General features: G+C 38.4%; 1 protein-coding gene and 1 long non-coding RNA gene across 3 annotated transcripts; one reads left to right on the top strand and one right to left on the bottom strand.

The window, feature by feature from the left end:
* The first annotated feature begins 404 nt into the window (after nucleotides 1-404).
* LOC108945235 (uncharacterized) lies at nucleotides 405-12,665 on the top strand. Its single transcript, XR_001969366.3, has 3 exons — nucleotides 405-438; nucleotides 11,785-11,881; nucleotides 11,986-12,665. It is a non-coding gene; the product is annotated as an uncharacterized lncRNA (long non-coding RNA).
* Nucleotides 12,666-12,819: 154 nt separating this feature from the next.
* On the bottom strand, nucleotides 12,820-17,926 carry LOC104096673 (triose phosphate/phosphate translocator, chloroplastic-like). 2 transcript variants are annotated; one of them, XM_009603080.4, is made up of 12 exons: nucleotides 17,348-17,925; nucleotides 17,185-17,256; nucleotides 16,536-16,601; nucleotides 16,341-16,419; nucleotides 16,125-16,245; nucleotides 15,792-15,887; nucleotides 15,423-15,535; nucleotides 14,847-14,924; nucleotides 14,639-14,755; nucleotides 14,401-14,500; nucleotides 13,864-13,964; nucleotides 12,820-13,181 (listed from the first exon to the last, which is right to left on the bottom strand). In XM_009603080.4, exons 1-12 carry the CDS (start codon nucleotides 17,629-17,631, stop codon nucleotides 13,155-13,157), a joined length of 1,254 nt encoding a protein of 417 aa, XP_009601375.1. In that variant the 5' UTR covers nucleotides 17,632-17,925; the 3' UTR covers nucleotides 12,820-13,154. The 2 variants fall into 2 exon arrangements, with proteins under 2 accessions (XP_009601375.1, XP_033512148.1); XM_033656257.2 differs by lacking the exon at nucleotides 16,536-16,601 and having other exon boundaries at nucleotides 17,348-17,926.
* Between the last annotated feature and the right edge of the window lie 43,022 nt (nucleotides 17,927-60,948).

Genomic DNA, 60,948 nt, shown 5'->3' with positions numbered 1-60,948 from the left:
CAGATATTATTTCGACATTTTGTTACTACTAACTTTCTGTTTCTGTTTCAGAAAGTTTACTGTTTCATTATTCATTATAGTAATACATATTGGATAACATTCTTTTCTTGTTTTCTTTCTCTTTCTGTCACAAAGTGAGGCCTTATAACATGCCATTGACTTTAACACTCTCTTAATCTTCTTGTATCATATTAAAGATTTGAGCGCAATTATAGGTCGTCTGGTTAGTAGCTGTGATGGTTTTCAGTGTTCATGTCCAAATGATTGTTAACTTAAAAACATTATTCAAGGGTCATTATTTTCCTTGTTTATAGCGAAATGATTCTTGTTAAGCAGACCTATAGTTTATAATCAATAGAGTTAGTCATTTTTCATATCTTTTGTCTTATGGTTCTATGCATGTTGATGAAGCTACAAAAGTGTATGAGCACTTTGTAGGTTGTATACGGGTAAAATCGAACTCAGGATTTGACCAAGCATCCAACACGACAGTTTGGGATCGAGAGATGGTGATTAAATCCAAGAGATCGGTTCCTGCCTTGTCGAATTAGCCACCGGAACCACCAGACTTGACTTTGAGTTTACCGAGGTCATAACCGGTCCCGGTTATAACAGTCTCAAGGAAAATATTGCCACCTTATCCAACAAGGATCCGAAATTCCCGCAACTAACTTGACATTACGGCGGAAATCATGGAACATACCAAAAAAGGGGGGACCAACAGTCACCAAATCAATGACTTTTTACCTTTTATAGAACAATAGAATAATACCCTAAAAGTAGGACTCCTTGAATATATAATGGGGGCCTAGCAATTCATGAGGGGATATGGTAATATACACTCATAAGCAATACATTACTATTTATTCTTGAAGTTCTTATTCTTTGGTTTCACAATACTGATCTAAGAGCGTTTCAACTCAAGGGCATCCAACCTCACTAGGTTGAAATAAGCTAATTTGTGTGGTTTGCAGTTAATTTATCATTATTTATTTCAATTGCAATCTAATTTATCGTTTAGTATCAAATTAATCCGCACATCCTTTAAACCACTAACAAATTCAATTGTTATCCGATTTTGAGGGTAAACAGTTTGGCGCCCACCGTGGGGCTGAGGATAATAACGGCAATTTGGTACAAATCACCATAACACACCCCATTTTACACTTGTTCTTTGAAGTATTTCTTATTTCAGGTCAAGATCGAAATGTCAAACCCATAGTCTGTCCCTCTAAACATGGACATGGAAGCCAGCCACCATGGCAGGAACAACAATGCAACACTCGACAATGAGATACCCCCGGTCGATCCCGGTAGAATCCCGATGACGGTTCCCATCAACGCCTATTCGCATGTGGCCATCGACATAAATCAGCCTACTGACCCCCAAAATAGCGTGTGGAGGGAAGCCCGTTCGATCGCCCCGAACACACACGATGGCAAAAATGATGGGATCAACGTACGTATGATCTTCGAAATGCTACAGTCAAAACAGGCGGCGATAACTCAATTGCAGAACCAAGGTCGAGCACTGAGTAGAAGTGAACCCGAGCTCCCCAGAGAAGTCGTCCGCAGGAATGAGCCGATCACAGAGAGGACGAACGAAAATGAATCAGGATCTAAACCCGAGATCATAAGAATACTCGATGAACTGACGAAACTGATAGAATCAGGGGAAAAGAAAATCGAAGCCAACGATAAAAAAATGGAAACCTACAATTCCAGGGTGGATCAAATCCTGTGAGCACCCCCAATACTGAAGAGCCTGGATTCTAAGAAATTTATTTAGAAACCTTTTCCCTCGAGCGTGGCTCCAAAGTCTATCCCAAGAAGTTTCGCATGCCCGAGATTCCTAAGTATAATGGAACGACCGACCCAAATGAGCATGTGACCTCCTATACATGTGCCATCAAAGGGAACGACTTGGAGGATGATGAGATCGAGTCTGTCCCGTTAAAAATATTTGGGGACCCTATCGAAAGGAGCTATGATATGGTATCACAACCTGCCTCATAATTCTATTGACTCATTTCCTATGCTTGCAGATTACTTTGTGAAAGCACACCCCGGGGCTATAAAGGTCGAGACCAGGAAGCCATACCTTTTCAAAGTAAAATAGAAGGATAACGAGATGCTCAGAGAATTCATATCTCGGTTCCAAATGGAACGAATGGATTTTCCCCCGATCGCGGACGATTGGACCGTTCAGGCTTTCACCCAAAGGCTCAACGTTCGAAGTTCGCTGGCTTCACAACAGTTAAAATAAAACTTGGTAGAATATCTAGCAATCACTTGGACCGATTTCCATAATCGGTACCAATCAAAAATCAGGGTCGAAGATGACCAGCTCGGGACCCCATCCGGATCCGTACACCCCATCAGGATCATCGACCGAGTCAAGAGAGACACCGATCACGAACTTAGATCAAACCAGGATTAGTATCAACTGTACAATAGGGACTGTAGAAGTAGTGGGTTCGGGCGAAACCCTATGAGAAATAAAAGAAGAAATGACCAAGGACAGAACAACCAAGGACTCATGAGCAAAAACAGCTTCGACAGGCCCATCGGGCCTAAATAAGCACTGAGGCTATCGGAGTACAATTTCAGCATCGATGCCTCTGCTATCATGTCCGCCATCGAATACATTAAAGATACCAAATGGCCTCGACCTTTGCAATCCGATCCAGCCCAAAGGGATCCTAACCTAATGTGCAAATATCATGGCACTCATGGTCACAGAACGAAAGATTGTCAGCAATTAGGGAAGAGGTAGCCTGGCTGTTCAACAACGGACATCTCCGATAATTCCTCAGTGATCGGACTAAGAGTTATTTTAGGAACAAGGATTCTAATTAATGAACCGAACCAGAGGAACCTCAGCACGTCATAAACATGATCATCGATGGTGTCGACATCCCCAGGGACCAATGCTGAAGCGCTCCAAACTATCCATCACTAGGGAAAAGCGGACTTGAGATTACCTACCAGAAGGAACCTTGTCATTCAACGACAAAGACGCGGATTGCACAACCCTACAACGATGCACTGGTAATATCGGTACTCATAAATAAATATCAAGTTAAATGTGTGTTGATTGATCTAGGTAGCTCGGCCAATATCATCAGGTCGAGGGACGTGGAACAACTCGGCCTACAAGAACAGGTTGTACCTGTAGCCCGAGTCCTAAACGTGTTCAATATGGCCTGTGAAATCACTAAAGGGGAAATAACATTACCAATGAACGTCACTGGAACCGTTTAGGAAGCCAAGTTTTATGTAATCGAAGGGGATATGAGATACAATGCTTTGCTCGGAAGGCCATAAATTCACAACATGATAGCGATACTATCGACATTACACCAGGTGCTGAAATCCCCGACGCCCGAAGGAATCAAAACAGTTTACGAGGAACAACCGGCCGCTAGGGAAATGTTTGCAGTCGATGAGGTGATCTCGGCATCCACAATCTCGATATCTAAGGGTCTGAATCCGGTGGTAAAAAATGGGGCCAAATAGCAATCACCGATACCAGTCTCGACAGACTCGAGGGAGCGAGGGATAGAAGAGGGCAACGATTACGTAGTCCCCAGATCTTTGATAGCCCCCAACGATTCTGACTCTACAAAATCAATGATCGAGGAACTAGAGCAAGTCGTACTAAGTGAACACCTGCCCGATCGAAAGGTATTCCTGGGTACGGGGTTAAACCCCGAGCTCAAGAAAAAACTCGTTCAATTTCTTATAGCTAACAAAGATTGTTTTTCTTGGTCCCACCTCGATATGATAGGGATATCGCCGAAAATAGCCACTCACAAGCTAAGCTTGGACCCGAAGTTCCACCCAGTCAAATAGAAGAAGAGACCCAGTGCGAGGTCAAACATGCTTTAATCAAAGACGAGGTATCGAAACTCCTTAAAATGGGGTATATTCGGGAAGTTAAATACCCGAATTGGTTAACAAACGTAGTGGTAGTCCCCAAAAAGGGAATAAATTAAGAATGTGTATAGACTATAAGGATTTGAATAAAGCATGTCCTAAGGAATCCCTCCCTCTGTGCAACATCGATCGCATGATCGATGCCACGGCTGGCAACAAGATGCTTAGTTTTTTCGATGCCTACTCCGGTTACAACCAAATACGGATGAACCCGGATGATCAGGAAAAAACCTCCTTTATCACTAAATACGGCACATACTGCTATAACGTAATGCCACTCAGGTTAAAAAACTTCGGTGCCACTTACCAACGCCTAGTAAACCGGATGTTCGAAGAACAAATAGGAAAATCAATGGAGGTTTACATTGACGATATGTTGGTTAAGTACCTACGAGCAGAGGACCATTTAAAACACTTACATGAAATCTTCAACATATTGAAAAAATACAATATGAAGCTGAACCCAGAGAAGTGTGCATTTAGAGTTGGATCAGGTAAATTTCTCAGATTCATGGTGTCTAATAGGGGAATCGAGATCAACCCCGACAAAATCAAAGCTATTGAAGATATCACGATTGTAGACAACGTAAAGGCCGTGCAAAGGTTAACTGCCCGCATAGCCACCTTGGGATGATTCATCTCGAGGTCCTTTGATAAGTGCCATCGATTCTTCTCATTATTGTAAAAAAAGAGTAATTTCTCGTGGACCTCGGAGTGCCAACATGGCTTGGAAGAGCTCAAGCAATAGCTATTGAGCCCGCTGTTGCTCCACATGCCGAAGATAGACAAACAATTATACCTATACCTGGCAGTATCAGAAATAGCGGTAAGTGGAGTCCTGGTCTAGGAATAAAAAGGTACGCAATTCCCAATTTACTATATTAGCAGAACTTTAGGTGAGGCCGAAATTAGATACCATCACCTAGAGAAATTAGCGCTTGCCTTGTTAAGTGCCTCTAGGAAGTTGAAACCGTATTTTCAATGTCACCCCATATGTGTTGTGATTACTTACCCATTGATAAATATAATACATAAACTCGAACTCTCAGGACGGTTAGCTAAGTGGGACGTTGAGGTCAGCGGGTACGATATTGAATATCTTACCCCGAACGGCAATTAAATTCCAAATCCTGGTAGACTTTGTGGCCGATTTTATGCCGACACTGGTACCCGAAGTCGAAAGAGAGTTATTATTGAATCGGGGACTTCTTCGGGGATCTGGGCCCTCTTTACAGATGGAGCCTCGAACACGAAGGGTTTCAGACTTGGCATCGTGTTAAAACCACCAAAGGGCAATGTAGTTAGACAATCTATTAGAACTATAAAATTGACTAACAACGAAGCCGAATATGAGGCCATGATTGCAGGTCTGGAACTAGCCAAAATCAAGGGGGCAGAGGTAATAGAAGCTAAGTGTGATTCCCTCCTTGTGGTAAACCAAGTTAATGGGACGTTCGAGGTAAGAAAAGAACGAATGCAAAGATACCTGGATAAATTACAGGTAACATTACACCGATTCAAGGAATGGACTCTACAACACGTGCCCCGTGATCAAAACAACGAGGTCGATGCCCTCACTAACTTGGGATCGTCGGTAGAAGACAATGAGCTCAATTCAGGGGCAGTCGTACAACTAATGAGGTCGGTAGTTGAAGAGGTCCATGCCGAAATTAACTCAATGAGCCTAACATGGGATTGGAGAAACAAATACATAGAATACATAAAAACTAAAAAATTGCCCTCGAGGATGGAGCCTGGTTTAGTTTGTCCGAGGATGGAACCTTAGTAAGAAGAACGTTCGATGGCCAGATCGTGATATGTTTGGGACCGGGAGATACCGAATACGTTTTGAGGGAAATTCATGAAGGCACCTGCGAAAATCATTCAGGTACCGAAGCATTGGTCCGAAATATAATTAGGGTCGGCTACTACTGGATCGACATGGAAAGGGATGCAAAGGAATTCGTACGAAGATGTAGTGAATGTCAAAGGAATGCTCCAATGATTCATCAAGTCGGGGAGCTGCTACATTCGGTCTTGTCACCGTGGTCGTTCATGAAATGGGGGATGAATATCGTTGGCCCCTTTCCACGGGCACCCAGTAAGGCTCAATTTATTTTATTTATAACTGACTATTTTTCTAAATGGGTGGAAGCACAAGCATATGAGAAGGTCAGATAAAAGGAAGTCATCAATTTTATCTGGGACCACATCATATGTTGGTTCGGAATACCGGCTGAGATCGTGTGCGACAACGGGAAACAGTTCATTGGAACCAAAGTAAGCAAGTTTCTCGAACACCATAAGATCAAAAGGATCTTATCAACTCCCTACGACCCTAGTGGTAATAGACAAGAAGAATCCACCAATAAAACCATAATCCAAAACCTCAAAAAGAGGTTTGATCGACACCAAAGGAAAATGGAAGGAGATCCTACCTGAAGTCCCGTGGGCATATCGTACGACTTCAAAATCTAGTACTGGGGCCACCCGGTTCTCACTTGTTTAAGGCGCCGAAGCTCTGATACCAGTCGAAGTTGGAGAACCGAGTCTCAGGTTCCAATATGCTGCCAAAGAAACAAATAACGAGATCCTGAACACGAGCCTGGAAATACTAGACGAAAGGCGTGATGCCGCGCTAGTCCGAATGGTAGCCCAAAAACAATGAATCGAGAGATATTACAATCAAAGAGCCAACATTCCAAACTTTAATATCAGGGATTTGGTATTAAGGAAGGTCACGACAAACACTCGGAATCCGAATAAAGGAAAACTGGGAGGGTCCGTATCAAATTATCGAGGTCACCAGGAAAGGGTCATACAAACTTGGAACAATGCACGGTGAACAAAAACCGAACAAATGGAACATCACCCACTTAAAGCGATATTACTGCTAAGGTACGACCCCGATCACCTTCTTTTACTCAGCTACATTTTTGACTAATACTTGCAGTTACCTGAAAGCACTGGTTGCATTCTTTTTCCCTTGATCCGATTTTGTCCCAAATGGCTTTTCTCGCAAGGATTTTAATGAGGCAATAGTGAAATCGTGCTAACTTAGAATCAAAGTCAACAACATTTGAGGCTTATCTACGACAAACCCCGAACACTGGAGGGCATAATCCATAATCCGGGGGGAATGATTTTTGATTCTTATGCTCGAACAATCTAGGCTCCATCAAAAAGATTCTATGCAAAGGCCAAACAGTCGATTGAACCATACCCACATAGACTACTTGAGCCCGGACACAAAATACAAATCTAACTTTGTATACTCTACCTTTGCGGATAAAAAATCGTGCCTTTTTGAAAAAAAAAATCATTTGGTGTCCCGAAGACATCGAGCCCAAGAGCCACTCCACTCAGGGATTGCATTGCCTAAATTAAAAAGGCTACGGCCATTCCGAAATATAAAAGCCCGAGGGCACAAATACTATTTGGCGTTGCCCGAATTAAAAGTCTACAACCATTCCAGGATAATGAAACCCAAGGGCACGAAGCTTATTTGGAATTGCCCGAACTAAAAGGCTACAACCATTCCAGGATATTAAAACCCGAGGGCATGAAGCCTATTTGGCTCTGCCCGAACCAAAAGGCTACGAATGCATTAAAACGGCTCAGAGACGTCCGAAACCCGTAACAAAAAGTACCGTTGGAAAATTATAAATCTAAGGAATTATAAGTACTTTGGGAAAGATTTTCGGTCATACCGGATTCCCGCGATGCCTTAGAAAAAATAAAATCAAAGGCAAAACCTGTTCAGAACTCTGAACATGGCTATTTAATGCTAAGGCGTTTCAATCTTTGCAAAACATAAAAATAAAGGCAAAGGAAAATCTCGAGAATTATCAAAGAGAAATGGAAAATTTGTATTTATGAAGTATAATATTTACAAAGGCCAACGACCTTGACAAGAAGTACTAAATACAAAAAGAAAAGAAACAAAATCGGATAGAGGCACTTAAGCAGCCTGATCTTGGCTGGAGCCTACCTCGTCACCAGGATAACCGGGGCCTTCTCCACCCTTAGACTTGCTTGAGTCCTCGGAATCTTCCTCCTTGGGATAGGCCAGCTTCCTGGCCTCGGCTTCGATCACCTTGTCATTCTCAATCTTAGCCGATAAGTCAAAACCTCGAGCGTGAACTTCTTCGAGGGACTCCCTTCGTGATTGACACTTCATATGCTCAACTATATTTTTTACAACATCCTGAGCCGCCTCGGCATCGGCCTTGTACCGGGCCACCATTTCATCAACTTCGGTTTTGACCACAATGACCTCTGACTTGGCCGTGTTAAGCTCTTTGGCTAGACTTCTCGATCTGAGACAGCCGAACCTAACCGGGATTGGAGCTCTTCAACCTTTTTGGTCTGAACCTCGACCCTCTCCTTTGCAGCTCTAAGCTGGATTTTAGCCGAATTTAGTTGTGCCCGAGCAGCCTTCTTTTTTCAAGGCCAGACGATCTATTCAGCCTTTCCATTCATCGGTCTCAGCTTTGACTATGTCCATTTCAGCTCGGAGTTGGTCAATCCGATCGAGTTTTTGCTGGACCTGCAGATTTTGACCATAAATCACCGAATCAAATTCATCGTCACTAACCTCAAAAACTTTTAACTGCTCGACCAAATCACCATGTTCCTTCCGAGCAACTTCCAGCTCGGCACAAAGGTTCTTATCCTCCCATTCGAATTTCTCGCTAAGAAGTTTAAAGGCATCTCTCTTCTCAGTGAGCTCTCGAACTTCAGCTTCGAATTGTTTCAGCTCGTCCCGGTACTTTAAAAAGGTCTCATGATGAAGCACTGAGGCCTACAAGCACAAAGAGAAACACTAAGTTATCTACGAAATAATCTAAGTGTAAATCAAAAAATCACTTAGGAAAGCATGAAGTTACCCGGTTCAAAGCCTGTTGTGCTTCGTTGAAAAGGCAGGGTGCACTCACCTCGTTCATCTTAGCTTGATCATCCTCGGTCACCAGACACAGAAGATAACTAGCCACCCATACGGGGGCGGAAAGAGCTCGGGCATCTTCCATAAGGGAAATAACAATGGTACGTTTCCGATCGAGATATGCACTCGGAGCAGGGAATTGACTGATTAATTTCGGGCTCGAGGAAGGCCCGCTTGCTTTCGGGGATTGGATTTTTCTCAGTATATCTAAGCCACCTAAGCCGGTGACATCCTCTGTGGCTGTCAAATCCACGCCATCGAAAAAGCCGTGGAAAAGGTCGTCCGCTCCATGCGCCTCTTCGATGGGGCGTTCTTTATAGCTCAGGCCCTGTTGAACATCGACTCTGTGAACGAGGGTGGCTCGGTGATCTTTGTCGAACCAAGTGCTTCCTGCGGGGCTTTGCCCGCATCTCGGGAAGCTTTAGTTCCTACCTCCTCCCCGGCCTCCTCGACTTGATGAAGATCGGCCTCGCCTCCCTCTGGTTCGGAGGCCCCTTGCAATTCGAGCTGCGATGGCGCGCTGGCCACCAGATCGAAGTCTTTTCCTTCCTTCTCGGACTCATCCCTCAATAGATAGAGTGAGTCCGGAGACAGTGCTCGAGCACTGGTGCTTCCCTTGGGTTTACATGCCAATCTTTTCCTTGGCTTCTTCTTCTCAGAGCTCGGAGAACTCAAAGCCCTTTTTCTTTTCCTCTCTTTATTCTGCATCTGAGTAGATGGTTCGGTAAGGATGTCGACATCACCATATGGAGGCCTCATTGCGACATCTTTTGATAAACCTACCAAAATAAATAAAACGAGTAAGAACTCAATGGCGCAGAAGGGAAATCAAATGCCACTTAAGAAAAATCTCACCATGGGAATGGGTATCCCATCGGCCCTTCGAAAGCTCGTGCTAGGAACGCTCGGAATAAGGCCTTTGTTTTGCAATGCCCTCGACTCATTCCTTGAGTCGAGGAACTACATCCGGTATCCGAGCAACAACTGCACCTCCACAAAACATCGATGAGAAGGGAGGAAAAGGAAGAGCGATGAACAAAATTTTAAAAGAAAGATTATACTTACGTGTCATATTCCACTTCTAAGGAAATGACATATGCTCTGCTGGGATCAAATTCGAGGTCTTCACTCGGACAAAACGGCCTAACCAGCCTCGGTCCCGATCTTCGTCGATGCTCAAGAACGGGGCCTTACTGGCCCGACGAGCAAGCTTGATTAGTCCCCCTTGATATATAAGCCCATAAGATGGTCGATGGTGAAGGGACACCCCTCAATCTTGCTTACAAAAAAACGGAGGAGAATTACTATCCTCCAAAAAGAAGGGTGAATTTGACCAAGAGTCACCTCGTACCTTTTACAGAAGACAATAATGACCGGGTCCAAGGGACCCAGCGTGAAGAGATAAGTGTAAATACTTAAAAATCTCTCCACGTGGGTAGTGATGGCTTCCTCAAGCTTGGGGACCACTATGTGCTTATTAGCCAGTTGCAATCTTTCTTGACCTCGGAGAGGGCATCCTCGGTAATCGAGCAAATATATCTCGAGACCGGCTCACACCGGCCCGGTACCGAGGAGGGCTTCTCGATATTGAAATCAGCACCGATCGGGCACCCCCCGGGGAAGAACATTTTCAGGGGAGGTTCCGGTGCCGGTTCCTCGGCAGCAGTATGGGAAACGGTTTCCTCAACAGCCAACCTCGAGGCATAGAGAGTTTCTTTTTGAGGAACGGATTTTGAAGTCTTCGGCATTTCTTTTAAAATGGAAGAGATATAAAAAAAGAAGGTTTGAATGAGGAATAATGGATGATTAGCGGATGAAGAACTCTTACGAAAGATCTCAGAAAATCACAATCAAAGAACTTGGAAGTGTTGAAATCTCTTAGACACGAGAGCAGAAGGTTTGAATGTAAAATTTGAATGAACAAAGGAAGATGTATTTATAGTTTTCCAAGCGACGGTTCGCATCTAGGAGTGGCCGACCAGCAATTGACAAACATTTAATGCCTTAAAAACTGGACCGACAGGACGTTTCAACTATTCTTGTCGCTTATGTCATGATTTTTGTCGCTTACGTCATGATTTATCGAAGTGAGATTCGGGAGCTCATATCGTTTCTCGTCATTTACTCTCCGAAAAATGAGGGGACTTTACGTCATGATTTTTGTCGCTTACATCATGATTTATCGAAGTAACAATCTGGAGCTCATATCGTTTCTCGTTATTTATTCTCCGAAAAATGAGGAGACTATCTATATACGGGTAAAATCGAACTCGGGATTTGACCGAGCGTCTAACACGACAGTTTGGGATCGAGAGATGGTGATAGAATCTCAGAGATCGGTTCCTGCCTTGCCGAATTAGCCACCGAAACCACCAGACTTGCCTTCGAGTTTACCGAGGTCATAACAAGTCTCGATTATAACGGTCTCAAGGAAAATATTACCAGCTTATCCAACAAGGGTTTGAAATTTCCGCAACTAACCGGACATTACGACGGAAATCACGAAACATACCAAAAAAGGGGGACCAACAGTTAGCAAATCAATGACTTTTTACCTTTTATAGAACAATAAAATAATACCCTAAAAGTAGTACTCCTCGAGTATATAAAGGGGCCTAGCAATTCATGGGGGAAGATGGTAACATACACTCATAAGCAATACATTACTATTGATTCTTAAAGTTCTTATTCTTTGTTTTCACAATACTGATCTAAGCGCATTTCAACTCAAGGGCAACCAACCTCCCTAGGTTGAAATTATCCAATTCGTGTGGTTTGCAGTTAATTTATCGTTATTTATTTCAATTGCAATCTAATTTATCATTTAGTATCGAATTAATACGCATATTCTTTAAACTATCTGCAAATTCAATTGTTATCCGACTTTGAGGTAAACATAGGTTTAGATGTTAAGCCAAATGCACTTATTCTGTGCTTGTTGATATTCAACTTATTAAGAGAGACCTTAAAGGCGCAATTTCTGTTGTCGACGAGATGGTACTTCGTAGTTTGACTGCAATCACTCTCCCATCCCACCCTGCAGTCCCCTCAAATAAATGGTTTGAGCTGACTAATAATTTAAAATTTGGCATCATGTGCAGGTGCGTGGACAATATAAACCATCTAAGGAAATGGTGAAAAAGATCCGAAGGCAATGTACTCGAGAGATGGACTATGAATCTGACGATCGGGTGGAATCCTGGGCCAAACAGTTCGACACCCGAATGGGCACAGAGAACCGTCGGAACATGCTGTTTAATCTTGAATACAGTACTGAATATGCCGAATAGATGGTGCTGCAGTGACTCTGGGACTACCCTACTAATCTGTTGGCCCCTTTTAGTTTGTTAATGGAGACCTTTTTGCTAAGGACTTTATAGATGGTTGATTAAATATCATTGCTTGTAGCAATTTAAAGCTTTCCTAGGGTCTCTTTTCCTCTTCTTCAGGCCAGCCTCCACAGGTATGACATCAAAGTGCAGATGGAGTTGACAAAATCTGGTGATGTTTTGCATCTTGTGTCCTTGGCTTTATCCTTTATCCAATGTCTGTAAATTATAAAATTCTGGTTAGTATTAAGCCATGGAGGAGTGTCTATATTAATTTCATATTCTTTTGTACCCTTTAGGAAGAGGAAAAGCAAAGACGCAATTGCTATTATGCTAGTGCTATTGCAATGAGATCAAGGTCTTGGCTAACAATTGTAGCTCAATTATCCTGCTGAATATTTTACATTAGTTACAAATTTTCATTCGCTTCTTGCTTTTTGTTTTCTTCAAAATTGATTCTGTTTCTAAGTTGTGCTGGTGAACTTGTCAGGGATTCATGGTACTGAAATGAATCTAGCAATCTGTTTCCGCTGTGTGCAATATTTACTCACTCCAAACGAAATAAAGTTGTCTGATCTGCAGTACTGCGTCCTCCACGTCTGGAGATAAGTGTTCAAACTATTTACGAATTGTATAATATTCTTTGCATCACTGTAATCTTTTGAATAGCTCAGCAAACAACTGAAAAAACGAAATGTAATCTAGAGTCTTATTTTCTGGAATTACTGCCCGCTGAATTTATCAGCTTGTATCTAACTTGTGAATATTCAAACCAACAAAATGAGGCCAAATTTACAATTGTACAGAAGAAACAAGCGAACTAAAATAATTAAAAAGCCGTAGCTGAGATGAGGTAACTATTCTCCTGCATTAATCAGATCATCTCTGCACTGCTTGGTACTTTTTGTCTCCAGTCTTTAACTCTTCTTTGTTAGTGTGCCCTATTGTGCATGAGCAAGGGCAGCCTTCTGAAAATAGACAAGACTATTAAAGCAGTGCATTCAATTTTCTACAACTTCCGTTTTGCTTGAGAAGGGGCCAAATTTGGAGTAAAATGGCTTTTCTGGAAAAAGTTTTGAGGTAAATATAGAGAGCAAATTTAACCTCAATTTAAGTCAAACTGCACATGTAGGTCTAATTTTGCGTACGCACACTTTGTTCAAAATGGAATGCTGCTGGTTCTTTCCATTATATGTAGTGAAACACTTTTTTTAATTATACATAGGGGTAGGGGAAGTGGAAATGGTGGAAGGGATAACAAGGTGCGGAATCGAACCCCCACCAAGAAGGTGGACATTTAGATAGCCGACCAACTGAATTATTAAGATTCCTTACGTAATGAAACTAGACTGCTCAAAAAGGAATTAAAAAGTTTGATTTTTGTGTTAAACTGCTGGTAGTAGAAGAATATCTTAAAGCTGGACTAAAGTTGGAAAGCTGATTCTTTCTATATAGTTACACCACATTATGGTAAATGAAGTCAAATCTTTTGAAGTTGTTGTGTACTAGCTTTTATTCTTGAAGTGTTCAAATATTTTTGTGTGACCCAAATTAAGTTGTGATCACGTTACTGGGATGAGGACAGTAGTAGTACACTTGGATAGACAGAGAAAAGGAAGAATGAGGTTAGATGGTTCTTTAAGGACTAACCTGCTTTTGCTCTTCCATCCTTGCCTTTATTAAAGAGTAGATAGCAACACCTGCAATGGCTATTGCAGTACCAATCCCAGTTTGAGTTGATATCTTGTTTCCTGCAAAGTTTTGAAACAGTTAAGCACAGAACAAATTAACATACTGAATCAAGAATCTGGACAATGTCATGAAGCACAGTGTTGAAAATTAGTTGTACAATGCACCAGTAGTTTTTATGCACTGTAGCAGAAATGTAACAGACAGATCTCTTAGCCCTGAGTGGGAACTTTAGCAACCAAAGTATAAAAGAACTCTTCAACAAGGTCTCAATTTAGCTTGAGGGAAACTTGGACTTCGAAAATTCTTGATTGATACTATCAGGAAAGTTAATCTAAAAATCTTAGTATCATGCAAAGTTTACTTATCCTCTAATTTTATATTGCGACACACACTTCAATTGTAGTCATATGGAGTATCAAGAACTCATAATTCATTCATTTGACATTTATAAAAACACATGTATTGTGATGAAAGCATATTAGAGCATACGCTTACCAAATACCACAATAGAGAAACCAATCACAAAAACTCGCTTCAGTACATTTCCAACAGCATGTGTAAGTGGCGCAACCCGCTCTAATGTGTTGGTAGCTATCTGCAAAGGTTATTATACATTTTATGAAATTAAAGGAATTGACTCTAGGAAATTAACCAGAAAAACTTGAATTATGAAAAGATTAAAAACTCTATTAAAAAAGAAAATGCATTTATTTTTCACATACTTGATGCATACCTGGTTATACAGATGATAGAACATCCCTATCCAAAAGAGGTCAGATAAGAACTTATAAAGGCCTACTTTAGTAATGGCATCCCTGAAACCATACTGCAATAGTTGGGGTCCTTCAATCTGACATTGCATATTGCAGCTGTGTATTAGTTCTATCTTCGAAATATACTGAGAAAGCAGGTTTAAGTGTCTCTAAGAAAAATAAACTTACAAATATGGCTGGAGGGAGGCAAAAGAAGAGGGCCATGATTGAAATATATGCATATACATTTGTGCTATCCATTCCAGTCTGTCAAAAACAGTAGCAAGAAAAGCATAGATAAAAAAGTATAGGAGAAAGATAACAAAAATCCTTCAATGTTGATTGGTAAAATCCGAAAAGATACAATTATGTAGGACAGAAGACACTTAGAGGGATAGTTTGCAAAATTGAGAAAACTAAAACTGCTCCACTTGGTTTTGACTTCTTAATCCATGTGTGAACGAGTTCCTCGATGATGTATCTTAACCAAGCAATTCAACTCGTTTTGACAGAAATTTACATGTTAATCACATTTGCACCAGCTTTGACAAATTAAATTTGATTTCTAGGTAGTTGAAATTACAAGTCTAACATGAGAAGACGACAGAATGTTTTGTAAGGGAAGATCATGAAGGCTCATTGCATGAATTTTATGTCATTTTGCTGTTAAGGGAAGATAAAGAATTTTTGTATGTCAGTTAGCCTACGTGAAGGTAAAGTTGGCGTAGTTAAAGCAGAGTCTTACTATAGGAGGAAAACACTTACCATTGCTTTCTTTGAGTAGATACTTCTGTAAGTAAAAGCAATATTTGAGATCATTGCACTAGTGAAGCCAGTCCAATTGAATGACAGTTCAGTCAATGAAGCCATCGATACACCTAAAAACAGTTTCAGCCATCAAATTATTTTATTTTGACCAGAATTTGAGCAGGCTACATTAGCAAGAAGAATGAGGTAGAACCTCTGTGTTGAGGATTTGCTGGTAATTCAACACACTTGGTTAATCTTCTAACTAACTTCCTTTTCTTACTATAGGATACTGTAAAAGTTGTTAAGTTTTGCATTTACAGCCAAGATTTTCTGTGGAGATATTGTTTGAGCAGCTGGTAAAACAATGCTATATATGACACTTACCAATGACAACAGGGGCCAGTGATAACCACAGAGCGACAGGGATCTGGTGCCCCAAGACAAACTGAGAAGCAGCTGCACTGAAGAATGGCTCCAGAGCTATCAAACAACAATGAGAAAATGTCAGTTTTTCCAGAATAAGTGTGTAAGGAAGTATTCTGAACTGCTTTTTTATTTCTAAAACTAATTTCAGAAGCCATATATCAGCCATAAGAACCACTATTGATGTAATGATGTCGTATGAAGTACTTATTTGAACTGTAGAAATTTACAAGCATCTGTTATTAAAAACGAAAAATTAGCGAGCTAAAGTAGTATCTCTCTTTGAGTTATTACCTTTGATGGTATGAGTGAAGGATACAGCAACAGTTGCAAATGATACATTAGACATAACATGTCCAAGAGCATGACAGAATGCTACTGGAGTGAGCAGTGCCAGAAGTTCCTTATTGATGGGCTAATCACATAATTTGACCAATGCAAGCAAGTTCATTAAAGCCAGCTGATGGGCATATTAACAAAATATAGACAATGCACAAAATTGAAACTTACTGCACGTTTAGGTAGACCAACAGACCAACTAATAAGACAATAGGTTACTCCAACTAGAAGATGTACAACCGACACAAAGCTGCAAAAGCATCAAGAAAATCATATTCCAGAAAACTCAACGTAAGCTGTATTTTCTTTTCTTTGCAAAACAGGATATTGGATTTAACAGTCTCCCAAATTACTAATGCCACTTACTAAGGGTATGGGAAATAATTGTAGACCTTCTTGTTGAGTATATTGAAAATCACATTCAGAAAGTACCTGCATTAGAAGACTTAATGATCAGATTCATTTGAAAAGGGGCACAAGAAACTTTTAGCTATCTGATAAATGTAAAACTATATGTCCAATCAGTGGCAGAACTAGGCAGAGTGAAAGGGTTCAACTGAATCCCCTTCTTCAAAAGATTATACCGAGTAAATAGAGTAAAGACAAATTCTATATATATTCTGTTGAATCTCCTTGAAATAAGGAAAAATTCTAGTGTAACAGTGTAATTTTCTAAATCCTCTTATATATGTTGCCGGGAGTCTATCGGAAACAGCCTCTCTACCTCTCGGGGTAAGGGTAAGGTCTGCGTACACACTAACCTCCCCATACCCCACTAGTGAGATTTCACTAGGTTGTTGTTGTTGGCTCTTATATAAGTTCCTGGCTCCGCCGCTGTGTCCTATGAAAATTGACCACAATCACAGTTCCTCATTTTTACCTTTCTCAAGCCATATCTCCTCCCACCTCTCCCCCAAACGAAACTCTTTCTTTAAAAAAACAAAAAGTAACCAAAAAAGCCAAAAGATTTACAAGTCAAACAACTTGCTAGTCCAATAGTTACCCAACAGCTTACCATGTAAAGAAAAAGAATCCAGTAACTAGAGCTGGAAATTTTTCAGCAAAGCCTTTAGTTGGTTTAACATACCTGCTTACAAATTTGATAATCAATTAAATAATACTGTAAACTTTGTAAAAGAATGAAAAATAAAGATGCAAATGTAAAAAGAAAATCAAACCCATCATTAATTTCAATGTCAAGACCCTCTGCATCAGCAGCTGCAGCCTTTGTGACAAAAACATCAACATTGCTTCTTGGCTTCAGTAGTTGACTACATTTAACTAACTTCAGGGGCTTGCTGGATAACCCCACAGGTGAAAGTTCAAAGCTTTTGGAATTTAAAACAACTGATAGACTTCTCAAAGGAACTAAATTTGTTAAACTTCTACTAACAAGTTTGTGGGGTGAAGAAAATTTTGATTTTTGTAGAGAAATCTGAATGGTATTAGACATTGAAGCCATGATCAACGAGATGAAATGAAACCAAAGCCTTTATTGTATAAATGCCAAAACACCAACAATTCAACTGAAAGTTTATGAAATGTCTGTAAAAGAATCTTTGATAAAACCAACAAGAAAATAGAGAAATTGAAGCAAAGTACAACGTTGAAAACAAAGTTTGGTTAGCTCAAGAGCGGAGATGTCAAGAAGAAAAAAAGAGGAAATAATAGATAGCTATTTTGAGTTGGATGATTAATTAACAGAGAGAAAAAGGGAGGGAAAGGGAAGAGGAAGATTATGTTTGATTCATTAGGCCGTTATGTTCTCTTTAAATGAAAGCTCCTTTTGATGGTTGCTTGTATCTATTTTGAGTATTTTCCTTTCTTTTTGTTAGTAACAATAATAAGACAAATAATAAATAACAATTTAAAAAAAAAAAAAAACAATATAACATAACATAATGTAACTTAACATATCATCCATAAAGTGATTCATAGAGATATTCAAAATAATGGATTGTTATGCATGTCACATAACTGACCAGTGATGTGAGAATTATACAGTATATTGTTTCATGTTGTATCATATATTTATACTCGAATAGGACATTCTCTCCATCTTCTTTCCCAAGACATTTTAGTTAATGTAAAACGTCTTACTTTCATTACTTTGAAGATATCTGGCTGGTTTTAATAATTCTTTTTAAGATATATTTTCATATTAATTAATAGGTAATAATACTTAAAAGTAAAGAGATTTCATGGAAAAGCTTTCTTTAGGAAGCCTGAAAATCATTACTCAGGGAGTAACCAAAAGAATTAAAGAATCATTTAAAGTTATTCAAGGATTTTTTGAACTTTTCTTTCCCTCAACCCTCTCCTCTCACCCACACCCCAAAAAATTATTTAAATTATGGATTGAAAAAGAAAAGACAAATAAAAAACGCCTCGCAAAGACAAAAATGCTTAATTTCTTGGTGCTGATAATAGGACGATGCTTTACTCTTTTATTTGTTATAAATTTGAAATAATGTATATATGACCTTTGGATGGTACTTTGGTCATGAAATCAGAAAATAAGCTTTTCTGATATCCTTATTTGTTCTTCATGTTTCTCTCTATTATTCTATTAATAATAAGAGAGAATTGGTTTTGAAGTAATACGTTTCAACTAAAGAGAAAAAAGGCATGGCGCATGGGTAAGGGGAGGGAGGACTGCTTCATGATCTCGTCACCTTTCAATAATGGCAAATAAAGAAGAATATAGTATACTATCTGTTTATTTTCTTATCTATAAAAAAATAATATAAACTGTTTAGTGTTTGACATGCAATATTTTATGAGAATTTTAATTAAGAGGTTTCAATTTGGGCGAACTTTGTTAAATACTCTACCAAATATGTTCACTTCAGTGTCTAAAATGTACGTAATAGGTGATAGTCTCTCTCTTTTATCTCGTACGATGGTAATTAATGGACATCATCGTTAAGATGTTTGATTTATATAATAAAGGACAAATAAGTATACCCTTAAACTCGGCTCCAATTTCTATTTTGATACTTTAACTTATCGCTTTTCTTATTGAATACTTTAACTGTATTTTGCACTATACCATATAAACACAACACATGACCGGACTGCAAAAACTTAAGCGTGTGTTTTTAAACGCTTCCCACGTGGAATAACATACCAATAAAATGCTGACATGTGTTTATTTATCCAGGTCAGATAAAAAATCCCCTTTTTTACCTTACCCACATTTTACCTCGCCTCACTTAATCTATCTTCCACCCAAAATCCCCTTTCCTTAGCGTAATAAACCCTAATGAACTACATTGAGACCGATTCCCGGTGGAATCTTCATCGATTTTGAGTTAGATTCAACTGTCCGTCAACAACTTGGTCGATTATATTACTAATATGGGTAATTGTTTGCTTCTTTCGACCGTGGTGGTGAGTGGAGTTGGTCATGACTGAAGTTTCGTGGTTTATGCTCTTTCAATCAAAGTTTTCCTTAGTGGTAAGCTTTTATTTACAGAATATTTAGTTGTTTTTGGTTGTTGTAATTTAGTTTGTTGGAGTTTATGAAAATTAGGTCTTTTTTTTTTTTTTAAATTTTGGGACGGGGAATCTACTGACATCCTCTGTTTCGCTTTTTGGTTTTTCAATACAGTGGTAAATCTAGTCATGTCTGCAAACGAATATATTCTTGTCAATTTTCACCATGGTGGACAAATTGTTCAGGATCCTGACCCGAGATATGTAGGAGACATGGGTGAGGATGGTCACATGATAAACAAGGACCACTTTTCTCTTTTTGAGCTTCTGTCCCACACAAAGGATATGGGGTATACTGAGGTAGATGGTTTCTAATTAATTAATCCTAAATCTAATGACTTTGTCTTGATTGAAAATGATGAACAACTGTATAATATAGTTTGTCACCTTAATCATCTTGAACATTTGGATTTGTTTATTAAGCATGTAGTAAATGAGCCTTTGTTGGTTGACGAGACTATCCCATGTGGTCTTTTATGTGGGCCAGAAGTTGCTGAACCAAGTGAAATTACATTAAATAAAGAGTTTAGGGCAATATCTACTGTTCCAGAGGATATCAATGTCCAATAAAGTGCTGCAGACAACACATTTGTGGCTGAGGAAAATCTAGCTGATGTTGGGATTGCAGGTGAGAATTTTCAAGGGGCTGAAGAAACAACAAACATAGATATTGGTTTGGCATCAGATCTATCAAATAGCGAGTCTGAATTAGATAACATACCTGATGAAGATGACAGTGATGTGAATGAAGAGCTCACTTCATTAAGGCATGAAAGAATAAACAAGAAAAAACAGAAGAAACAGAGAAAGAAACCTACTCCAACAGAAGAGATTATTCTGAGAGAAGCTCGAATAGATAAAGGCTTTGAGGATATTGGTAGACCATCTAAGGAAGACAGGTTTGCTGGAAAATTAGGAGAGGGTGAAGACTACTACGCCAGTTCTGATATTGGAAGTGATGATAGCATAGATGACTTAGATATTTTAGCTGAAAGGGGTATTGACTTACCTCCTAGAAGGATAAGTAAAAAGGTAAAACCCTGACTGTTACCTTGTTATTTTTGAGCTTGGTATGGTATTTGAAAATATTGTAGAGTTTAGAAAAGCAGTGGTCTCATATGCTATGGATAACAAAGTGCAACTAACAATTAGGCCTAATAAAAAGGATAGGGTTAGAGTTAAGTGTAAAGGAGCCAAGTGTAACTGCGAATTGTATGCAAGTAATTATGGGGATTCATGTGACTTTACTGTAAAGAAGTACCATCCATATCATAAGTGCAACACCAAAAACAAATTATGTGCTTCTAAGTACATTGCCAATAAGTATAAAGATTGGATTATTTCTGTAAAGCCACGGAAAACTTTTGCTAAGTTTTATGTTCTCGCTCAAGCTCTAAGTTGGAAAACAAAGGTGTGTGGAAAGATATGAAGGTATAAAATATATAAATCTTATGTTTATAAGGTTGAATGGATGGTTATAAGAGGAGAGGAGTAAATTGGAACACATTAGAGATGTTTAAGGTATGAACATGACCTTAGCCGCACATGACCAAAGTTTCAATGCGAATATCTATCAATATATAATGAATTGAGATTTGAACTATATATTAATAGAAATCCCTTGAAGTCTAGTTTCTAATACTTCAAATCGTTTGTCGTTTTGATATTCCTATAAAAGGTTATAGGCATTTTATTGAAGACTATCCTGTCAGAAAAATGGGCCGCGTTTTGGGCGCCAAGCACGAATCAAAACGGCAAAGTTAGAAGTAAATTTTTTTGGGGCGTTTTGGGTGGCGGTGGGCACGGACCGGGACGCCGAAGGCGTGAAATTGAAATAAAAGGTACGTGGAGAGAGAAAATAGCCTCATTCTTTAAAGATTAAACCTCTCCTCTCATCCTCAAGTCAGCCAAGGGTTCTCAAACTACCTAAGGTGAGTTTTCAATGCGATTAACATTAGAATACTATTTCCAAACATCAATTCTAATAATATTCCATCTCAAAATCGCTAGATTCTCAACAAGAACTCAAGAACAAAGTCTCTCCACTAACCTAAGTTTTTACGATTCAAGGTAAGTTTCGTAACCTCTTTCAACCATAATTGTTAGAGAGGTTTATGGTTGATATTTGTTCCAAGAAACTACTACAAGAACCTAGATTAACGATGAACCCTAGAAGGAGAGAAGAATCAAACCTAGGGTTTCTACATTTTAGAAATCTTGAAACTTCTAATATTGATTCTTAAATTAACTATGTATAGATTTATTTGGTGAGTTGAACCCATTGGATTGAGTAAAAAATCAAGGTGAGTAGAGACACTGCTTTTACTAAAATTGTCTTTTCACAAAGATTATGCCATAAGTTATTGTTAGACTGTATAGGGTATTAATGTGGGCTCTAAATGGAATGAGTGGACTCACATTATCCATTAGAATTGTAGAAAAGATCTTAGATGATTATCATGGTTAATAACTCAAGAGTAGTCTGTTGTTCCATAAATCATGTCTGATGCATTCATGACTTGCATATATTTCTTTAATGTATTCTGTTGTTCCATAAATCATGTCTCATGCATTCTGTTGTTCCGATCATATGGTAACATTTTCAGAATTAGAAAGAATGTCAGAATCAATGGAACTCCCCAGAAAAGAAAAGAAAATGCTTTAGAAAATTTACAAGGATTGTTCTGAGAAAGTTTATATATTTGTCTATTTGAATTATATATTTTTGTTTTCAGAAAAGAAAGGAAAAGAAAAGAGAAAATTTTCATGAATGACATCAAGAAGAATTTTACAATAGATATATGAGTTGTCTGTTTCAACTCTTTATCAGAAACTTTTAGAATTTTCTTTATCATGCATGCATACTTCTTTCAGAGTCTCGTTCCAGCTTTAGTGGAAGAATTGCTTTACTTACTGAGTACCATCGTGATGTACTGACGTTCTATTTATGGGAACCTACATAGACATATGTCAATGTAGGCACAAATTTTACAGGTAAGCAGACTACGAGCTAGGATATTCTCCTCCCATTACCAGAAGATTTGGTGAGCTCCATTTTAGTTCGTGGAGTTCGTTGATTCTAAAATTTTATCTTATTATTTTAGTATTTCTTAGAGGCTTCATAGACAGAGTCAGAATAGAGTCATGGGTTTTCACTTTGCATTATATTTATTTTTCAATGTATTTAAGATAGCAGAATGAATTTCTTTTCAGAATATTATTTTATTTAAAGATTCAGAAAAGTATTTACTTTAAATCATATCGAATTGTGTTGAGATATATAGCATAACAGAAATAGAACAGAATAGAAAAGCCAAGATGGTTCGCTCAGTCAAGTTAAGGCACCAAGTTCCAGTTACGATTTGGTTAGAAATCGGACCGTGACAATTTTCCAGCCAAATATTAAGTTGTGGGAGATTCAGGATTTGGTCAGGGATAAATTGGGTTTGTATGTTGGAAGGACTGTTTGTTACAGGGCTAAGTGTAGGGTGAGAAGTCAATTCATGGGTGACTGGAAGATGAAATTTAATAGACTTGCTGATTATGCTGATATTATTAAGAAAACAAATTTTGGGAGTTCTTGCTGGATCAGAACATATGGTGAGACTCTTCCTGGCAAGAATCTGTTTGTCTATTTCTATATATGTTTAGATGATTTGAAAAGGGAATGGTTAGAATGGTGCATAAGGATCATAAAATTTGATGCTTGTTTTCTAAAGGGAATCTACAAGGGTGAGTTACTTGTTACAGTTGGTAGAAATGGGAACAACCAAATATTTTCTATTGCATGAGCTGTAGTTGGTCAAGAGACAAAACACTCTTGGAGCTGGTTTATCACATATTTGATTGTAGATTTACAGTTAGGAGATGGTGTTGGCTTAACTGTTATGTCAGATATGCAAAAGGTAAAGTCATAATCAACTTCTAATTATTCTTTTTTCCTTCTTTATATATACTGTGTACTAATATTTATTACTATATTTTGTTGGGACTAGTACCAACTATAAGGGAATTACTACCAATGGAAGAACACAGAATGTGTGCTAGACACATTTGGTCTAACTGGTCCAATAATTGGATAGGTGAAGAATAGAGGAAATAATTCTAGAGATGTGCCAAAACATCTTATGAAGTGAAATTCAAGGAAGAACTGGAAGTGATGAATAAGCTTGGTTACAAGATAAGTGAAGACTTATTGAAGTATGATAAAGAGTATTGGTGTAGTACATACTTTAGAGAAGATTCAAAGTGTGATGTCATTGAGAATAACGTGTGTGAAATATTCAATTCTTGGATAGTAGGTCCTAGGCACAAGTCTGTTATAACTATGTTGAAAGAAATTAGACACAAAATCATGAATAGGACCATTGAAATGAGCAAGTTTGCTCAGACTTGGGTTACTGACATTGAACCAATGGCTAGGATGATACTGGAAGAGATAAAAACCCTCTCTAGGAGGTGTAAGGTTATGTGGAATGCAAAATATGGGTTTGAGGTTGATGAAGATGTGTACAAATTCACTGTTGATTTTAGGACCATGGAATGTACTTGTAGATAATAAATGTTGAGGGGCATTCCATTTCAACATGCAGTATGTGCATTCTATGATAGAGAAATGGACCCAGATGATTATGTTGCCCATTGGTATAGGAAGGAAACTTTCCTTAAAGCTTACCAGCATTTCATTCAACCAATTTCCAACATGAAGATGTGGCTAGAATAAACAAATCAATGTATAGAGCTTCCTGAACATAACCCTATGCCAGGTAGACCAAAGAGATGTAGGAGAAAAGCCAAGGATGAGCCAAGGAAAAAATATGGTAAACTATCAAAAAAAGGGGTAAAGATGACTTGTTCAAACTGCCAACAAACGTGCCACAACAAATCTGGATGCAGGAACATGGTAAGTTCTGATATTTGTACTTCTATCTTTTTAATATTTCTTTCACATTTTTTTCTTTACAATTATGATATTCTTTTTTTTTATTACTTCTGTCAGCATTTTTCAAGAAGTGCTACTCAACCAAGTCAAAATATGGCACCACCTCCACCAAGATCATCTTAAGAAATACCATCTCAACAAAGCAATTTGTCATCTATATGTGAGGATACAAGTGTTGTCAAAAGACAAAGCAACAATCAATCAACTGGCTTGGTAGGGGAAGAGGAAGAGGAAGAGAAAGAGGAAGAGGCCCTAGACTAGGCAGAGGAAAAGGAAGAGGAACTACACTTGGTATAGTAGGGGTGTATTCACATCTTCTATAGGAAGCTCTACTAGCACACATCCTTCAATATCTCAATCTACATGAGGCTGGACTAGGTAGGGGAAAAGGAAGAGGAACTGCACTAGGAGGAGGCTCGGCTAATGCAGCAACCATTGGACATAAAAGGCCAAGGCATACTAGTTTTGGGATTTTCACTGACACTATGACAGAAACTACTATCCCGAATGTAAGGGTGTATAGTTTATTGTAATGCAGTTTGTGGGCTAGAACTGTTCTGTTTGTTTTTTTTACTAATTCATTGCATTTTACAGCCTAGTATATCATCTGAGAGAGTCATATCAACTGGGACATTCAACGATACATCTGCAACTAATATAGACATTGGATTTAAGCCCATCGTATTGAAGTTTAAAGGAAGAAATACAGTGACAAGGTCACAACTTCAGTAGATGAGTGCAACAAGAAAAAACTGCCCTTCAAGTCAAACAAGTTCAGCTGCATCTACATTGTGAAGCAGACCAACTTTTATTTATGTTATCTAAGATGTCACTGCCAGTTATTTTGTTTGGGCATTTATGCTCTGTTTGATACATTATGCTCGGTTGGAGCTTAGTAGTTTGGGAAGTTATTACATATTTGTTCTGCTATTATTTGTTTGGGCAAAACAATGCTCTTTTTTTTTGTATTTTGTAGACCAAAATAATGCTCTATTTTTTAACTTCTATGTAATGTTAGTTCATCACATTATGTAATTGAATGTTTGGGCAGTTATGTTTTTAATTCATGAATATGTTTGGGCAGTTATGTTTTCAGTTCATGAATATGAATTTGTATTTCATTCATAACACAATATGGAAGTGCATCTGAACTTAAATTTGCATAAAAAATTAGTCATTGCAATTTCATTTATAACAGGATATTGTACATTAACAAAATGCCAAATTCCTAGGTGGATATTGGAATATCCACCTAAGCAAAAAATAATAACATTCACGTGCTTACCATGTATCGAACTAACACTCCTTTGGCTGGTCATGTGTTGTATTTAAATAGTATAGTCTAAAATACAGTTAAAGTGTTCAATAGGAAAAGCGCTAAGTTAAAGTGTCAAAGTAAAAACTGGATCCAAGTTTAATGGGCCGTCTATATATTTGCCCTATAATAAATTAGTGACAATAGAAGAATTATTAAAGTAGTGGCTGAAAAAGAGTAAATATGTATTATATAAAAGTTAAAGTCTGATTCTTTTTTGGAAAGTTGTATATGTTAGAATTTTAACATAACAAATAATCCTAGCAAGGGTATTAATCTGTATTCAAAAATAAATTCTGAAACTTATAAGAAATCGAAAATAGAAATGCAGAAGAAACAAAAATAAATCTGGGCCCACTGAATTTAAAGTATGTCCTTAAGAAACTTAATCTTTTCCTAGTACCCGAGGTTTAAGATTATTTTCTCCCAGGATAGAACGAATTAACCTCATTAGTGTAGCGGTACTTCAAACACTAGTGTTCAGCGAACTCAATAAGGCGGCAACAAATCACACTTACTTTTTGTTTGTTAGAAAATAATGCAAGAAGGAAGAAGAAAACTCAGAAATTTCTTAAGGAAAATCAGAGGGAAAGAACATGTATTTTTCGAAACTCAAAGTGGCTATTTTTTGAAACGACTATTTAGCAAATTGCCAATTTTGAATTTTAAAAACTATTTAGCAAACGAGTAAATTTGGTCCAAAAAATTAATCAATCAATCAAATCACCAAATCCAAAGCCAAAGTCAAAGTCGAGCGAGCGAGCAACGCCGACGACAGCGCGAAGCTTGCCTTCTTCTCAACTCCTCAAGACCTAGAAGAAGTGCAATTGTATATAAACCCATCGAATCTCTTTTCCTCCTCCAATATGAGACAATGTTCATTTGTAAAGTAGGAAAATTTATAATTTTATTTTTCCCTCAATTTTCTATTCATACCACTGTTAAGCCAAAAATCCAACAATCCTCACATGAATAGAGAATGGCTATACAATAGAAATATGCATGAAAAACTGTGTGATTCGTAAGTAATGATTAATAGTATCTGGATAAGTAGGTTTTTCTTTGAACTTTTCGTAGTGAACTTATGTCGGATATACTCATCGATTGGTAGATTTGATATGTTTGAACAATCAAACTTTGATGTATACCTAGATAACCATAAGTCACACAATCATCCCTTAATTGTCTTTATTTCTCATTTTTGTATTCCTTTCAGCCTTGAACATCATCTGATTTCATAAGGATGCGGAGAACTGACCTTACAGAATTCTTATTGAAGCGGCTAATACTTCACACTTACATAGGTGATTCCTAAATATGTTATCCCCTAGATACACGTTTTGATACTCCCGTATCAAGCTAAGAAACCATTAAAGAGTCTGAACGGTTTATCCTTAGTACTGAACATTGTCTCATCAAGAGAATGAATCAAATTTTAATTTGTCAATGTTGAACCATCATTAATGACTTTATTTGATCTCCTCGAATCTAGATCTTGGGATCTCCAATCTTCTAGGTAGAGTTACTACCACAATGACTTATCATCGGCCATAGTCTCATTCCCCTTGATGCTCTCACAATTACCACTTTAGTTAGGCCTTTTATAAGTGGGTTTGACATATTATTGCTTGACTTAACATAGTCAATTGTGATAATTCCCGTATAAAGTAGTTTCCTAATGGTTTTATATCTTCGTCGTATATGACGAAATTTTTCGTTATATATAACGCTCCCAGCCCTTCCTATTGTGATTTTACTATAGCAGTGAATGGATATGGGTGCAAATAGTTTGGGCCAAAATAAAAATTGATAAGTAATTTGTCATTTGTTTTGATGATCTAACAAATTTCATATGAGAACCAGATAAGGAACCTGATACATTTGGTTCTTCCATGTTTAAAGCAACAAGTCAAGGTCTGGCACAAGTCTCAATGAAATGAGATAAAGTAACAACATAGGGAACAAATAGAGATAGGTTCCTTCGGTCACAATACAAGTCAACTCTAACTGTTGTTAAAGTTGCTGCATTGCACACGCAACAGTACAACAACAATATTGAAGCATGTTATGTACCAGACACTCCCTTGCGTCATCTTTGATGACCTCACTTATATATTACCAATATGAGGCAAGGGAACACATATACTTGCAAAACCTAAATATCATTTACTCTCAAGTGTGCAACCGCCTTCATTCTCCCAAAGACATTCAAGGACAAAACAACAACATAATGAATGACCAAGTCTCAGCATTGATTACATTGTGTGTCCTTAGTATTTTTGTGTCTTTGTTTATGTTATTCACTTGTAATTCCTACTCGGCTTAATTAGAAGCATCTCATAAGACACTTTGTAAACCATAAACTGTGTTGTTATGTGAACTAAAGTTAGTCAAGTGGTTAGCTTTATAATAGAGTTATTATAAAGAGGCTTATAATATAGTTGTTGTACGTAGGTGTGAGATTAAGAGTTTAAGTCCTAGGTTAAAATAGGTTATAATCTAAAGTTGCTCAGTTAGTATGGGTCGTGGTTTTAAATCCCGTGAGTTGGGAGTTTTTCACGTAAATATCGTTGTGTTATTTACTTACTGCCGTGTTCTGTAGGAACTGATAGAGAATCAGGTTCTCTATACAATTTGGTGGACTCTTAGTTTACATCAATTGGTATCAGAGAAAATTCTTTTTATAAGGCTAACACCTAGAAAAGATCTACATGGCCGATCCTCCAAACTTTGAAGAAGGTTAATCAACCTATAGACTACCAAGATTCAATGGACAATACTATGGCTGATGAAAGACAAGAATGCATGATTTTATCATGACAGAAGATTCAGAGCTTTGAGATGTTATCTGTGATAGAACCTTTGACCCTATGAAGACCATTAGCGTGACAACAATCACAGTACCAAAGACAAGGAAGGAATATAATGATGTTGATCGTAAAGCCATTGAGAAAAACTTCAGAGCAAAGAAGATCCTCGTATGTGGTATTGGACCAGACGAGTACAACCACATCTCAGCCTTTCAATCTGCCAAGGAGATCTAGGAGGCTCTCCAAACTGCACATGAGGAAACCACTCAAGTCAACCAGTCAAAAATCAACATGCTTACTATTGAGTATGAAACTCTTCAAGATGAAGGAGGATAAGTCCATTTAGGACACGCATACTCACTTTACTTCCATCATCAATGAGCTTCACTCCCTTGGAGAAATTATTCCAAGGAAAAAACTGGTCAAAAAAATACTCAGTGTGTTACCTATTTCCTGGGAGAGCAAAGTCAATGCTATCACAAAAGACAAAGATCTACAGAAGCTGACAATCGACTAACTCATTAGAAATCTGAAAACTTATGAAATAAAAAAGAAGAAAGATGATGAAAGAAAAGAACCCAAAAAGGAGAAGAACTTGGTTCTCAAGGCAAACAACAGTGACCCAAGTGGTGATGGTGCTGACATGGAATATCTTACACAGAGGTTTCAAAAATGGTTCGTAGAAATAGAAGAATCCTAAGAAAGGCAGCTCTAGCATAAACACAAAAGGCTATGATTGCTGCCACAAATGTAAGAAGCCAGGACATTTCATCAAAGATTTTTCTCTCCACGAGCAGGACCATTACAAACACAACATTGAGAAGATGGCACAGAGGAACTCGGTCCCCAACAAGAAGTTCAAGAGAAGATATGCCGCTGATAATATTGTGAAGCACGCTCTTGCTGCCTGAGGAGATTCTGCTAATGATTCTAAGGGTGATGATGAACAAGGAGACACCTCCATTATGGCCATTGAAAGAGAAGCTGCAGAATATGATTCCATATTTTCCCTGATGACACAATCTGATGAGGATGAAGGTGATGATGACGATCAGGTAAACTTTTGAGACGTTCAAAGAAATTTGAAGTCTTACTCTCAAAAGAAGCTGGTATGTTTAGCTAATGTCTTAATTGATGCTTACCATACTCTCATAAATGATAAAAATGTCTTAACTAAGGAGAGATATGAATTGTTGGTTGTGGTTGTTGATTTGAAGGAAATAGTAGAGGAATTAAAGAAAGAAAATATCCTCTTCAAAAATTCAATGGAAAATTGCATGAACTCCTCTAAAGGAAAGGAATTGGCAAGTGAGGCACACCTTAAACTTGAAAATGAACTCAAAAAGGTAAAATATTGAGACTTGTTGCTGAACTTGAAAGAAATAGACAACTTTAGAAAGATTTAAGCAGGATTAAAAGTGACCTAGATAAATCTCTGAAATGGACCTGGTCCTCTGACACAATCACTTCAATGTATAAAAGTAATAGAGGAACATGCAAGGAATCGAGTTCCAAAAGGAAAAATCTCCCTATAACCCATAAAACAAGTATGTTACTGTGCTTGATAACTGTCTTTTCACTCACTGTGGTAATACTGGTCATTACAAAGATTCATATAAAGCAAAGTTTCAGTCCCAATAGAAAAATAAAGATTTTGTTAAGAAAATATCTACTACTAAGGAACCTGATTCTCTTAAAAAGAAAAGTGTGATACATGCATGGACAAAAAGAAGTCGGATTCGTCCTTTCCCTCATTACAAGGGACCCAAAACTTTTTAGGTTCCTAAGTCTAATCTCTGATTCTCCTGTGCAGGTAGTAGCTAAAGGAAACAGTTAAAATGTGGATAGTAGCTGCTCTAAACACACAAGAATGAATGATTTTCTTTCACTCAAGGCCCTGCAAGGTGGGAGTGTGTCCTTTGGAAATGGAAAAAAAGGATATATTCTGGAAGTTGGAAAGATTGGAAAACACTTACGCACTTAATTGAAAAAGTGTATTATGTGAATGGCTTGAAATATAGCTTGTTGAGTGTCTCTCAAATCTACGACAAAGAAAACAAAATGGAGTTCTTGTAAAAGTCTTTCACTGTCACCAAACTTATAATTGGTGAAGTGGTTCTGATTGCAAAAATATTTAAATATATCTATGTTGCGGACTTTGATTCTCAGAATGGTGGTGATCTTACATGTTTGAGTTGTGGATGATGATGTTGAACTATGTAACAAAAGATTGGGACATGCAAGCTTTACCTTGTTGAACAAGCTGATCAAGAAGGACCTGGTTCGTGGGTTGCCAAAGTCCAAGTTCAAAGATCACAAGGTGTGTGATGCATATATGAAAGGGAAGCAAGTCAGGTCCTTATTTAAGCCAAAGAAGGAAGTGAGCACCTCAAGGACACTGGATCTTCTTCATATGGATTTGTGTAGACCTATAAGGATGTTTAGCAGAGGAGGAAAGAAGTACAACTTCGTTATTATTGATGACTATTCTAGATTTACATGGACTTTATTTCTCAAAACTAAGGGTGAAACCTTTCCAATCTTTGCTGCTTTTGTAAAGAAGATTCAAGTGAAGATGAGCCATAATGGTGTGAGCATTAGATCTGATCACGACACCGAGTTTGACAATGCAAAAGTTGATGAATTCTGAGCTGAAAATAGCATAAGTCATAATTTGTCCACTCCTAGAGCACCCCAATAAAATGGTATTGTGGAGATGAAAAATAAGACTCTTGAAGATATGGCAAGGACAATGTTGATTGACAGTGGCGTACCAAAGAGTTTTTGGGCTGAAGTAGTGAACACTGCCTGTTATCTGATTAATAGGTGCATGATCAGGTCCCTGCTAAACAAGACCCCATATGAGATGCTTAATGGGAGAAAACCAAAGTTGACTTACCTGAGACCATTTGGATGCAAATGTTTTGTTCTCAATAATGGTAAGGAAGCGATGGGAAAATTTGATGATAAAAGTGATGAAGGAATATTTCTTGGCTACTTTTCACAAAGCAAAGTATACAAGGTTTACAACAAAATGACTCAATGTATAGAGGAAAGCATATATATAATCTTTGATGAAGCATACCACTCAAGCGGGAAATATTCACATGATAAGGATGATCAAGATGGAGATTATTCAAAGGTCCCTGGAGAGGTTATTGATATGGAAAACGAGAAGGCAGATCTGATGAGTCAAGTCTAGGAATTTAGTGAAAAAGATGCAGCAAAACTTCCAGCTTTTGGAGGAACCTGGTCCCTCCATCAGAGCAACTGAAGCTGACAATAGAGTTGCTGATACTGTCTCAGGCACTCCTGATGCAGAGCAAAGAAATTGTATTCACTCTTCCATTGATGCCAATGATAGGTCTCACATGGCGGAACCTAGTCCCTCAAATCGTAAAACCCAAGTGTCTAACTGGAAGCACAAAAGCTCACATCCTCTCCGAAACATAATCACTCCTTTGGATTTAGGGATTCTGACTATATCCAAGGCAAGAAACATTTTTGCTTTTTCACCGTTCTTATCTTAAATTGAGCCGAAATATATCAAGGAAGCATTGAAATATGCTGACTGGATTGTTGCTATGCAAGAGGAGCTCCATCAATTTTAGAGGAACAACGTGTGGCACCTGGTTCCTCAACCCTCAAATAGAATAGTTAGTGGAACTAGGTAGCTGTTCAGAATTAAGTTTGATGAGTTTGGCAATACAACAAGAAATAAAGCCAAGATGGTGGTCCAAGGCTATAATCAAGAAGAAGGAATTGATTATGATGAAACTTTTGTTCCATTTTCAATAATGAAAGCCATCAGAATTCTCATTTCATTTGCATCTCATGTGGAATTCAAACGGGTCCAGATGGATGCTAAGAGTGCATTTCTAAATGGATATTTGAAGGAGGAAGTTTTTATCAAACAACCACCTGGTTTTGAATTCCATGAACATCCTGAAGATGTCTTCAAACTTGACAAGGCTCTATATGGATTAAAGCAGGCCCCTCGTGCATGGCATGAAAGATTGTCCAGGTTTCTTCTTGAAATGGCTTCACTAGAGGGAAAATTAACAACACTCTTTTTCTAAAGAAAAGACGGAGGAACCTGCTTATTGTGCAGGTCTATGTTGATGACATCATTTTTAGTGTAACAAATGATTTCTTATGTGAGGAGTTTGCAAAGCTTATGGGAAGCGAGTTTGAGATGAGTTTGATGGGGGAACTGAATTTCTTCTTAGGGCTACAAGTTAAGCAAACCTATAAGGGAATGATGATAAGTCAGCAGAAATATATTAAGGGGCTTCTGAAAAGGTTTGAGATGGAAAGCTCAAAGACCATTGATACTCCCATTGCTACTTCCACTCGTCTAGACATGGACAAACATGGTTTCCCTATAAATAAAACTATGTATCAGGGTATCATTAGATCTCTCTGGTATCTAACAGCCAACAGAGGGTTGTGTGCTAGATTCCAATCAAGTCCTAAAGAATCTCATTTGAAAGTTGCCAAAAGAATTCTGAGGTATCTCAAAGGAACACAGGACCTGGTCCTCTATTATCACTTAGGAGATAATTTTGACTTAATTGGATATGTTGATGCTAACTATGCTGGTTATCTGGTGGATAGAAAGGGCACATCTAGCATGGCACATTTTCTAGGATCGTGCTTGATCTCATGGGGTACAAAGAAACAAAATTCGATGGTCCTCTCTACTGCAGAAGCTGAATATATGGCAGTTGCCTCATGTTGTTCCCAATTATTGTGGATCAAGCAATAATTGGAAGACTTCCATGTATTCTCTAATTGTGTACAACTTCTATGTGACAACACAAGTGCCCTTCATATGGCAAAGAACCCGGTTCAGCATAAGAGGACAAAGCATATTGATGTGAGACATCATTTCCTGAGGGACAATGTCAAAAAAGGAATCATGTGTATGAAGTTTTGCAAGACAGAGGACCAGGTAGTAGATATCTTCACCAAAGAACTTAGCAGAGAGCACTTCGAAAGAAATTGACTGGAGTTGGATTTGATCAAGATGAACTGAGAACCTGGTCCCTCGATGTTTGGCTATGAAAGGATGGTAGGGTGAATTTCTAAAAAGTATTTTCTGGCAACTTCTCACTCAATTGTATACCGTTACAGGTAAACATGCATGGCAACTACTGGACAAACAAGAAGCTAATGACATTGCAATTTTTTGGAAGGATGATGCTCATATTTTCAAAATCAGTCAAGGAACCTGGTTCTCATGACCCAGGTTAGTAGTTCTTCTTACACTTATACACATTTTTGAACTGCTAATACCTCTTAAACCCAAACGACATGCCTTTTACAAACCACCCCATCTACTTATTTCATTAAACTATGTATACTAGTAACTTGTCCCTCCTTTCCCTCTAAATACCCCCAAAAGCCAGTATCTCTCTCAATTTTCTACATCAAACACCCCTCTTCTCGAAAAAACCTCTTCGTATGTCTTCAACTCTCAAAATCGACCATGTCTTTACTACAATCTGAGTCTCCAAAAGCTACTACTAAAGTCCATGTTGTGTCTTTTTCTCATGAAGCATATCCACCAGGATTGGAGCCCCAACCTTCACCCACTGACACATAAATTTCCAACCAACTACCACCTACAGTCTCCTCTCTTACTCCGTCCAGTTTTGGTTCCTATCGCAATAGAAAAAACCAAACTCCTAAAATGTGTGTTCTATCTCCCTCACCGTATGCTACCACAGAGAAAATGGAAATAGAAGGACCTTCGTCCATCTCTCGCTTTCTCCAAACCACAGAAGAAATAGTGGAAGGAGATGAAAGTGCAGAGGTCTCTAGTCAACGTGTTGGGAAAGAAACTGTGGACAAAATGACGGTGAGTTGTCCAGATGGTGGTGAGTCAGTATCTAGTGTCTCTAAAACCCCAATTGTTCAGGGGTTTGATCTAAATGTCTTGTCATCATCAGGTACTGCTCCATCCTCTTCTACTAGTACTGTATTATTATAAAACGAGGGTGAGAAAGATGAAAATTCTTTGATCGTTATTGTTGAGGGAAGTCCAGTTGGGGATACCTTGTCTAGTTGTGTGAGTACTGGGATTCAAGGGAAGAATGTGAGAATGGCGACCAGTTGCCTCAAGGTGACAAGGCATCAGTCAATACTACGGGGGAGCTTATAGAAGGACTTGGTCCCTCTGTCCAGGAGGAGTTCTCAGCTCCTACTTGGGATGAAACTCCATACTCTATGAAAGATCCCCTAGATAGTACTGACTCTACCTCGTACCCTCATCTTGATGTAGCCCCTTCAGAGATTATGTACCCTTTAATGAAGTTCGTGTCAGAAGGAGAAGTAGATGACAGTGAGGAGGACTGCGACAATTTGTCTATAGCCTAGTTTATCGCTGCTAGGAGTGGTGGTATAGTTACACAAGAGTCTGTTCCTAAATGACCCACCACTAGGTAGCAGAAAAAGGTTTCTCTTAATAGTGCATTAAAAGAGAATAAGGAAAAAAGGAAGAGGAGGAGACTTGTGAAAAATAGACTGGTTGATGAGGAGGATGTGCCTCCGGAAACTGTTGTGGAAGTTAAAGATGAGGAGTTGAGAGGAACCTGCTCCTCTTCTCTGTAAAACATCTAAGAAGGTTGTGTCTGTGAAATAGAAGAAGGTATTATCTAGAAAGGCTGCTGAAGCTTGCAACGAAGAAAGAGTTGAGAAGTAGAAGTCTAGTGAGAAGGAGAAAAGTGTTGGAAAAAAGAAGTCTCTCAAAAGGTATCCAAGCAGCAGTGAGGAACCTGGTTCCTCAAAGAAGGGCAGAGTTGATGTGTCTGATCTTGAAAGGAAAGCTAAGCTGAAAAAGCAGAAAGTTCTGTGCGGTAGAGTTTGACACCGACATTCTTGATCGGTCTTGAATAAGGCAGTTAGTTGAAATCTGTGCCTTCCAAAAGTGGATAGTTCACAGTTTCTATGTTGATTTGTTCATAGTGGAAGGTGACACCATCATTTTGAAGATCAATGGGGTAAATTTTGTGAATGATGGGGCTATGCTAGGAGACATTCTTGGGGTGCTTGCTGAAGGGCTCTCAATTGTGGAGGGAACCTGTTCTCCAAGTTTTAGGAAGCTTATCCTCAAGCCTCAAGTTGTTCAACAAGTGGAACGAGTGCACAAAAAGGCACTGCTTCCAGAATTCCAACTCTTGTTCGAGTTGGTGAATAAGGTTCTGCTACCAAGAGCTGAAAGGAGATCTATTGCCTCTATAGCAGACCTGGTTCTTTTGGAAGCACTAGACGGCTACACTCCCATCAATCTGCCTGAGATTTTGATTGAACACATGAATAAAGTGGTAGACTTCAAGGATGGAAATTATGGGTTGCCATGTGGGTTCCTGCTCATAAAAGTCTTTGAACAATTTGAGGTCCCCTTGGGGAGAGCATATTTGGAAACTCGTAATTAAATTTTCTCAGTGAACACCTTGGAGGAATGTGAGTGTGCTGACAAAAAAAGTGGTATAGGCAGCAATTCCACAATCTCTCAACTTATAGATGCTCAAAATGCTGCCAATGGGGAAATCAGGCATTTGAAGGCCCAAAATGCTATTCTTCAGGGTAAGCTCAATCAAGCCAGCATGGAACCTGGTACCAATAGTGCTCAAGGTGCAGAAGTTTCCCGCTTGAAGGCTAAGAATACATAGTTGAGGAAATAGGTGGAGAACTTGAAAGAGCAGCTGATCAACGATCAGAGAGCTACTAATGCTCGTGTGAACAGTATCCTCAAGAATCTTGCTCCCTCGTCATTCCCTTTCTCATTCAGTGCTCCCTAATTTGTCCCTTTGTCAGTGTCCCTTTTGTTAGTCCCTGCCAAATCTTGTAGTGTCCTTTTTGGTTGTAGTACTCTAGTTATGTTTAATTTGTGTGTGTTTTTGTAATGATGGTACTACTACAATGGTTCTTTTTCCTTCAATTAATGAGCATACTCGTCCTTTTAAATGCATGTTATACTCTTGTGTTTTGTTTTTAGCTATGTTATGTGCACACAAGTGGCATGAGTTAACTTTCTTGGACTTCTTTTTCCATTTACTTGTCTAGTTTTTATGATGCCAAAAGGGGAAAGAAAATTGAAAGGGAGAATTGAAGGGGAGAAACAGGTTCTCAGGGGGAATATGGTTATTCTGTAGGGGGAATAGTGTGGAGATCTGGTTCTCAAGGGGAATATCAATTCTATGTTTGTCATCATCAAAAAGGAGGAAATTGATAAGTAATGTGTCCTTTGTTTTGATGATCTAATAAACTTCATATGCGAACTAGATAGGGAACCTGATATATTTGGTTCCTCCACGTTCAAAGCAACAAGTCAAGGTCTGGCACAAGTCTCAATGAAATCAGATGAGGTAACATCATAGGGAACATATAGAGATCAGTTCCTCCGGTCACAGTACAAGTCAACTCTAACAATTGTTAAAGTCATTGCACTGCACACGCAATAGTACATTAGCACTACTGAAGCATGCTATGTACCGGACACTCCCTTGCATCATCTTTGATGACCTCACTAATATATTACAACATGAGGCAAGGTAACACACACTTGCAAAACCTAAATATCATTTACTTTCAAGTGTGCAACTGCCTTCATTCTCCCAAAGGCATTGAAGAATAAAATAGCAACATAACAAAGGATGAAATCCCAAATTTGATTACATCGTATGTTTTTAGTATTGTTGTATCCTTGTTTATGTTATTCACTTGTAACTCCTACTCATCTTAATTAGAAGCATCTCGCAGGACACTTTGTAAATCATAAACTGTGTGGTTGTGTTGACTAGTGTTAGTCAAATGGTTAGCTTTGTAATAGAGTTATTACAAAGAGGCTTGCAATATAGTTATTTTAAGTAGTTGAGGGATTAAGAGTTTAATTCTGTCATGACCCAAAACTAACCCCTGTCGTGATGGCGTCTATCGTGGAACTAGGCAAGCCAAATTATTTCCAAAACAAAATGATATTTTCATTTCAAAGATAATTTCAAGGTTATTTAACATAAAACCTCCATTTAAAGAGTTTAAATCAAAGAAAAATAGAAGTGCGGAAAAGAAAAGCACGACATCGGGGTGTCACTAGTCATGAGCATATACTACAATCTATCTAAAAATATCAAGGCTAACTCAGCCCGAAAAATAGCTAAATACAACTAGAGGAAGATAAGAGGGAAAAGAGCAGGGGCTGCGATCGGCAAATAGCTACCTTGCTATCTCCAAGAAAATCTGCAACCAAAACACTCAGTAATCGCTACCGTGTCCAGCTATACCTGAATCTGTACACAAGGTGCAGGGAGTAACGTAATTATGCCAACTCAGTAAGTAATAACAATAAATAAAGACTGAGCAGTAGTGATGAATAATAAAGCATATAACGCTCATATCAGGAAATCTCAGTAAAATACCACATGCTTTTAAAATCAAGATTTGAATCAAACATCTCGTTCAAACACAGTTCCAGTAAAAATTATTTAAAGATATTTTTCCAACAGTTTTTCTAACGAAGGCTCAATGCAAAGGTGAGCAAAAATGATGAAATCATAAATAGCCCCTCGGGAAAAACATCACTCATATACAACCCCTCGGGCAAACCTCACAGTCACTCGTGCCACTCGGGCATACCTCAGAATCACTCTTGCCACTCGGGCATACCTCAGAATCACTCTTGCCACTCGGGCATACCTCAGAATCACTCTTGCCACTCAGGCATACCTTACAATCACTCTTGCCTCCCAGTCACTCAGCACTCGACACTCGCACTCAGTAGGTACCTACGTTCACTGGGGGGTGTGTACAGACTCCGGAGGGGCTCCTTCAGCCCAAGCGCTATAATCTGCATGGACAACTCACGTGCAATAATAATAAAGTATGTTGCAGGCGGGCAGCCCCGATCCACACTCATCCTCACAAATCAGGCCCTAGGGCATTTCACTAAAACAAGGCATTCGACCCAAAACATTTATATGCATCAAAATAGAGTCATAAAACTGAGTTATGCGGTAAACAAATATAAACATGACTGAATATAGATTTTCAATCAAAAACAGTGAGAGGATGGTAAGAAACAGCCCCTAAGGGTCCAAACAACATTGGCGCAAGGCCCAAACATGGCATTCAGCCCAATTTACAGAAATTCTTTCTAAAATATATAAGTATCAAATGGTTTCAACAAAGTATGCAACTTTACAGTTGCTACGGGACGGACCAAGTCACAAATCCCCAACAGTGCACGCCCACACGCCTGTCACCTAGCATGTGCGTCACTTCAAAATAATAGAATGATACGAAATCCGGGGTTTCATACCCTCAGGACTAGATTTATAATCGTTACTTACCTCAAACCGGTCAAATCTCTACCCCGCAATGCTCTTGCCTCTGGACTCTGCCTCCAAATGCTCCAAATCTATTTACAATCAGTATAATACCATCAATATATGCTAATGGAATGAATTCCACAAGAAAAGCTTCAAAATTAGACCAAAACCCCAAAATTTGCTCAAAAATCGCATGTGGGGCCCACGTCTTGGAACTTGACAAAAGTTTAAAAAATCCGAAAGCCCATTTAACCAAGAGTCTACCCATACCAATTTTACCAAATTTCGACCTCAACTCGACCCTCAAATCTACAAATCTTATTTCCAAATTTCTAAGTTCCAATCTCTGATTTACACCTCAAAATCATGTAATCTAGTCGGATTATTCGATGATAATTCAATATTATGGAGTAGAAATGATCACAAGGGACTTACCTCAAGTTTTTCTTGAAAATATATCAAAAACCGTCTCTTTCCAAGCTCCAATTTGTCAAAAAAGGTAAATGGGACGAAGTCCCTATTTTTATAATTCTGCCCAGACATCCTCGGTTCTGCCTCGATCTTGGCCTTCGATCGAGGTCCTCGATCCTGGCCCTCGATCCTGGTCCTCGATCCTGGCCCTCGATTATGCCTTCGATCGTGGCCCTCGACTCTGGGCTCGATCATGGCTTCGATTGTGGCCCTCAACCCTGAGCTCGATCTGGGCTTCGATCGTGGCCCTCGACCCTGATCTCGATCTGGGCTCACATCTGGGCTCGATTTCTGGGCAGAAGCAATTTCCAACAGAAGGAAATTGCAGCAGCTGTTCTAGTTCAATTTTTGATCTGTTAACCATCCGAAACTCACCCGAGGCCCTCGGGACCTCAACCAAATATACCAATAAGTCCTAAAACATCATACGAACTTAGTCGAATCCTCAAATCACCTCAAACAATGCTAAAACCGTGAATTACACCCCAATTTAAGCCTAATGAATGTTGAAATTTCTAATTTTTACAAACAACTCCGGAACCTATCAAATCACGTCCGATTTACCTCAAATTTTGCACACAAGTCCTAAATAACATAACAGAGGTATTCCAATTTTCAGAATCAAATTCCGACCCCGATATCAAAAAGTCAACCCCCCGGTCAAACTTCTCAAAAATAAAACTTTCGGCATTTCAAGCCTAATTCCTCTACGGACTTCCAAATAATATTCCGGACACGCTCCTAAGTCCAAAATCACCATACGGAGCTATTGGAATTATCAAAATTTAAATCCGAGGTCGTTTACATATAGGTCCATATCTGGTCCACTTTTCTAACTTAAAATTTTCAATTATGAGACTAAGTGTCTCATTTCACTCTGAGTTCCTTCCGGACTCGAATCAACTAAACCGATATAACATAATATAGATGAATAACACAAAAAGAAGTAGGAATGGGGAAAACAGGGTTATAACTCTCAAAACGACCAACCGGGTCGTTACAAATTCTTAGGTTATAATAGGTTATAATCTAAAGTTGCTCAGTTAGTGAAGTTAAAATCCTACGAGTGTAGGGTTATAATCTAAAGTTGCTCAGTCAGTCATGATTTTATTGTGTTATTTACTTACTGTTGTGTTCCGTGGAAACTGATAGAGAACCGGGTTCTCTATACAGTTTTGGGGACTCTTAATTTACATCAAATATCTTTCAAGAAGTTCTTGAGCCATTCAACTTCTTTACTGGGCTTATCTAAAGCTATAAATTCAGCCTCCATTGTAGAGCGAGAAATGCACGTTTATTTGAATGATTTTTGAGGCACTGCTCCTTCACTAACTGTATAAATACTTGTGGATTTCGAATCAGTTGATCTAGTACTCTAATTTGCATCACAATATCCCTCAATAACCGTGTGATACCTACTATAGTGCAAAGAAAAGTTTTGAATATGTTTTAAATACCCCAAAACTCATTTTATCGCCATCCAATGAGTTTGGCTTGGATTACTCGTGTATCAACTCAGCTTGCCTATAACACAAGTTATATTTGGTCGTGTATAATTAAAGATATACTTAAAAAATCCCAAGACACGAGCATAATCTAATTAAGATGTACTCTGACCTTTATTATTTGCAAGTGGAAGGTTTTCATCACTTGGAGTCTTTGTAAACTTTGAAGTCTAAGTACTTGAACATGTCAAGTAGTGACGTAATATAAGGAGATTGAGACAATGCAGTCCTTGAGGAGTCTTATGGATCTTAATACCCAAAATTAAGTCGGCAACTCCTAAGAAGGCTATTTTCATATCCATTTGATGGATTTCAAGATCATACACTCCAGCCAATGCTACTAATATCTGCGGACGTAATTCTCGTAACTTGCAAGTATGTGTCAAAATAGTCAAGGCTTTCTCGTTGTCTATACTCTTTAACGACAAGTTTTGCCTTATACTTGTCAATAGTGCCATCGTCTTTCATTTTTCTCTTAAAAATTCATTTAGAACGTAACCGTTTGTTCCCGAAAGGAAGAACAATCAATTTTCTCTTAAAAATCCATTTAGAACGTAACTGTTTGTTCCCGAAAGGAAGAACAACCAATTTTCCTGTATGATTGTTTAATATGAATTCTATTTTACTATTGACTATCCCTTTACTCAAATAATGATTCCTAAGAAGACGTAGCTTCTTTAAATGTCAGAGTCTCATTTTTTAATAAGAGAGTCACAAAATTTGGTCCAAATGAAGTAGATGTTCTTTGTCGTTTACTACGTCTTGGATCCTCATCATTATGTGTACTTTTTTTTGTTTCTTCCCGAAGTCATTTGGATCCTTTGCCAAGCGACTTACGTTCCTTTTTATACAGATACATATTTTTAAAAAATTCAGCATTATCTGATTCTATCACCATATCAATATGAATGTTAGATTTGTTTTGATTTATGAACCAGAAATCAATATGCTTTACTATTAGTTATATATCATATGAAACACAATCAACAATTTCGGTCCTATCTTTACCCTTTGGGTTTAGGAACTTGCACTTTTATAAAATACTCCCACACCTTGAAATAATTCAAGTTGGGCTTCCTTCCTTTCTAATTTTAATATGAAATAGATTTTGTTTTTCTATGAGGCACTCGATTGATTATTCGGCTAGTCGTAAGAATAGCTTCCCCCTCAGAAGTTCTGTGATAAACCAGAACTTATTAACAAAGTATTTATCGTCTCCTTTAACATTCTATTCTTTTTTCAATAATTTCATTAGATTGTAGCGAGTAAGGGGCCGTTGTTTGGCGTATAATGCCGTATTCCAAACATATTTCTTCAAAAGGAGAATCACTTCTTATCATTTTGATATTTTTGTTTAGTTTGTTTTAGCTCTATTTTTGTATTGCTTGAATGCATAAATTGCTTCATCTTCACTACCAGTAAGTAAATATAGCAATATCTAGTATTATCATCAATAAAAGTTTTGAAATACTTCATTCCACCGCGCGATGATATTAACTTCATGGCGCAAAAATCTGTGTGAATTAAGTCTAAAAGATTTGAATTTCTTTCAACTGACTTATAAGGATGTTTAACATACTTGGATTTCACACCTATTAGACATTTTGATTCATTGCATTTAAACTTAGGCAATACATCTAAATTAATTATTTTTTACATTATTTTGAAGTTGGCATGACCTAAATGTGCATGCCATAAGTTGTTTGACTCAAGTAAGTAAGAAGAAGCTTGATGTTTATTCACATAAGTAGTAATTACATTCAACTTAAAAGTGCCCTCATTTAGGTAACATTTTTCTATATACATATCATTCTGACTTATTACAACTTTATCAGAAATAATGATGCACTTAAATCCATTCTTGATAAGAAGTCCGGGAGAAACTAAATTCTTGTTAATTTCAGGAACATGAAGTACATTGTTTAGACTCACAACTTTGCCCGAAGTCATCCTCAAAGATCTCTTTCTAACTCCTTCAATTTTGGCAGTTGCGAAATTTTTTATAAAGATAATCTTGTCGGGCCTTGTAGGAGCATAAGAGGCAAATAACTCATTGTTAGCATAAATATGTTGAGTGGCTCCAGAATCAATCCACCACTCTTCGGGATATCCTACCAAGCTGCATCCAGAAAGCATGGCACATAAGTCCTCCATTTCTTCGGTCTTTTCAACTATATTTACTTGACTCTTCTTCTTATAGCCTTCTATCCGACCTTTCTATAATTGTGAAAATTACCTTTGAACTTCTTCTTGATCGGGTAGTTCTTAGGCCCAGTAGGCTTCTTTCTCTTTTCGTTACTTTGTTGTACCTCCTCAAAAATATTTACTCCCATTATTATTGAGTTTCGTCGAGACTTCTTTTTCGGCAGCCTTGTTGTCCTCTTCAATTGTTAGACAAACAATAAGGTCTTTAATCGTCATCATCTTGCGCTTATATTTCAAGTAATTCTTAAAGTCCTTCCATAAATGAGGTAACTTCTCAATGAACGTCGCTACTTGAAACGCTTCATTAATGACCATACCTTCGATAATAAATTTATTATTAGTAATATAATCAATATCTTTAATAAAAATATTGATTTGGTTTATACCTTCAGCAAAGAGATCATGAACGATGACTTACAGTTCTTGGACTTGAGTTATGATAGACTTGCTGCCAACCATTTTAAGGTCCAAAAATTTGAAGGACATAAACTTCTTAAGCCCAACATCTTCAGTCTTATACTTCTTTTGCAGATCATTTTACAACTCTTTAGAAGTTTTCCTAATGCTATAAACAATATACAAGTTATCTTCCAAACAACTGAGTATATAGTTCTTGCAAAGGAAGTTAAAATGCTTCCAAGCCTCAGTGACCACAAATCGCTTATTGTCAGGAGTTTCTTCTGTCAAGAGTGGAACGTCCTCTTTATTAAAATGCTGCAAACTGAGCATGGTCAGATAGAAGAATATTTTCTGCTGCCAGCGCTTAAAGTCCATGTTGAAAATTTTTTGGCCTTTTCTGAGCCGGTATAGACGTCATGCGGCTTGACGAGGCAGTAGCCGCCGCCACAACAGAACCATTTTGGTTTTCCGAATTCTCTACCATTTGTTTTTGTAAAAGAAACAGACAAACAAATTTAGTAAATTGGTGATGATGAACAATCCACTATATAAAAGAGAGTACAAAATATCGAAAAAACAATCTCACAAAGAGGCACACTCAAGTGAGAGGCTAGCACTTGTTCCAAAAATTCTCCACTTCAAGACTCTCAAGCCCCTTATGGCTACATTGTGTATGCTACTAACTAAATGAGAATTGAAAGATCCTCAATTTATAGAAGTCCAAAATCTTTTCTTCCAAAAAAAAAAGGACTAGCCAAATTTGGAGAATTATATTTTTCTTTTGGTAAAAGATAAAATCAATTATGGTAAATATGCTTCCCTTTCTTCAAGAGATAGGAAAATCAAATGATAAGAAAATAAGGACAAATACCTAGCAATTTTGGGAGAGCATTCTAAGGTTACAAAGATTTTCTTTTTAGTAGAGATAGGAGCGGATCCACCTCCCGACCTACAGGTTCATGTGAACCCAGTCGATTTTGCACAAACATTGTAAATGTGTTTCAAAAATTTACTAAATATCTATAAATGTTTGAATGTGAACCCGGTTACTATTGATAATTTACTCGAGATCGTTACAGGAACCCATAAATATTAAATCATAGATCCGCCTCTACGTAAAAATATCTTACTTGAAGGTTATTGTTGAATAAGGAAGTCAATTTCAACCACTTTTGGAAGTCAAGGTTCAATCTTTACGGAGTTTTTCTTATTCTAAATCTTCTCTTGTGTTCTTCATGTTTATTTTTTATACTATATCAGCACACGTGCATTGCACGTGCATCCCATATCAGTATTTACATAATGTATATTTATAATTATATATTTATGCATCTATCTTCTAAAAATATTTGATTGAGCTATTGTATCCGACGTCCCAACAATCATATTATTTTGTATTCGAGATATAAAAAGTAAGAAAAAAATTATACTACTCCTATTACATATGAGTATATATCACTACACTTTCTTATCAAACTTCTATCTTTTGTTTAAAAAGAAAATATTCTAGAATAGATAGAACCTCTAGGGATTAATCAATTGGAAAACAATAAAGCCTTCCGTTGGCAAATAGGCCATAAACTAATTCTAATGGCTCTTTTGCAGAAAGTTAATATTAAAGTACACGGTTGTCCCATAAATACAAGCCTTTAGATGGTAGGAGACATGAGAAAATGAAAAAAAATTAATTTACCTGTCCAGGTGTAACTGAGCAAAATATGACAAATGAAAGAGACAATACATTTTATGGGGAAAATGGAATTTCTGTTAGAAAGAAGAAAAAATTATTAAATTGATTTGGCACTTTGTGGTGTACTGTTATACGTGCAATAAAAGATATGAAAAGTCTTCTACACATAAATGTTATTATTGGTGGAATCTCAAAGGACCAAAACCGATAAAGGGGCAGAGCTTTAAAAACATTTGCACGAATTAAACATGTACTCCCTCCGTTTCAATTTATGTGAACTCATTTGATTGGGCACGGAGTTTAAGAAAAGAAAGAAGACTTTTGAACTTGTGGTGTAGAATAAAGCACATATATTTTGTGTGGCTATAAATCATTGCATAAAGGTAAATTGTTTCCAAATAAAAAAAGAGGTCATTCTTTTTTACACAGACTAAAAATGAAATAGGTTCACATGAGTTGAAAAGAGGGATAAATAACTACGGTAGACTAACCAATCCTTCCTATTTATTAAGCAAACAAATGTGCACACCTACAACATGCTATAACTGATGGCAGATGAAACAATCCTAATTCAATTCAATGCAATGCAGCTGATATTATCATCTAACATATTTGTTTTCATTTTTTTAAAAGGGTAATACAGTCATTCAGTTTTTATGGGTATTTGCGTAATTCGACTTTAGATTTAGGGTCTTCCCACTTTTAGTATAACTAGTTTCTAAACACGTGTGTTGCACGTGCATCTTATTTAAGAGTGTTTGAATTATTTGGATCGAAATGCAGAAACTGCCATGCCATTTTTTTAATATCTACTTCAATTTATTGGAATTCCATTGAAAAGTTTTCATTAATTACGATCTACATGATTGGTAGAGGCGGATCCAGGATTTAAATTTTATGGGTTCAATCTTTAAAATTCTTGACATAAAATCAATTATATATTTAAAATTATGGGTTCACGTCTACTATTTTTATAAATTTAGTAGAATTTTACATATGAATTTATACTCTGTGATAAAAATACAGGGTTCAGTTGAACCCGGTAACAGTATACTGGATCCGCCCCTGATGGTTGGGTAGCTATTTTAGAGGAAGAACACAATATTAAAACTAATTACATGATAAGTAAGAAGCAAGAAGCAAAAGAAACTTAAAAGAGGCATGTAACGACCCGACCAGTCCTTTTACTTTTTAGATCCCCATTTTTCTAAATAAGACTCTCCGTATGTGTTTTAACTATTTTATGACTTGCGGGGATGGTTAGTTCGGGGTTTGGAATGGTTCAGGTTGAAATCGTAGCACTTGGTTTCTTAGGGTTGGCTAAAAAAGGATAAGTGTGACTTGAGTCAACGTTTTAAGTAAACGACCTCGGAACTAGGATTGGACAGTTCAAATAGGTTCGTATGATAATTTTGGACTTAGGCGTATATTCGGATCGAGTTTTGGATGACCCGAGAGCGTTTTAGCACTTAATATTGGAAGTTGGCACATTGAAGGTTTTAAAGTCCTTTAAATTTGGTTTGAAGTAGGATTTGGTGTTATCGAGGTCCAATTATGATTCCGAGAGAATAGTTTCGCATGGTGATTTAAAACTTGCATGCAAAATTTGATGCCATTCCGAGTAGTTTAAGTATGATTCGGCGCGTTCGCAGTAAGTTGGAAGAGTTTGAAGTTCATAAGTTTATTCTATTGGTTTGGGTTACAATTCTTAGTTTTAATATTGTTTTCTGCATTCCGAGGGTGCGAGCGAGTTCATTTTATGTTTACAAACTTGTTGGTATGTTTGGACGAGGCCTCGAGGGTCTCGGGTGCAATCCGGACAATGCACGGATTGAATTAGGACACAAAAGGGCTACTGGTGCACTAGTTCTGGTGTGCCCGCACCTGCTGGCTTTTGTCCGCAGGTGGGAGCCCGCAGATGCGTGATTTTGGCCGCATAAGCGGCTTGGGGCATCTGGCTAGTGGTCTGCAAAAGCGGAGAAGCACGCGCAGAAGCGGTCGCACTTCTGCGATGGGTCGCCCGTAAGTGCGAAAGGGGCCGCAAATGCACTTCACGTCCGCAAAAGTGGGGTCCCGTCCGTAGAAACGGCCAGTATTGGGCCTAAGGAGTTCCGCAAAATAGGTACCGCAGATGCAGCCCAGGGACCGCAGATGCAAAAGTCCTGCTGGGCAGAACCTTCATTTAAGTCGGGAATCAAACATTTTGGGTTCATTTATTGCATTCCTTGGGCGATTTTTGGAGCTCTTAGAGAGGGGTTTTCACTAGCTATTTGAGGTAAGTAATTTCCATCCCCATGTAAGTTAAATATATAGATTATGAGTAGATGTTAACATGTAAATTTGTGGAAATTATGATTTTAGATGAATAACCCTAGGTTTTGATAAAAATGGGATTTACCCACGAAAATGGTTATGGGATTGAGTGAAAATTATATATTTGAGTTCGTAAGGTTATGAGTAACAACTTTCTTCAAAAAATTTCGAAATCTGGGCACGCGGGCCCGGGGATGAATTTTAGAAATCCTTCAATTGGGGTCGGGTAATCACTCTAATAGTTAGAATATGAACTTTTGATCATGTATTGATTAATTTATGTAACATTTGACTAGTTTTGAATTGTTCGACACTGAGTTGAGTCTTTAGAACGAAATTGTTACCAGAAAGTGAGCCTTGAGATGAGGTAGGTCTCTTGTCTAACCTTGTAAGAGGAAATTTTCCCCATAGGTGATTTAAATTAATATTTGCTTCTAATTATAGGGGCTACGTACGCATGAGGTAACGAGAGTCCGTACATAGCTACTATTTATGCTTATGTCCGGGTAGTTTAGGACTCAAATCATAAATTACTTGTAATATTTGCACCCTACTTATTAATTTAAGTGCCTAAATTATATTAGAACTTGTTAGAGGAATTGTAAAAGACCGAATTTCACTTACTTGAATTTTTAGCGGATTACTTGACCGTTAATGGAAATTGTATTACATTGTGTATTAGCCTTGTTATGACGTTGAAGTCAAATGCTTATAAAGTATCCTTCTTCTTGTGGAGCGGGCGGAACGCCTCGACAGTAGATAGATAAATCTATGGTTCGTGCCGCCCGATCCTCGGCAGTGTACACGTTATTCTGGATCGAGTCATACGACCTCGACATAAATCGTACTTAATAATACTTAGAGCCCAATTATACTTGATATTATTTTATGGCTTGTGAGATCTTGATTATTAGTGACAGGAAATTGACTTGGAAATTACTAAATGTGAAAGAATTACTCATTCCTGCTTGTTATTGAGTTGTTATTTTTATTTACATAGCTCATGCTTATTTAAAATTTTTGTATTATTATTCTTATAACGATCCGACCGGTCGTTTTGAGCTCTAGTGCGTCATTCAGCGGTTTGAGACCCTAAGCAACTTCACTTAAGGTATTATGACTTATACGCGTGGTTGGAATTTAATTTTGGAAAGTTGAGAGTTAATTTGGAAAGAAATATTCTAATTTCGGAAGCTTTAAGTTTGAGGAATTGACTAAAGGGTGATTTTTGACTAAACGACCTCGGAATCGAGATTTGAATTTTCTAACAGGTTCGTATGATGACTTCGGACTTGGGCGTATGTCCGGATCGAGTTTTGGATGACCCGGGAGCGTTTTGACGCCTATTGTGGAAGTTGACATTTTGGAAGAATTTCATAAATTTGGATTGAAGTGCATTTCAATGTTATCAATGTCCGTTTGGGATTCCGAGTCTGGGAATAGCTCCATATGGTAATTCTGGAATTGGGAGCGTGTCCGGAAGTGGATTCAGAGGTCCGTAGGTCATTTTGGAGTCATTTGGCTAAAGCTAGAAATTTGAAGGTTTTTGAGAAGTTTGACCGGAAGTGGACTTTTTGATATCGGGGTCGTAATCTGATTACGGAAGTTGGAGTAGGTCCGTAATGTCAATTATGACTTGTGTGCAAAATATGAGGTCAATCGAACGTGATTTGATAGGTTTCGGCATTGAATGTAGAAGTTTAAAGTTCTAAAGTTCATTAAGCTCGAATTGGGATGTGATTCATGATTTCGATATTGTTTGATGTGATTTGAAGGCTCGACTAAGTTCGTAATATATTTTGGGATGTGTTGGTATGATTGGTGGAGGTCCCGAGGGCCTTGGGTGGAATTCGGATGGTTAACAGATTGAAATTCGACTTGAGGGATCTGCTGAAGTTGCTGTCATGACTGTTGTTGGTTTCCTTATACGCGATCGTGAGTGGAAGTCAGCGATCGCGTAGAGTTATTTGTGGGCGAATGTGAAATGTGCTATGCGGTCGTGATGATGGACCTGCGATCGCGGTGCGGTGGATAGTTGTGCTACACGAATGCGGCTGTGGTAATGCGTTTGCGAAGAAGGAATAAGGGATGGCCTGATGCTATGCGTTTGCTCATCGCGATCGCGTGAGGAGGAGTGCGATCGCAAAGTGTTGGGTTACAGAATGCCGCATTTCCGTGGGCTTGTGTGCGGTCGCGTAGAGGAAAATACTGAGGCAGTTTGCTTAGCCTTCGCGATCGAGATCGCGAAGGCACTCCCGCGATTGCGAAGAAGACGGACCTGGGCTGGGCAGAGTGTTTTAAAAGCGGGGTTTGAGTTCATTTCTCCCATTTTCATTTGGCTTGGACGATTTTGGAGAGCTTCAAGGGGAGATTTTCATCAAGCAATTCTAGGTAAGTGGTTTCTTCCCATTTGTAAGTTAAATACATGGTTTATATATAGATTTAGACATGGAAATTAGTAGAAATTATGGAATTTTGGTAGAAAACCTAAAACTTGGTATTTTTGGAATTTAACCACGAATTTGGGTATGGAAATGGAAATGAATTATATATTTGAGTTCGTGAGGCTATGGGCAATTGTTTTCTTCAAAAAATTTCGGAATCCGGGCACGTGGGCCCGCGGGTTGCTTTATCGATTTTTCGAGCGAAGTTAGAAATTGTTATAAATTGATTAATTATGAATATTAGAGTATATTTTGAATGGATTGTAACTTATTTGACTAGTTTTGGAGCGACGGGCATCGATTTGAGGTGTTAGGGAGGCTTTGGAGCCGGTTATGGAATTTCGGAGCGAGGTAAGTCTCCTTTATAACCTTGTAAGAGGGAATTAACCTCATATGTGAACTAAATTATTGTGTGCTTATATTTGTGGGGGCTACGTGCGCACGAGATGACGAGATCCCATACGTAGTTACTAGTTATGCCTAACATGGGAAGAAACCACTCACAACATGCCTCGTTAATATTGTTATTGATTTATGTTTATTGTCTACCTTGAGAGGGAGCGAGATTGAGTTTGCTTATTAAATGTTTTGAAAGGAGTTGAAATTGAAGAACTTAAGATTTAAAAGGTTTCATTTAAACTTCGTAAATTTCGAAAAGGATTGAGTAATGCTATAATAGCTTAAGAAATCTATGTGTAACCGCGCCGCATGTATATTTCGCGAGCGGGGTAATTTCCTTAATAAGCTACAAGCTAAATTTCCCTTATTTTGAAAAGAATCAAGAAAGAGATATGATTTTAATGTTAAATTTATATTTAACCACGTCGCAAGTATGATCTGCGAGCGGGGAGATTTCCTTAAATTTATACTTGACCGCGTCGCACGTATGATTCGCGAGCGGGGTATTTCCTTCTACCACTCTTATGGGATCGGGCCATTCGCCTCGGTAGGATCTATGTACCACACTCTCATGGGAGCGGGCCTTTCGCCTCGACAGGTTAATAGATGTATCTATGGTTGGCGTCGTTCGACCCTCGGTAGTGCACAATTTACTTTTATGTTGGATCGGGCCGTACGCCTCGGCACTTCCTATATATATATATTATCCTCATGGAATCGTGTGTAATATTTGGCAAGAAGCCAGTGCATCTGAGGGTTTTTTCCCTGATTTGAATTATGACAACCTCTTTGATGAAATTCGTTATCTCTCTCTCTCTCTCTCTCAATATATATATATATATATCTTTGATAAAATCCACTATATCTATACATATGCTCCGATTACAGAGGGAACTTGCTAGTTGAGAGCTTGAGTAAATTGTAAAGAGGAAAATTGTACCACATATTTTAGACTTGTTTGTTTCATATATTTACTTTGTCTCATATTTATTCACTTTTTTACTGTACCTGATATTATTGGACCACTAGTAAGTGTCGAAGTCGACCCCTCGTCACTACTTCTTTGGGGTTAGGCGGGATACTTACTAGGTACGCATTGATTTACGTACTCATGCTATACTTCCTGCACATTTTTGTGCAGGTACACATATGTTTAGCGGCCTTGTGGGCGCATAGGCGCCATTATGACAGGGACTTAGGTGAGCTACATTCTTTACGACGATCCGCAGCCAACAGAGTCTCCCTCAAAGTATTGTATTTTCTTTTCTATCCAAATTTGCATCCCATACAGTTATTGTATTTTATTTTATCTTCCTAGTTGATGGTTATGCACTTGTGACACCGGGTTTTGGGTTGATTATGAGTTATGCTGTATTGGAATTTTTAAAGATATTATTATTTATTTTGTAAGTTTCATCTTTTACGATTTAAATTGAAGGAAAATATGATTTCAAAAGTAACAAAAATGAGAACTCATTTAAATATTTATTGTTGGCTTGCCTGACAGTGGTGTCCGGCGCCATCACGACCTTTATGGATTTTGGGTCGTGAAAACATGGTATCAGAGCGCTAGGTTTACTTAGGTCTCACGAGTGATGAGCGAGTCTAGTAGAGTCTTGCGGATCGGTACGGAGACGTCTGTACTTATCTTCTAGAGGCTACATGACTGTTAGGAGTACTTTCCTTCTTGATTCCTCATTGTAAGAATTGATTCTTTGAGGCTTGTACCTTTATTTCTTTCTTATTCAATCTTATGCGACATGAAGCGCTTGTTATAGATTGGGAATCAAGGAATTATCATGGTACTACAGAGGTAGTGTAGGGTGTCTCTACCTTCGTGTTTGATTGGGCTATTACCGTCGCCTTGCGAAAGGCTGTCCCGTCGTTTCAGCTCAACATCAGTATTTTCTATGGTTTTGAGATTTGGCATTGATTGTTGTGACAATTCGTGCGTTGTTATCGCACCGTGATTGTGTAATGGTAGGATGCCTGACTATGCGTCGAGGCACTGAATGACTTGAAAGGAGGTTTTACTTAGTGCATAATTCAAAGGCTCAGTGTTTTATTTCCAGCAGAGGAAAGGCAATCGGACTATGAGTGTTTGGGTTGATGGAGTAACGAGACTTGGTATTTTGAACGTGGTGGAATTTCTAACTGTGATGTGGTGTCGTCGTCCTTGATTGAACGTGTTAAGCTCGCCGGTGTTATGGTCTTCTTCAAATTGCCTTTGAGGCAGGGTGTTGTGAAATGGCGCCTAAGATGCGGTTGCTAGAGATAACGGAGTGTAGCGATTTCGGAATCGAAGGGGTATTTCTAATATTGATGGCTCGAGGAGGATGATCTTCTAGAAGGCTTGGGGTTGGTTGAAATTTATTAGCTCAAGCGTTACTGAGATGGATTTTTATTTAAGGCAACAACTGGGCAGCGAAGGATGAGGAAGGACATGTGAGAGGTGTCTTGCGGTGGTTAAACCTCTAGAAGGCCAAGTGTAAGAAAACAGAAGTCGAGTATTGCTTAAAGGAGGAAAGTTTGACCAAAGTGGGAGAGTAGCAGAGTAGCATATGGGTTCTGTGGTAGGATAGCCATACATATTGAGGGAAGCTTAAAGCAATTTGGGAATCGTGATGGGCAGTGACCAGGACCATGGATTTTATTTTGATGCAACATGACTTCGAGTTTGGAATGCGTTGTTGGACTTTTAGCTGTTGTCGATGGGGAAGGAGGAACCTTGGTGGGCCCCAGGGTTATGTAATTGTAGTTTCAAGCTAAGTGGGAGATCCCCACCGCCTATGATTGGATTGCGTAGTTGTCAACTTATGCGGTTTTTGGTTATCGGTGTATTGATGGGTTATTACGACTAAGGAAAGAATACATCATCGGTAACTTGAGCAAAGGATTTGAGGAATGTATGTTATCTTTGGCCTTATCGGTTCATGTTCAGGTCTTGGGTAGACTCAGAGTCTATGCTTCATATAGATGCGATGTATAAGGAAAGGAATTCAACTGGTTGCTTCTTCGAGAGGGTGTTCATGTGCTAGCAGAGCCTTGGAGTTTGATTATATTCGGAGACAAGTCAGAGTGGGTGACTCCTAACAATTGTCCTAGTGGGTTCAAAATTCAAAGTGCGGTGCCTAAGGATTTCGAGTTCGTGGTATGGTTAAGTACTGAGTTTTGGTAGAGGATTATGGAAAAAGGGGACTTAAAATGTTCTATGTTATCATTGGTCTGCGGTGTGGCATTTGAGGAATGAGAGAAAATAACTTCGGATTCATAGAGGGGTTTTCAGAATGGGTGTACCAGTTGAAGATGTGAGTATGCGCATAAGGAGGGTATGAGATGGTTCGTGGGTTTTGGAGACAACATGGTCACATGAAATAATGTCACTCAGGATGAGTGCGGATTTGGGTTCATGATGTTTTGAATGGGGCTATTATTATTCCTAAGGCAAGTCCAAAGTAAATTAGAAGAAGTCGGATTCGGTTATCTATGGTTGAATTGGCATAATGGTGGCAATGATTAGTTCCTTCAGTGTGTTGAGTTATACATGTGATTTGTGGCGGTACGTGCGAGGTTTAACGCCCACCATAATTGATTTTATTTGGAGGCATTCGAGTATTATTATTTGTTATGTGTAGATGGATCCCGGAAGAATTATGGTGGTTTAGACTACCACTCGAGGTTTGTATTTTTGTGTGGTTATGGGAATTCAGTCACGTGTGGAAATGGTTCTCCTGAAATGAGTTAAGTGAAAAGTTTTTATAGGATGAAGTGTGTACCCTATTGGTGGTTCGGGAGTTATGATGAAATTCTTGTACTCTTGCATATTGGTATGTTAGGTGTAGTGAACGGCATGAAAATTGGAAGTTAAGGATCAAGGTTGCGGTTGATGTCGACAAAAATATCACGAGCTCGGATAAGCAGGGAAGAATTCAGATGTTTAGAGTAAGCTGGTATTGTCCTTAGCGTCACATGAGATCGGAGTCCTGTGTAAGAGGCTTTATGTACTGATTTGCAGCTTATTGATTTGCTTTATAACATTAGTGTGACCGGTGGTATGGATGTGTAGACTTGTTACCTGGTGCGGAGGGTTGTGGGAGTGTATCCCACGGGAAGATTGTATAAGTGTGACATGTAGTCACTTGATTGGTTAAAGATTTAAAACCAAGTATGGAGATTGTGGTACTATCGCTAATGTGAGAATTTATGCCTGAATGGCGTTCGGTTCATTTGGTTGTGGAATGTGGAAGTTTTTTCCGGATTTGACGGTTGTTCTTATGTGTCATTAATAGGTCATTGGGGGTCTCTGAGGGGCTATTTAGCCAAGCATGGTATGATCAGAATCGGTTTGAGGTCCGTGGATGGATCTATATGTGAATGTGGGCTCTGTATCAGGCTGGATGTGCTCGTCTTAGCATAGCTCTGTTTTCGGAAAGGTCTTCGGGCCTTGGATGTTATTCCTATCATTAGCCATTCCGTGTAATCTATTAGACCAAGTGGGTTGTGAGGTGGTTTAATTATTCGCACTCGTATTGAGATCCCGTATGGTTTGTGGTATTATGTGAGCAAGATGGCTCTCGAGATGCAGGTCATATATCGCACCTTAGTGATGCTTGAGTTATGTAGCGCGTGACGTTACCTGTCTCCCCAGAATTTGTATTATGCACTTGAAGTGCTTATGGTTGATATTCAGGCATTTCGTGTGTATGAGCGTTACAGCTCGATGTGTGTTTTCTTTAGATTATTATGTGTGGATCGGGTGGCACGCCGCCACGGGTATATGGTTGGATCGGGTGGCACGCCGCCACGGATATGTTGATTGGATCGTGTGGCACGCCACCATGGGTATCATGTGTGGATAGGGTTGCACGCCGCAACAGTGTGTTATTGAATACAGTTTCCCATATCTATTATTGCGTGTTTTGCTTCTCATTTCCTGAGGAAGGTTCATAACATCTTTTCGGTTGTTTAATTAGTTGTGTGGGTTGAGTAGTTCTTTCCAGAGTTTATTTTTCCATATGTATCGCCTTCGAGTCTGTAGCTTGTTGGCACATTTTGGCATCATACGAGATTTCTGGCAGTGTCTGAGGTGGCTTATTGCCTGAGCAGCTTGTACTGGGTGAGACGAAATTATTGGACCTGGGATCTGTGTGATCAGATTTATATGAAGCATATTAAAGAGTAAATATTGTTATTCAGTCCAGAAGGAGTAATGGTTCTTGTCAGGAGGAGAGACTCCATAAATGGTGATTCGGTAGGTGGTTATGAGTTCTACACATCTTCTCTGTCGTGGCAGTATTGCAAGGGTTGGAACAGGACTTATATGGGTCATGAGGTGTGTTGTGAGCATCAGATTCGTTGGATTTCGGCTGTTGTTATCAGGGGATGTTATTAGGTCATGTGAATTATGCGGTGCATGGTGTGGATTCTGCGAAGGTATGCAAACATGTATTGGTGCATCGTGTAGTGATTACTACGGTGTTCATATGTTGGAAACAGACCTGGTAGAGGATTTCAGTGATTCTGAAATTGGGAGCGCATCCGAAAGTGGATGCGAAAGTCCTTAGGTCATTTTGGAGTCATTTGACTAAAGCTAGAAATTTGAAGGTTTTTGAGAAGTTTGCCCGGAAGTGAAATTTTTTATATCAGGGTTGGAATTCGATTCCGGAAGTTGGAGTAGGTCCGTAATGTCAATTATGACTTGTGTGCAAAATATGAGGTCAATCGGATGTGATTTGATAGGTTTCGGCATCGAATGTAGAAGTTTGAAGTTCTAAAGTTCATTAAGCTCGAATTGGGATGCGATTCATGATTTCGATGTTGTTTGATGTCATTTGAAAATTGGGATGTGGTTCATGATTTCGATGTTGTTTGATGTCATTTGAAAGCTCGACTAAGTTCGTAATGTATTTTTGGACGTGTTGGTATGATTGGTGGAGGTCCCGAGGGCCTCGGGTGGAATTCGGATGGTTAACGGATTGAAATTCGACTTGAGGGTTCTACTGAAGTTGCTGTCATGACTGTTGCTGGTTTCCTTATACGCGATCGCGATGGAATTCCGCGATCGTGTAGAGTTGTTTGGGGGATACTGTGAAATGTGCTATGCGGTCGCGATGATGGACCTGCGATCGTGGTGCGGTAGGTAGTTGTGCTACGCGAACGCGGCTGTGGTAAGGCGTTCGCGAAGAAGGAATGAGGGATGGACTGATGCTACGCGTTTGCTCATCGCAATGGCGTGAGGAGGAGTGCGATCGCGAAGTGTTGGGTTACAGAATATCACGTTCGTGTGGGATTGTGTGCGGTCGTGTAGAGGAAAATGCGGAGTCAGAGTGCTTAGCATTCGCGATCGCGAAGGCACTCCTGCGATCGCGAAGAAGGGCGGACCTAGGTTGGGCAGAATGTTTTAAAAGCGGAGTTTGAGTTCATTTCTCCCATTTTCATTTGGCTCGGACGATTTTGGAGAGCTTCAAGGGGAGATTTTCATCAAGCAATTCTAGGTAAGTAGTTTCTTCCCATTTGTGAGTTAAATACATGGTTTATATATGGATTTAGACATGAAAATTAGTAGAAATTGTGGGGTGTTGGTAGAAAACGTAAAAATTGGTATTTTTGGAATTTAACTACGAATTTGGGTATGGAATTAGAAATGAATTATATATTTGAGTTCGTGAGGCTATGGGTAATGGTTGTCTTTGAAATTTTTTGGAATCCGGGCACGTGGGCCTGAGGGTTGCTTTATCAATTTTTCGAACGGAGTTAGAAATTATTATAAATTGATTAATTATGAATATTAGAGTATATTTTGATTGGGTTGTAACTTATTTGACTAATTTTGGAGCGACGGGTATCGGTTTGAGGTGTTAGGGAGGCTTTGGAGCCGGTTATGGAATTTCGGAGCGAGGTAAGTCTCCTTTCTAACCTTGTAAGAAGAAATTAACCCCATAGGTGAACTAAATTATTGTGTGCTTCTATTTGTGGGGGCTATGTACGCACGAAGTGACGAGAGCCCGTACGTAGTTACTAGCTATGCCTATATCCGGGTAGTTTTAGGCTCACATCATGCCTCGTTGATATTGTTATTGATTTATGTTTATTGTCTGCCCTGAGAGGGAGCGAGATTGAGTTTGATTATTAAATGTTTTGAAAGGAGTTGAAATTGAAGAACTTAAGATTTAAAAGGTTTCATTTGAACTTCGTAAATTTCGAAAAGGATTGAGTAACACTATAATAGCTTAAGAAATCTATGTATAACCGCGTCGCATGTATGTTTCGCGAGCGGGGTAATTTCCTTAAAATGTTATAAGCTAAATTTCCCTTATTTTGAAAAGAATCAAGAAAGATATATGATTTTAATGTTAAATTTATCTTTGACTGCGTCGCAAGTATGATCTGCAAGTGGGAAGATTTTCTTAAATTTATACTTGACCGCGTTGCACGTATGATTCGCGAGCGGGGTATTTCCTTCTACCATTGTTATGGGATTGGGCCATTCGCCTCGGCAGGATTTATGTACCACACTCTCATGGGAGCGGGCCGTTCGCCTCGACAGGTTAATAGATGCATCTATGGTTCACGCCGTTCGACCCTCGGCAGTACACAATTTACTTTTATGTTGGATCGGGCCGTACGCCTCGGCACTTCCTATATATATATTATCCTCATGGAATCATGCGTAATATTTGGCAAGAAGTCAGTGCATCTGAGGGGTTTTTTCCTGATTAGAATTATGACAACCTCTTTGATGAAATCCGCTATATCTATTGGTACAATTTTCCTCTTTACAATTTACTCAAGCTCTCAACTAGCAAGTTTCCTCCGTAATCGGAGCATACGGAGCATATATATATATATATATATGCTCCGTATGCTCCGATTACGGAGGAAACTTGCTAGTTGAGAGCTTGAGTAAATTGTAAAGAGGAAAATTGTACCACGTATTTTATACTTGTTTGTTTCATATATTTACTTTATCTCATACTTATTCACTTCTTTACTGTACTTGCTATTATTGGACCACTAGTAAGTGTCGAAGTCGACCCCTCGTCACTACTTCTTCGGGGTTAGGCGGGATATTTACTGGGTACGCGTTGATTTACGTACTCATGCTACACTTCCTGCATATTTTTGTGTAGGTACACATTTGTTTACTGACCTTGTAGGCGCAGATGCGCCATTATGGTAGGGACTTAGGTGAGCTGCATTCTTTATGACGATCCGCAGCCAACGAAGTCTCCCTCAGAGTATTGTATTTTCCTTTCTGTCCAAATTTGCATCCCGGATAGTTATTGTATTTTATTATATCTTCCTAGTTGATGCTCATGGACTTGTGACACCGAATTTTGGGTTGATTATGAGTTGTGCTGTATTGGAATTTTTAAAGATATTATTATTTAAATTGAAGGAAAAAATGATTTCAAAAGTAATAAAAATGAGAACCCATTTAAGTATTTATTGTTGGCTTGCCTGACAGTGGTATCCGGCGCCATCATGACCTTTATGGATTTTGGGTCGTGACAATTGTAGCCCATAGTAAGTGTCAATGTCGACCCCTCGTCACGACTTCTTCGAGTTTAGACTAGATACTTACTAGGTACATGTTGTTTATGTACTCACGGTACACTTCTGCACTAACTGTGCAGGATCTGAGGTAGGTGCATCTAGCGGTTCTACCGGCGCGCATCCCAGTTATCCCGAGGCCTAGGGGTGAGCTGCTTCCCGAGCCGTTCTACAGCCCCTAGAGTCTCTCTTTGTATTTTATATTTTGTCTACTTTATTTTGGACAATAGTTAGAGTTTTGTATATTCTACTAGTTGCCCGTACACTTGTGACAACAGGTCTTGACACATACACTAGTAGACTTTATGGTTTTGGAACACTTGTATCACTATGATTGCCACTCAGTTGTCTCCGTTTCATTTATTGAATTTTCCACTCCTTAATTTCTAAAATAAATGAAATTTAATTACTTTGAAAATTTATTTAAAAAAGAGGAATAATATGGTTTAATTCACTATTGGATTTTCTAGCGGTAACGTTGGACGTCATCACAACCCATAGTAGAAATTAGGTTGTGACAATGCACGAGCTGGGACAAGAGTTTTGTGCTCTGTAAACGAAAATAACTCAAATGCGGTACTTGTATTGCTATTTGAATATGCATCCAGTAACCGTTTGGACACACTAATTGAAATCCTCTGTGTTACTTTTATCTACGGGTACGTTATTGCAATGTACGTAGTACATACTATCTGAACTTTTAGAGTTTATAATGTCAATTAGAAGTTTATTCCTTATGACTTCCAACAATTATTCAAAAGTTACGAAAATATTATTTTATTTGTGTGTTTAGTTACATTCCTATAATATATTTAACTATTCTACAGGTCTTTCATAGATCATTGTCTTGAGAGTTGAGATCATCAGGCATTACATCCCTAAAACAAATCTATATAATTATATAAAGCAGGGACATGAAGTATGATGTGGCACTTCTAATATGTCAGGATTTATATTTATCTATTTTCTTAGAGTTTTGCCTTTTTAAATGAAAAAATAGTGCAGAGTTAAAAAAAATAAAATAAAAATAAAAAAGAAAGACCCGTCTTTTCATATTCCTTCTGTTTTTAAAACTTATAAATCCTTTCCGAAACGTCTCTTTACTTCCCCTTCCCAAGTAAAACTCCTCATTCTTTCACTTTATAACGCCTTCCTCTCCTCTTCTTCCTTCCATTCGCCAGTCGTCTTTGCTCTTCATTATATTTTTTTACTTTAAATATTTTGTTCTGTTATTCTTTCCCACAAGTTTCAACTACCCTTCATATCCTTTTTCTCAATTTATAGTTACCACATCTCCAAAACTAGCAAGATTTCTCTGAAGAATCACATGTAAACATTTTTCGTTAGTTAATGATTGACGAATATTTGCTTCACTTTTTTCGCATTGTAGAATTTGATGTTATGTTGACAAAAGTTACCATTTTTCTCTGTTAGTATGTATTTGTGTATTTTGAGATTTGTGTGTAAGGACTAAAGGCTTATCATGTGAAAATGCATCCCTGTAGTGCTCCTCAGATATCAAGTCTCACTCTTTTCACTATTTTTATTCTGTTTGCGATTAAATCACCTTTCATTTTTGTGTATTTTTCAGTTCCACCTGTCTTTTTGAATTACATATCAAGACAGAAGTTAAAAAGCGTCAACATTAGTCTATTAGTTACCAAATTTTTGCTCCTGGAAAAGCCAAAACATGCAAGGTACCTACTCTTTCTCATAACACGAGAATTTAGGCGGCTTAAGTAAATCATACTATTAATTTTTTATTTGCACCTTTTGATTTTTTTGGCTTGGATTTCTTCTTTGTTTCATTGTGTTTTGGGCGTTGGTGTGATACAATCTGATCATGGATAACTAAGGTTTGTCAATTAGTTAGTAAATTAAATCTATGACCACTTTTCACTATA

Source organism: Nicotiana tomentosiformis, chromosome 11 (assembly GCF_000390325.3).
Source record: "Nicotiana tomentosiformis chromosome 11, ASM39032v3, whole genome shotgun sequence".
Taxonomy (NCBI): domain Eukaryota; kingdom Viridiplantae; phylum Streptophyta; class Magnoliopsida; order Solanales; family Solanaceae; genus Nicotiana; species Nicotiana tomentosiformis.
The sequence above is the reverse complement of the archived record's forward strand: the minus strand, read 5'-3'. Positions and strand labels throughout refer to the sequence as shown.

Bases quoted from the DNA above. Each gene is read 5' to 3' on its own strand.
- LOC104096673 (XM_009603080.4), bottom strand. From the start codon at position 17,631: ATGGCTTCAATGTCTAATACCATTCAGATTTCTCTACAAAAATCAAAA. The intron at 16,420-16,535 runs GTAAGTGGCATT...ATGCTTTTGCAG, and splicing joins AATTATTTCCCATACCCTTA to CTTTGTGTCGGTTGTACATC. The intron at 15,536-15,791 runs GTAAGTGTCATA...AACTGTTTTTAG, and splicing joins ACTGGCCCCTGTTGTCATTG to GTGTATCGATGGCTTCATTG.